Here is a 71,388-nt window from a genome sequence, read left to right on the forward strand (position 1 = left end):
CATGAAGAATAAGAGGCAGCTTGGAGGGCTTTGCTGCTTCCAACCATCACCCAGCACTATCCCCTCCCCAGTCTGTATAAGCAAAAGGCTAGGGGTGGGGAGGGTGAAAAGTCATCAGATGCTGGGGCCATCGTCTGGGTGGTGGTGAGGGGACTGCGGTAGTGTTTTCCAGATTTTGCAGAAGCCAAGGGAAAGGGCTGTTCAGGGAAGAATGGAAGGTGTATCCTGGGACGAAAGCAGAGAAACGAGACTGGCAGACAGAGGGCGTGGGAGCACGTGTGTGAGTGACGAGCATCGTGCCCTCTCACCGGTTGGCAGAGCAAGCATGTGGGGGGCCCCCAAGGGGGAGGTGGAAATTCTGGGGATGCCAGAAGAGGTCAAGCCAGCTTGGATCTCCCAAGATAGCCGTCAGAAGAACACAGTTCTAGCTGCAAAAGAGAGCCAGTAATTGGGCACCTGACTCACAATGGACACCAAAAGTTACTCAATATTTAGCTACAGCACTGTTTCTCAAACTTCTTTGTATCTCTGTCCTCTCAAGGAGCCTTTGTGGATATTTTTTCCTATTCAGCACCTTACTCTTCCCTGCCTGTGAAACTTTAATACAACAGACACACTCTATACCTACGCCTGTGTGTGCATGGCCCTTTGGAAAGCCACAAACCATTGCTTCCTTGGAACTAATTTTCGCCTCTCTGGGGGGCAATGTTGGCCCTGCTGAGAATCCATGAGCTAGAGAACCCATCCCACAGAGTGATAAAGCCTGTCTCACTCAACCATAGCCCCGTAGCCCCATGAGGTGAAGTTTATTATCCTTCTGGAGCAAAGGAGACCTCATTCCAGAGGAAGCATGGGCATCTCACAAGAGAAGAGACAGGGCTAGTGTAGAATTTGGAGTAAGGGGACTGTTTAGGTGAAGTTTCAGTGAAGTAGTGCTTGCCAGGCTCTGAGCTAAGCAGGCCTGCATGCAAAGAGGTCAATTTCAGGCCTGGGCTGAGAAGCGGACTCAGGGTCCTGTTCCATTGGAAAATACGAATAAACGATAAAGGTAGGATTTTTGTCTGAAAACTCGTTGTCTGAAGCTCTGGGGGTTGAAAAGCTTTTGCTGCTCAGATCCTCCTAGCAGCAGAGGGATACTCCATTCTTACTGAAAGGATTTCAAACAGCCAAGTTTCTGACAGTCTGTGATTTTACAGAACAAGGTTTCTCAGCAATATAACTTGGCTAGTTAACAAAACAAATTTTTAGGGGCTTCTGGTAGCTCAGTCAGTTAAGTGTCTGACTCTTGATTTCAGCTCAGGTCACGATCTTACGGCTTATGAGTTCGAGTCCTACATCGGGCTCTGTGCTGACAGTGCAAAGCCTGTTTGGGACTCTCGTTTTCTCCCTCTCTCTCTCTCTCTCTGCCCCTCCCTTGCTTGTGCTCTCTCTCTCAAAATAAATAAATAAACTTAAAAAACAAACAAACAGGTTTTTAAAGGTTTACAAAAGGAACTCATTGATGGCCATGATGGAGGAGGAGATTTTCCCTTTTAGAAGGAAGGGTTCCCCCTTCAGCAAGCCCTAGGGCAGCACAACCCAGAAGGGTAAGAGGAAGGGTAGACTTGCCTCATCCCTGCCACAGGTTCCCAGGGCCATAGGTGAAGGCTTAGCTTATAGGACAGAGAGAGGAGGCCAGAAGTTTTAAATCTCCAAGTGTGGCCAGAAACCTACTCACAAAATCATTAAGAAACTGGCAGGGACAGGTCAATACAGGCAGGACAGTTCAATACAAAGCAGTGAGTAGTTCACCTGCTACAGGCTTGTGCCACAACAAGTCAAACTATTTATAAACCAATTCCCCATCAGAGGAGGGCAGAGGGGCAAGCAGGAAGCAGAGAGGAAGCTGGGTATACGGGAAGGCAGGCTGACTTGATGCCTTTTCCTGAGTTAAATACATCACCGGTGACCAGAGTCTTTGGGTATTTTAGCAAGTGACCTCTCAGCCTGTGAATGCGCCCAGCAGGGCAAGGGAAGCTGTAATACAAAGCAGGAGAGGTAAATCTGCTTCATGTGGATGCTGGGAGGGGGTGCAAAAAGTAGGCCAGGTCCGGGTTGGGAGGGAGGAATAGATGGGGTGAGCAACAATCCTGGGATTCTGCAAAATTATTGCAACAATCATCCAAAAGCAGGAAGCAGAGTGGCAATAAAAGAAAGAAGGTGAAAGAAGCCAGGCTGTAAATTCTGGGAGAGGAGAATTAGAAGTGGGACACAGAGTTTGCAATGGAGGAAACAAGTAAAGTGAAATAGTGTGAGAAAGCGCTCAACTCTTTACCTTCCTCTCTCTGATATGACCTCTCTGGTTAAAAAAAAAACAAAACAAAAAAAAAACCAAGTTATTACAGGCATCTGTGGCCCCTAAAACTCTGCAAAGTCTTCTGACTTCCTTTTAAAGTCAGTTCTGAAAAACCACCCAGATGGAGGGAGATCAAGGCACCAAGATGGCAGCCTGTGATCTCGGAAGAGGATACTGAGATCACACTCCAGAAAAAAATGGGATAGAAGAAATGAAGTCTGAGAAACCTGGTGGTAGTGGGATGGGTAGTGGGGGAACCAGAGTTCACCCCCCATGGAAGCGTGGAGCGAGGGAAGAGTAAATATTGCAGAAGACGGAATGGGGTATTTTTGGAAGGGAGGTGATTTTAACTGAATTTAGACTCATTTCACTGAATTTGGACAACCAAATCAAGAATCTCCTGTTGCAGATCCCCCAGCCCCAGGGTCAGTTTGTAAATGGCACTGACCACACCATTCTTGTTCCCATTTATTGGTGGCTGCTCTCAGGCAGAACACACAATGACCCAATTCTAGCCAGAAAAATTCTAGCTCTCAGGAAGAACACACAATGACCCAATTTTAGCCAGTAAGAGGTCTGCTGGGGGGTCTCCGGGAAACCATATTGAAAGAGATAGATGTGTGAAGAGCTACCCTCTCGCTTCCTGGTTTGGAAACTTTTATGTGAGGATGTGATACTTGGGATTGCAGCAGCCATTTGGGGGCCATCATGCCACAAACTTGAGGAAGAATGCTAACAAGCTAAAGGTGGTGGAGGAGAAGGACAAAAAGGCCTTGCTGAATTGGGACCCCCACCTCCACACTCACTGTTAATAAACATTCCTATAGGTGACTCACCATTAGCCAGATAGCCGCTAACTTGCAGCCAAATGCATCTTAACTGTAATGGATAAGCCTCTGTCTAAGCATCCTATATCCTATATCCCGTCACCACTTGGTGACATCTTCTCTTCCTCTAAATTATTTTATGATGCTGGAATCTCTAAATTCTATTTGCTTTGAAGGAACTATGAAATCCTAGTGTTTATCCTACCTATTCTAGCTGGGCTCAAAGGAGATTTCTCCAGTCAGTAGCTCTGGCACCAAGATGTCTGGACTCCCCTCATTCGAAGGCTCTAAACAGCTAACAGGCTGGGGCTGTATGGACATGTTACAAAATGAAAAACACACCTACTGGATGGGACCCTTTTTGAGGTTGAGGAGCATCTGACTGATGGTCTGGGCTGTAAGCTCCTCTCCTTTTATTGATAAAAATTCCCATGCTTGGATGTAAGACCTAAATGTGAGACAGAAAACCATCAAAACCCTAGAGGAGAAAACAGGCAAAAACCTCTTTGACATCAGGTGCAGCAACTTCTTACTAGACAGGTCTCCAGAGGCAAGGGAAACAAAAGCAAAAATGAACTATTGGGACCTCATCAAGATCAAAACCTTCTGCACAGCAAAGGAAACAATCAACAAAACTAAAAGGCAACTGATGGAATGGGAGAAGATATTTGCAAATGACATAGTAAATAAATAAAAGGCTAGTAGCCAAAATCTATAAAGAACTTATCAAACTCAACACCCAAAAAACAAATAATCCAGTGAAGAAATGGCCAAAAGACATGAAGACACTTTTCCAAAGAAGACATCCAGATAGCTAACAGACACATGAAAAGATGTTCAACATCACTCATCATCAGGGAAATACAAATCAAAACCAAAATGAGTTACCACCTCTCACTTGTCAGAATGGCTAAAATTAACAACTCAGGAAACAACAGATGTTGGCAAGGATATGGAGAAAGGGGAACACTTTTGCACTGTTGGTGGGAACGCAAACTGGTGCAGCTGCTCTGGAAAACAGTGTGGAGGTTCCTCAAAAAATTAAAAATAGAACTACCCTATGACCCAGCAATAGCACTACTAGGAATTTATCCAAAGGATACAGGAGTGCTGACTCATAGGGGCACGTGTACTCCAATGTTTATAGCAGCACTTTCAACAACAGCCAAATTATGGAAAGAGCCCACCCAAATGTCCATCACCTGATGAATGGATAAAGAAGATGTGGTTTATATATACAATGGAATACTACTTGGCAATGAGAAAGAATGTAATTCTGCCATTTGCAACAACATGGATGGAACTGGGGGGTATTATGCTAAGTGACATAAGTCAGTCAGAGAAAAAGATAGCCTATGTTTTCACTCATATGTGGAATTCGAGAAACTTAACAGAAGGCCATGGGGGAAGGGAAGGGGAAAAAATAGTTTCAAACAGAGAGGGAGGCAAACCATAAGAGACTCTTAAATACAGAGAACAAACTGAAGGTTGATGGGGGGGGAGTGCGGGGCAGAGGGGAAAATGGGTGATGGGCATTGAGGAGGACACGTCTTGGGATGAGCACTGGGTGTTGTATGTAAGCGATGAATCACGGGAATCTACTCCCAAAGCCAAGAGCACACTCTTGTACACTCTATATTCGCTAACTTGACAATAAATTATATAAAAATAAATAAATAAATAAAATAACCAAGAAAAAAATTCCCGTGCTTATTATGGGACATAGGTTGCCATGGAAACAAGAGAGTGTTGAATGAATGGGGATGGGGATCGTGAGCGATGTCCTGTGGAAGGACACTTGGCCCCAATCGGTGTTCTTAGAAACAGGAGAGCTACCCAGTCTTCCTGCCTGTGGAGTCACTGTACCACAGGTAATGGCTACATGAAGATGAGGAGATGATTTCCTGGATGTCTAATTCACCACTTAACAATTTATGCCCACAATTAGGGGCTTGCTGCTTACCGTGTCCCTGCACCCCCCTCCCCTTTCTGGTAATTGTTTCCTAGTGGTTCTTGGTGCTCAGAGCACAAACCTCCTCTTCCCAACACCCTAGAAACCGCCTTCAAAATAACTCATTGTTTGTTTATCCTTCGGAAAACAATCAAATTACATGCTGTGAATCAAAAGGTCAGCTGGAAAAGATGTAAACAGGAAAGTTCACTGCAGAGCGAACTGAACAAACAGGCCAGCAAGCTTGGGCCTCGGGTGGGGGTGGTGGCAGCGCTTGCTGCTGTTGTTGCACGCCAACCGGACCCCAGCCAGCCTGGTAAGGCATCCGGCCGGGCTCCAGGACAAGAGAGACGCACAAGGGCTTTGGAGGCATCACTTCTGACCTCACAACCCAGCGATGTCTTCCTAGGTGTCACTCAGGAGGATGAGAGCAACCCCGTGAACGCAGACTGTACAGAAATATTCGCGGCAGCTCTGATCATAATAGCCCCATTCGGGAAATGGTGCAGGTGACCATCAAAAGCGAAAGGATGTGGGGCCACCTGGGTGGCTCAGTCGGTTAAGCGTCTGGCTTCGGCTCAGGTCATGATCTTGTGGTTCACGGGTTCAAGCCCCGCGTTGGGGTCTGTGCCGACAGCTCAGAGCCTGGAGCCTGCTTCCAATTCTGTGCCTCCGTCTCTCTCTGCCCCTCCCCTGCTCGCGCTCTGTCTCTCTCTCAAAAATAAACATTAAAAAAAATTTTGTTTTAAAAAGAGAATGGATGTAAAAACCGTGATGTAGCCATGCAACGGCATACCCCTAGGCAATAAAAGTAACACACTGCTGGCAAAGGTGACCATACAGCCTCTGACTCTGACACTGTGATTTATCATAAAAAATGTATTTGGTCTTCAGCCAAGGATTATAGTTGTCCAGCGGTGGCCCATTCCTGCCACAGAGCTCCTAAAAGCTTTGGGATTTCTTAAGCGATGAGAGCAACGAAGCTGTCTTTTGTTATGCGGCGATGACTCTTGGACCCCCACCTAAAAGTGGGGGCTAGGTGCCAGAGGAACCACCTGAGGGATTAGAGGGTTGGTATTTTCAGTCCTGACCTTCTGACTTCTGGAGACAGGGGGAGGCGCTGGAGGTTGAATCAGTCCCAATGGCCCATGTAATCAATGAATCAATCGCACCCGTGTGATGAAGCCTCCACATGAACTCAAACGAGTGGGGCTCAGAATGCTTCCACTTGGTGAACATGTGGAGATTTAGGGAGAGTGGAGCACTAGGAGAGGGTATGGAAGCTTCACACGCCTTCCCCATCTCATGCTTTGCTCTATGTGTCTCTTCCATCTGGCTGTCCCTGGGTCATGGCCTTTTAGAACTGATGGGCGATCTCGTATGTTAAATGTATCTGTGAGTTCTGTGAACCACTCTAGCAAATTCACTGAACCCAGAAAGGGGGTCATGGTTACCTCGAACTGTAGCCAGTGTGTCAGAAGCACAGGTGACAGCTTGGACCAGCAATTGGTGTCTGACATGGCGGCGGAGTGCGTGGGGGTAGGGTAGTCTTGTAGGACCGAGCCCCTTGAGCTGTGGAATGTGACACTATCTGTAGGGAGAGTTAAGTTGCATCGCAAGACACCCAGCTGGTATCTAGAGAATTGCTTGGTGGTGTGGGGGAAGCCATCCCCCCCCCACCCCTGTTCAGAATTGGTCCCAGAACCCCTGTATTGAGAGAAAGCAGATCAGTGGTTGCCAGGAGCCACGGAGGAGAAGGGGGAAGGATGAATGGGAAGATGCCAGAGGGACATTTGAGAGTGATGGAAGTGTACTAGAATTTGACTGGGGTAGGGGGTTACAGAGATTTCTACGTTTGTCAAAACCTCTCGAACTGTGTGCTTAAAATGGCTGCATTTTTATTGCGTGTAAATTTAGCCTCTCTAAAAATAGTTGATTAAAAAAAGTCACACCACCTCGCCTCTCTGTGTCACCTCATATTATATGCGTACATAACGTCGGCGATAAACCTTCCCACATTTCAAAAAGCCACGCAGGTCTCTGCTTTTGCTGTGCCCTTCTGCAGACATGACTGCTGTAATACGGGCACCCAGGTTACAGGAAAGGGCAGAAACCATGGTGCAAGCATGTGATCGGTGGCAACCAGCTCTTATCTGGGTGCTGGAGACCCACACGGTCTATGGCAACTGGGGAATGCACAGCTCGTCAGAACTCAACTCCTGTCTTGTCACCAAGAAGGGCTGTGGGCTCAGGGCTGCCATACCTTCCGCTTCTCCCAGCTGAAAAAACCCAGCTGTTACTGCTGTTTTTTGAAATCTTACCCCCTTTTTTTTTTTTAAAGCCAATGAAACGTTAAAGTGTTGTGTGCGGTGAAAAAGAAACAGGCCTGAGGGCTGTGATCTGGTTCTCAGGCTTCCAGTGTGGCCCCTGCAGCGGTGGACACCGAGGAGGGTTCAGATACTGGGAATGGGTGACGGAAGAAGCAGGAGGAAGTGTCATTTTGCCACAAGTGCAGCTCAGAGATAACTTTGCCCGGATACGATGGCAAACAGCTGCAGAGATCTGCTGACTTTCTAAAATCGTTCTTAGCATTTCCAAGTCCCTGCCCCGGCCAGCAGCCCTGGTCTAAAGCTACCCGCCACCCTGCCCTCTCAAGGGAGGTCTCTGGCGGACACAGGCAGGGCGGACACAGGCAGGGCAGAGCAGAGGCACCCACGGTGGAGCTCCCACAATCCCTGGGGGCCTCTATCTCGACCCTGGCTCCTCCTCCCGCTCCCATGCTCTGGTAGGCATTGTTCTGGAAGGCCGTCCCCTTTTGCTCTTGCTCTCCACCCTCTCTCCCCAGGTGTTCTAATCCATGACGACGGCTTTCACCATTGATGACTCCCAAATTTCCATCTCCAGCCCCAGACTCTTGTGTGCCCAACTCTGAACATCTCAACTTCACACGTCCGAACTGAGCTCTTCATTCCCTTCCCCACATCTGAACCCCCACCCCAGCAACACCATCCACCTACCTGCCAGAAACCCTGCCAGAAACCCAGGAATCTTTTTTTTTTAAAGGTTTCATTTTTTTTTTTTTTTTAAACGATCATACAATAAAAAGGAACTTTTTCAGGGAGGACTAAACAGTTCTGTGAATTTTAACACTCATGGATTCCTGTAACCACCACCATGATCAAGATAAACAACAGTTATAGTCACTTCTTCCCCTGGCTCCTAACCACCGACAACCACAGGTCTATCGTATTTATCTCTTCAAAAACGACACCTAAATGGAAGCATCCAGGGGCGACTGGGTGGCTTGGTCGGTTAAGCGTCCGACTTCGGCTCAGGTCATGATCTCACGGTCCATGAGTTCAAGCCCCGCGTCAGGCTCTGTGCTGACAGCTCAGAGCCTGGAGCCTGTTTCAGATTCTGTGTCTCCCTCTCTCTCTGCTCCTCCCCTGTTCATGCTCTGTCTCACTCTGTCTCAAAAATAAATAAACGTTAAAAAAAATTAAAAAAAAAAAATAAATGGAAGCATCCAGTCTTTAACCTTTTGACACTTTCTTCTTCCACTCAGCAAAAGGTCTCTGAAATTCGCCCCGGTTACTGTGAGCATCACGGTTTGTTTCCTTTTAGTGCTAAGTGGTTCGTTCCACTGTCTGGCTACATCACCATTTGCTTATCCGTGCACCCACTGAAGGACACTTGGGTTCCTTCAGTTCAGGACAGTCATGGATAGAGCTGCTCGAAACATTCACGCACTGGTTTTTTGTGTGGACTCGAGTTTTCACTTCTCTGGGTCAAATATCCAGGAGAGGGATGGCTGAGTCATCTGGTAGTTGAATGTTTCACTTTTAAAGATACCTTCCACCTGTTTGCTGTCGGTTGTACCACTCTGCATTCCTTCCAGCCATAGAAGAGACTCAGCGCTCCGCCTCCTTGTGGCACCTGGTGGCCCTGGCGGCCGTTTGGACAGGGGTACAGTGGTCAGAAAGCCATTCTTAGAAGGCAACTATGCGCACCACTATCCCACCAACGCACAACAGCCATTCTTTACGCCCACTCCCTTACTGCCCACACGCAATTCATCATCGAGTCCTACTGCGTCTATCTCCAGAATGTGTCTGGCACAAACCTGCTTCTCTCCAATGCATAGCAACTAGGATCTCTCACCTGGACTCCAAAAGCTTCCAACCTGGCTTTTCTACTTGTGCTCATCCTCGTTGGTTCATATCACAGCCAGGGGGGCCTTTGAAGAACATAATTGGATCGTGTCATTGTCCACTGTCCATTCCTATCCTCTCTTCCTGGCTTCCAGGCCCTGTGCCATCTGTCCCTGCCTCTCCCGGTCTCTAAGCCCTTGGGGGCTCATCCTACTTTCATCGACATCACTCTGCTGGCCTGGCCTCAAGCAGCCAAGCTCTCAGTCTCTGCACACAGTTTCTCCTCTGCTTGACCTGGCCGGGTCACCTCTTCTTTCAGGTTCTCTTGCCAACGTCACTTTAGAGAGGCCTTCCCTGATCACCCAATCTCAAGTAACCCTCACCACTTGACATTATCCCACACTGCGCTAGGACAGTTTGATTTGCATATTTGGCTGTTCATTTTTTTATTTTTTTTTTTATTTTTTATTTTTTTTTTAAATTTTTTTTTTCAACGTTTATTTTTGGGACAGAGAGAGACAGAGCATGAACGGGGGAGGGGCAGAGAGAGAGGAAGACACAGAATCGGAAACAGCCTCCAGGCTCTGAGCCATCAGCCCAGAGCCTGACGTGGGGCTCGAACTCACGAACCGCAAGATCGTGACCTGGCTGAAGTCGGACGCTTAACCGACTGCGCCACCCAGGCGCCCCTGTTCATTTTTTTAGTATGTGGTTCCTCCCTGTATGCTGGGAAGCCCTTGTCAGCAGTCACCATGTCTGTTTCATTTGTTCTGTATACCCAGGTGCCTAAAACAGTATCTAGCACAGAATAGGCATTTGGTACTTGATAAATAAATGAATGAATAAGAAAAAGTATCTCTAATTTTCCACTGTTATAAATAATGCTACAAGGAACATCCTTTTCCATAAATGTCAGTGCATTTATACATTTTATAAGAGGTGCTGCTGTATTACATGGTACATGCATTTGATATTTTAAATATTGACAAATTACCTTCCCCAGATGAATCAACTCTGTCGCCAACCGTCTGTAGGAGGCTCCATACCTCTGCAACAAGGGGAAATATCACATTGTAGCTTTTTTTTAAGTTGGCATTTAAAATTCAGTAACTCGGTGTATTAGGGTCCTCCAGAGAAAGAGCCCATAGGATGTGTGTATGCGTGGAAAGAGATTTATCTAAGAAATTGGCTCATGTGACTGTGGTGGTTTGGGAGCCCAAAATCTGATGGAGGAGGCTGGCAGGCTGGAGACTCAGGTCCAAAAAGGTGCAGTTCAAGTCCAAAGGTAGTCTGGGGCTGGGAGACAAGGAGGAGTCAATGTGGCAAATGAAATATGAAGGCAGTCTGCTGGAGAACTCCCTCCTGCTCAGGGAAGGCCAGCCTTCTATTCAGGTCTTCAACTGATTGGAGGGAAATCTGCTTCACTCAAAGTCTACCAATGTAAATGTAAGTCTCATCCAAAAGTATCCTCACAGAAACATCTAGAATAACATTTGACCAAATACATGGGCACTGTGGCCCAGCCACACTCATACATAAAATTAAGCATCCCCTCAGTACTATTTTATAATGTCTCTTATAAAAAGTGAGGTAGCATGTCTCTTATAAAAAGCAGGTCTCTTATAAAAAGTGCCTGGGTGGCTCAGTTGGTTAAGCATCTGACTTTTGATTTGGGCTCAGGTCATGATCTCACAGTTAATGATTCTGAGCCCCATGTCAGGCTCCATGCTGACCTGTTTGGGATTCTCTCTCTCTGCCCCATTCTGGCTTGCACGTGTGCATGCATGCATGCTCTCTCTCTCAAAATAAGTAAATAAACTTAAAAAAAATGAGGTAGCAAATATTTGCATATTGAATATAGTCATTTATCTTTTTTCCTATAGTTGCCTTTTTCTTATTAGTTTGCAGGATATTTGCATATCTCTGAATGTTTGCATTTACAAATGCTTTTTCAGTTTTATATGCAGAAAGATGGGGTCTTTTACTTTGTTAGTAACTTTTCCCATAGCTTTATATTTTTATGTACTAAAGTTTATCATTACTTCCATGACTTCTACATTTATGTCATGCTAGAAAAAAAGCCTTCTCAATTGCAAGGCTTAAAAACGATCTTATATACTACCTACACAACTTCTATAGTTTTAAAAGATATATCTGATCTTCAGCATAGCTGGATTTTACTTCTATTGTCAAGTTGTAACTCTTTCAAACGTATACTCAACTATCCCAACATAATTTACTGAATAGCCCATTCCCTCCCACTGATGCGAAATGGGTTTGGATCACTTAATTAGAAAGAATCCTTCACATGTAATCAATACAATACATCACATTGTAATCAACTGCAATACATCGTAAACAATAAGTCATCATCATTTTTACCCATCCTATTAGCAAAAAATATTAAAGATTCAAAATATCCACTATTGGAGAAGGTGCACAGAAATGGGTACCCTCATACGTGGTTGGTAGGAAGTAAATTACTGAACATTTTCAGGAAGGTAATACATAAATAGCTATCAAAAATTTTAAAGAACATCTCTTTGACCCAGGAGTTCTATCAATTATATATCTAAAAATCCATCTAACCAGTGGCGCCTGGGTGGCTCAGTTGATTAAGTGTCCGACTTTGATGCAGGTCATGATCTCGTGTTTCAAGCCTGGTTCAAAATCTGTCTCCCTCTCTCTATGCCCCTCCCCCGCTTGCACTCTGTCTCTCTGTCTCTCTTTCTCTCTCTCAAAAGTAAATAAACATTAAAAAAAATTTTTAATACACGTATTTAGATAGATAGATAGACAGCCAGACAGACATTTACTGAAGCACTCTTTGTCATTACAAAAGAACTGAAAACTTCAATTATGTGACAGTTCATCAGACATATTAAATAGTGAAAAATGAAGTTTCAAAGCAATATGCATAGTATTACTCCATCTATGCAATTTTTAAAACTTTACATTTCTATATGTACATATATGGATATAAATAAACAGATTACCCCTAGAAAGGAAGAAGTGCATTGGAGAAGTGAAGTAGCATTTCACATTTCACTTCTGTATTGTTGAATCCTTTGACAAGAAGGATATATTCTTGCATGATTATGTAAGCTTTTAAAATTAAAAAAAAAAAAAAATAGTGGAGGAACATTCACCACCTTGATTCTGACCAAGCTGGAACACAGAATAGGGCACAGAAGTTTCAGATGCTTGCAAAAACAGACACATAGATCAATGGAACAGAATAGAAAACCCAGAAATGGACCTGCAAATGTATGGCCAACTAATCTTCAACAAAGAAGGAAAGAATATCCAGTGGAAAAAAAGACAGTCTCTTCAGCAAATGGTGTTGGAGAAACTGGACAGTGACATGCAGAAGAATGAACCTGGACCACTTTCTTACTTACACAAAAAATAAACTTTTAATTTTAATTAGGCTTACACCATGCACAAAAAATGAACTCAAAATGGATGAAAGACCTAAATGTGAGACAGGAAACCATCAAAACCCTAGAGGAGAAAGCAGGCAAAAACCTCTTTGACCTCGGGTGCAGCAACTTCTTACTAGACAGGTCTCCAGAGGCAAGGGAAACAAAAGCAAAAATGAACTATTGGGACCTCATCAAGATCAAAACCTTCTGCACAGCAAAGGAAACAATCAACAAAACTAAAAGGCAACTGATGGAATGGGAGAAGATATTTGCAAATGACATAGTAAATAAATAAAAGGCTAGTAGCCAAAATCTATAAAGAACTTATCAAACTCAACACCCAAAAAACAAATAATCCAGTGAAGAAATGGCCAAAAGACATGAACAGACACTTTTCCAAAGAAGACATCCAGATAGCTAACAGACACATGAAAAGATGTTCAACATCACTCATCATCAGGGAAATACAAATCAAAACCAAAATGAGTTACCACCTCTCACTTGTCAGAATGGCTAAAATTAACAACTCACGAAACAACAGATGTTGGTGAGGATGTGGAGAAAGGAGAACACTTTTGCACTGCTGGTGGGAATGCAAACTGGCGCAGCTGTTCTGGAAAGCAGTGTGGGGGTTCCTCAAAATATTAAAAATAGAGTTACCTTACAACCCAGCAATGGCATGACTAGGTATTTATCCATAGGATATGAAAATGTTGATTCGAAGGGGCACATGCGCCCAAATGTTCACAGCAGCGTTATCAACAATAGCCAAATTATGGAAAAAGCCCAAATGTCCATCACCTGATGAATAGATACAGAAGATGTGGTGTGTGTGTGTGTGCGTTGTGTGTATATACATATATGTGTGTCTGTGTGTGTATGTGTGTATATATATTTATTTGAAAGATACATATATATTTGACACATATATTTGATAGATATACACATATATATATACATACACACACACACACACACACACATATATATAGTCATCAAAAAGAATGAAATCTTGCCATTTGCAACAATGTGGATGGAGCTAGAGTGTATTATTCTACGCAAAGTCAGTCAGCCAGAGAAAGATAAATATCATATGATTTCACTCTTAAGTGGAACTTAAGAAATAAAACAGATGAACATAGGGGAAGGGAAGGAAAAATAAGATAAAAACAGGGAGCAGGAGAAAATATAGGAGACTCTTAAATATAGAGAACAAACAGAGGGTTACTGGAGGGGTTGTGGGGGGGGGGGATGGGCTAAATGGGTGAGGGGCATTAAGGAATCTACTCCTGAAACCATTGTTGCACTATATGCTAACTTGGATGTAAATTTAAAATTAATTAATTAATTAAAAACATAATAAAAAAATAAAATCCAGAATGGAGGGGCCTGTACTCAAAGTATCTGACCCCCTACCCTGGTTAGTCCTGGTATATACTCAATATATTCAGTGAATTACTTTTAAAAAAAGTTAGCTTAGGGGTGGGGGGATGGGCAAAATGGGTGAAGGGGAATGGGAGGGACAGGATTCCAGCTAAGGAATCAATAAGTCGTGGGGATAAAAGCCACAGCACAAGGAACAGAGTCAATGATGTCATAATAGCCATGCATTGGGATAGACCGTAGCTACACTTGTGGTGAACACAGAATAATATACAAACTTGGGGAATCGCTACGTTGTACATCCGAAAGTAATGTGACGTTGTGTGTCAACCATATGCAACTAAAATACATTGTAAAATGAAAATTAACGTGGTAACTTAGAAAAAAGATCAACAGACGCCAAGTGCCACCACATCCCCATCCAATGGAAGGCGTTAGACCATCCACACGGACTCTGGAAACCGGTTTTATCAGCCCTGGTTCAAGGCCCACGTCTAGGCCAGATACAAGGAACTGGGACGTGGAAGAGGAGACACTGGAAACTTTCTGGAACGCTGCGAGTGTACCGTGTTCTGACTCCAGCGGGAAGACGACGGGGAGCTTCCTGCTCGCACATAATGCACAACAGATGGGCTTGAAGACAGCCACAGGCAGGGCTTGACACATCCCTGAAGTTTAGAGGACGCGAAGGCTGGTGCCAGAAGCTTGCTGGGAAAAATCAAACCAGGACGAGCGGCCACACTGGCGGTGAGCTGCTGTCCTACCGACAATGGTATTAAGGTCCACGGTCCCCTTGGACCAAAGGGGGACCCTCTGCTGGCGAGCCAGTCTAGTCATTTCATGAATGACCCCACCCAAGAGTCAGCCCGGAGGCCCAGTGAGGTCCCACAGAGAGGAGGCCCAGGAGCAGAGACCGGACTGAGTGACCGGGTGGAGGAGGCACTCACATCCAAAGGAAACGCAGAGAAAGGTTCCAGCTGGGAGGTCCAAGAACCTGCAAAGGGTCTCCACTGGAGACCGAGTCAGCACTAGACACGTCCCGCCCAGAGGGCATCAGCCCAGGTCATAACCGTACCAGGCCAGCTAGACATTCCCGGCCCCTCCTGCATCCTCTCTGCCCACGGGGAGGGGCCGAAAGCTGTAGCTAACGAGTAGGAGAGCACAGGAGACCAGACGGAGCCAAGAAAGAGAAATCCCACCGCGCCAGGCCCTTCCTCTGCAGGCTGTCAGTCGGCGACATTGCAGAGCCGGGAGGGAGAAGTGCTCCCCGGAACAGAATTGGGAACTTTGACATTACACCGGCTGGAGCTACGTGATCATTCCACAGACCGGACTCTTACCGTCTAAGAGTACCCACAGGAGCCAGGGCCCTCGAGAAGTCGTGCTACCACAGGACGAAGGGTTGTGGGGGAAGAAACGAAGTTAGGGTTTACTGGCATCTGTCAAGTCCCGCTCTTTCCAGAACACGGCTATATCCCATTTGAGATGGCCTCAGGGTGCAGAATTCACCTCCTCGGAATTCTGCATCAGCACAACAGGTAGGGCAGCACCTGTGCTCTGAGCCAGGCAGGCCCGGCCCATCCGCTGATACTAGGCTCACCCCGGTGCCTGCCTGCAGGGCATCTGGCCCCGGGCCCATTTACTCTTAGGACATGATCCCCAGGTGAGGTTAAACATACAGTCACACAAATATCTTGACAGGACCTAGCTTTTATTTATTTTTTTTTTTTAATTTTTTTTTCAACGTTTTTTATTTATTTTTGGGACAGAGAGAAACAGAGCATGAACGGGGGAGGGGCAGAGAGAGAGGGAGACACAGCATCGGAAACAGGCTCCAAGCTCCGAGCCATCAGCCCAGAGCCTGACGCGGGGCTCGAACTCGCGGACCGCGAGATCGTGACCTGGCTGAAGTCGGAGGCTTAACCGACTGCGCCACCCAGGCGCCCCTGACCTAGCTTTTAAACCCATGGCTCATTTCTGGTTCTACACTTCACCGCACACTGTCAAAAAGCAGGCAGAGAAAATCCTACAACTATTTTGTGAATGGCACAGTCCCATTTCTTATTTCATGGTAAGAGGCTGTTCTACCATTACAACCCCATTTGAGAATATCGTCACCTTTTTTTTTTTTTCTTCATAGACTGGGAACTTCAAAAAATGGAAGTGGTCTAGGCTGTCCTGACCGCTGAGGGGCCCTGCTGTAAGAACACTGAGCATCCTTCAGTTCCCCAGCACCTGACTCCCTTCCCGTGTTTAGGGAACTGCCCATGTCTGAATCTTTAGTCTTGGTGGGAAGCAGAGCCTGGCTCCCACCAGAGAAGCTGATAACGCTGGGACCTTGTTTTCTGGGCATCTCTCCTGTGTTTAGCTAATCAGGTTCAGCTGCCCAAACTCAAATCTGAGGCTACAAAGTGGTACAAAGAAGGAAGGCAGCAGGGAATTGCTCCTGGCGGTGGCAGCAGTGGTGGCAAATAGAATGTGACTCTAGGGCCACAGCGTGTGTGGGTTTGAAGGGGAGGGGCTCCTGTGCCCTCACTGGACTGGGTTGGGTGGCATAGCTTTTAACGTGGTCCTGACTGCACAGCTCCCTTTATTCTCCAAGCTTCGTTCTCCAGCCTTCCTGGCAGATCTCTGAGCTACCCAACATGTTATCATATCATCTCTAAATTAGCAGAGTTGGCTTCTGTTGCTGCAATTAAGAGCCATCACTGAGACGCTGTCCAGAACGGTGATTATGGGCTAAGAGAGCCTGCATCCTATTGAGTGATGTGAAACCCATTAGTAATCAGTAAAATGGGGATGCATTAAAACAGCAAACAGACACTGCTTGATAGCCATTCAACTGGCAAAAATCCAGAAGCTGGATAATGCCAAGTATGGGTGGGGATGGGTGGGGATCCAATGGCCAGGAGGCCCGTAGCTCTGTCCTCTTCCTTTTTTATGTCTACCTTGGTCCTATCCACTCTCCCACCTGGGACAGCCCAACAGAAGAGAAGGCTCTGGCTGGGTGGTGTGGGATGTACTCTATCACGTACAGGACCGTCTCTGCTTAATCACAGGTGTTTGTGTGACACACAGCACAGCTCGTGAAGAATGCTCAGTAAATGTTAGCTGTGGATGTTTTCTCTTGCTTTTAATTTTTTTTTTTTTTAAGATCACACACACCCAGAAAAAAGTTTCTTGGTTTTTTTAAATGTTTTTATTTTGAGAGAGACAGACAGTGTGTGCATGCATGCACACACACACACATACACACACGCGCGCACGTGAGCGGGGAAGGGGCAGAGAGAGGGGGAGAGTGAGAATCCCAAGCAGGCTCCACGCTGTCTGTGCAGAGCCCAATATGGGGCTCGATCTCATGATCTAACAGCACAAAAGGATCTACACAGAAAAGTCTCCCTCCCATCCCAACACCCAGTTCTCCTTTCCAGAGACAAACCACGGCTCATGCGTGTCCCATCCCCAATCTACACTCACCCGGCATCCAGAAGGATCCTTTGGAAACGTGAAACAGCTTACCTCACACCTTTGCCCACCATATTCCAGGTGTCACTCCACAGCCACGAGGCCCCACGTGGTCCCGGGCCTGTTGAGCACCTGACTTCATTAGCACAACTCTGCCCTCTCCCGGTCCCCTTGCTGCCGCTCCGGCCTGCCTGGCTTCTCCCAACACACCGGCTTCCCTCGGGGCTTGCCGTCCCTGCGTCCGGAACACCACGACAGTCTCACACCTCATTCTCTTCTTCCTTGCGGGTCTCTGCTCAAACATGACCTCCTCTGAGAGGCCTTCGCAGACTCGCCCTCTGCCCCCATCTCTGTCTTCCTTCTTGGCCCCAGTCCAACCCCCGGCTTATGCTACGATCCATCTGCAGACTGCCTTGCACCAACGGAATGTCAGCTCCGCGAAGCAAGGCCTGTTCGCTGCTGATTCCCCAGCACTGGCAAGGGTGGTAGCATGCGGGCTGCTCAGGAAACCCTCGCTGAGTCAATGTGTGGGCGTGTGTCCCCTTCTCTCACGCAACGCGCCATTCCTATGACATGCTTTTTCCTTTTAACGATACATCTCGCAGTTTGATCTACGCTGGCATATGCAGATCTGCCTGGTTACCTGTAGCAGGTGCATGGCGGGTCTACCGACTGGGTGCTCCATGGCTTTTACTCGATCAGATCCCTACTGACAGATACAAGTTGTTCCCAGTCTTTTATTATCACAGAACAAACAGACAAAGAACACGGTGAGGATATACTTCATGCACACGGGAAAGTACATCCATATAATAAACTCATAGATGTCAGCGTGTTGGACCAGATGGTATGGGGTTTTTCATTCTGAAAGGCATCAGCAAATCGCACCCTCCAGAGAAGTGTCCCAAGTAACGAGGGGAGAGGAGCAGGACATGAGGTCAGAGAGTGACAGGGAGAGGAAGCCAACACAGTAGAGCCTGCAGGCCACGGTAAGGACTGTGGCATCGACAAGAGATGGGGAGGTCGCGGGGTTTTGAGTAGAGGAGGGATGTGACTACTTAGGTTCTAACAGGACCATTCTGGCCGCCGTGTGGAGAACAGACTGAAGGGGCAACAGGAGTAGCAGGGGGATCAGACAGGAGGAGATCGTTCAGGGACACAGGCGAGAGATGGGGATGACAGCCTGAACCAGGGTGGCAGCGGAGGGTGTGGTCAGTGGTGAGACTGGGGATATATTGTGAAGAGACAGCCGAAGACGTCTGCTCATGGAATAAATGGCAGAGGAAGAGAAGAATCACAGCTCTGTCTCGGGGTTTTGGTCTGAGTAACTGGAAGGAGGGGGTGGCAAACCTGTGTACCCTGGGGCCCCACTCCCGAGACGTGGGAAGCCAGGGCACGCAGAGGCAGCAGCCGGCGGAGGGGGTGGTGGCCAGAAAACCTTAATTTCCTAACAGGTGAGGTTTCTCCATCTTCAACTGCGTGGCTCCAAGGGGTGCAGCTGAACCGCAGTGGGCTGAGCTGTCCAGGGGGCTGGCTCAAGAGCAAGTACGGCAATGACTACCTTGAACCCTGCTCCCTGGATGGGCCCATGTCCCTCCCTTCCCTTCCCTTCCCCTGGTGGCGCATGCCACTGAGCGTGTGACTGGACACCATTGTTCCTTAGCCTCTTAAAATGTTTCCCAGAGACTTCATGTTCAGCACCCCCCTCTGGCCTTTCCCCAATCTGTTGGTGCTGATGCTGAAGAGGACAGTGATGAAGACACAGTGACGTGTGTTAGGAGGAACAAGAAGGGGGCTGTCAGCTTCTGCCTGGCTAGGGCAGCTTATCGGGACATACCAAAGAGCAAGAGAGAGAGATAAGATCAACGGATGCAGATGTGACAGCTGTCTGTCCTCTGAGGTCGAACAACTCCAGATGACAGTCAGCACTCTCTAACTCCCTCCTGGGCCCTCTCACCGCCGCCCACAGGCTGAGCGGCCTGACCTGGCTTCTGCACCCAGCCACCCTGGCCTCCTTTCGGTTCCTCTGACGCAGCAAGTCTGTTCCCGCTGCAGGGCTCTGGTGCTTGCTGTCCCCTCTACCTGCAACGCTCTACCCATGGCTGGCTCCTCTCCTCCGTGCGAACATCCCTGCTTAGCCCAGGCCTTTCCTGACAGCTCTCTCCCCCAAAAGCCCCACACCAGCCTCCCTCTTGATTTCCCTTTCTGCTTCCTTCCTTCACTTGAAATTCCCGGGATGGTTTCCCTGATTACTGTCTGTCCCATTCGCCCATGTCCGCGGCACCTAGAGCAGGGTCTGCACGGAGCAAGGGCTCAGGGTGTCTGACGACTGGGAGGTGCGGTGATGTGAAAGGTGAGGCACGTGGAGGAAGCCCACGCGCCAATCAGCCGTGAGCAGCCTGGGCAACGCTTCACTAAAGGAAAGCAGGGATGCTGCGTGGCCCGCCCCCGTGACGCGGCTGTGTGCGAGGTCCACAGAGCCTGCTGGTTCTCTCAAACAGTTTGGTCTGCACTCCCCTTTCTACTCCGGTGACCCTGGGACCTGAGCACCAAGGATGTCCCAACACTGCTGGCTTGGGTGACAGAACGGAGATAAAAGGGAAGACAAAAAGTGCAGGTTCTGACCTCCTTGTCGCTTGTGTCGTCAGCTGGCAAGCTCTTATGGGCACCCCCAGCTCTTGTCCTGTCACTCCACAGTTATGCAAGTGCCTGTGACATGCAAGGAATTGTACATTGGTTTTTTTCTATGGACAAACTTCAAAACAGTCCCTTGCGAAAGAGCCAATCTTACCTAGACGCCACCCCAACATCCCATGGGAAGGCCAACATCCCAAGGGTGGGCTAACAGACTCCCGTGGTCTCCCGTGGTCCTAGCACCTGCTAATCGATTCTTCAGCTCTGTTCTGACTGGGGAATCAGCTCCTTGGGGACAGGGGTGGAGAAAGGAGGACCCTCCCCTGGCATTTTAGGATGAGAGCAGCCTTGTGTGGCAGCATTCTTCACCTTTCCAGTAAGTTTCTGTCGCTCAATCAAATGCAGACAGCAACATGTACAAATTAATTTGGTAGAGAGTGAAAGATAATTATGTTCCCTTTGCCCGTGTGTATCAAGCATCAAAACCAATTCCTGAATGCCCATTTTAGGACAGGTACGGGGTAGGTTAGGGAAGGCCAGCCTACAGGAACATAGAGAGATCACTTGGGGACCAACGTGGGGAGTGATAGGCAATAAGAGACGCTTTCTGGGGGGCGCCTGGGTGGCTCAGTCGTTTAAGCATCCAACTTCAGCTCAGGTCACAATCTCACAGTTTGTGAGTTCTAGCCCTGCGTCGGGCTCTGTGCTGACAGCTCGGAGCCTAGAGCCTGCTTTGGATTCTGTGTCTCCCTCTCTCTCTCTCTCTCTGCCCCTCCCCCACTTGCAGTCTGCCTCTCTCTCTCAAAAATAAATAAGTATTTTAAAAAATTAAAAAAATAAAAAAAGGAAGAGACCTGATGGGCCAGAGGAAGTCAGACAATGCTTAGGACACTAATGAGTTTCAGAAGAGCCTCCTAGAAAGAGAACAGGAAACTGATTATGTCAGGGGCCTTGAGAGAAAAGATGGGGAAGGAAAGAGTGGAAGGAGCAGGAAGAGGCCACATGTTCAAAACTGGAATAATTTCCCATGCAAAGGAAAACAGAATTGATTACTTGAAACGGGGAAAGAGGAGGAAGCCCAAAAGAAGAGTTGTGATCTGGATTCTGGGAGAAATAAGTTTGGTGGGGACAGAATTTGGTGGGGGATCCAGAGGGTCAAACTGCCTTGGGAAGAGCTCAGCTACTGACCTTCCTCTCTTTGACCACGTGACTCATCCAGGTATAAAAGTCTCGTGTTTGTGGAAGAGAAAAAGGTGGTCCAGTTAGACAAAGTTCTTCCTGCTCCTGAGACCCAACGAATTTGAAAAGCCATCCGACTGTCTCCAGGAAAAAGCAAGACACCCAACTTTGCTTGTGCTCAGGGAAGAGGTCATTGGGATCACAAGCCCGCAAAGGGATGGGACAGAAGGAAGGAGTGAGTGTAGATAAACTTATGAAGGGGGGGGCAGAGTATGGAGTTTACTCTCCGAGGAGGTAGGACGAGAGGTCAGAGAGATGGGAAAGGGGCCAGGACAAGTCAAATGGCGAGCTGGTGGTGCTGGTGGCGGCCGGGTGCAGGTGAGAGGGGTGGGAAAACGAAAAGTGAGCTCAGCCCCAACTAGATGGGAATGACCCTGTTCACCTGGCCCTCTACCTCAGATGCTCTGCTCTGGGAACGTGATACCTAGATGGGACACCAGTAACATGCTAGCAGTAACAGGTTGAGGACTCAAGTTTTATTTTAAATGTCTCCCTTCTAGTGATAAATAAGAGATTAAACGTTATACTCGATCGACATAAAACTCACATACATGTGCTTTCTTCAGGCAGCGAGAAAGGGTGCATTTGCAGGTAGCAGGCTGGGAATTGTGGTACTTCTAGAGAAATCATGGTTATCTGTGATACGAGGACCTAAGTGATTTTCCCAGTCACGTGGCTGACAGGAGGCATGGCCGGGGCTGGGATCCTGCCGACCTGGCCCAGCTCAGATCCCTCCCATCCCTAGCCCTTCCCCCCACCCCGTCCCAAAACCTACAGGTTTTCTTTGAAGGGCTCAGCGTAGAATCAAGAAGCTGGGTGTCTGGGACTCACCTCGGGCTCAACATGCCCATCCCTCAGGCCTGACCAAATTCTCATTTGCAGGGGTGAAGCTGAGAGTCTTCTGTTCAAGCCCAAAGACTTGTGGAGGGAAAAGAAAGAGAAAAGAGGCAAATATAAAGAAAGAAACCACAACCAGGCTGAGCAAAATTTGGAGAAACTCGGGGACAGCCTCAGGCTTAGTCCCTCTAGGTAATGAAGCAGCTGTTTCCTTCCCCTCTGTTCATACAGCCATTCATTTGTCAACAGATAGTGTTGAGCACCTACTATGCACCAGGCACAGTCCCAGGTCCTAGGACACAGTGGTGAACAAGACAGATGAGCTCACTGCCCTCACAAAAGGGCCTTTCTAGTGGGGACTTGGAGACCTCAGAACTTTTCCTGTGGGAACTTCTAAGACATCACAACGTTTAGGAGGCTAATCATCCTTCCTTTCTTCCATCCTGTCCTCCCTCCCTCCCCTCCCCACCTCTCCTCTCCTTTCTTTTCCTCTTCTTCCTTCCAGAAGTAATTGTGCAAGGGAGCAAGGAGGCCTTCTTTCTCCCTGAAGCACAGGAAGCAGAGCAGTGTTCAGTTTTGAAGGGTCAGCCACAACCACTCGGCAAGGCAGGGAGAGGAGACGCACTGAGGCTGACAATGGAGTCACCTTGGTTTGGGGCTGGGAAGCCCATGGTCAGAGAGGATTCTGACCTCATTTTCTGTCTCTTCAGGAAGGATGGCCCCGAGTCCCCACAGCCTGGGACTTGTCTTTGTCTACATAATGTATTTTCTCATTGGTCTCCCTGCCAACCTCCTGGCCCTGCGGGCCTTCGTGGGGCGGGTCCACCAGCCTCACCCTGCGCCCGTCCACATCCTCCTGCTCAGCCTGACGCTGGCGGACCTCCTGCTGCTGCTGCTGCTGCCCTTCAAGATGGTTGAGGCCGCCTACGATTTCTGGCCCTTGGGGGATGTCCTCTGCGCCCTCACTGCTTACGGCTTCTACAGCAGCATCTACTACAGCACGTGGCTCCTGGCGGGCATCAGCATCGAGCGCTACCGCAGCGTGGCTTTCCCCGTGCAGTACAAGCAGTCCCGTCAACCCGTGTACGGAGTGATCGCCTCTCTGATCTCCTGCCTCTTGTCCTTCGGACGCTGCAGCATTGTGGTCATCGTCCATTACTTACCAGCCAACAAGGTCGGGGGTGAGGCCAACGGCCTCCCTCTCTGCTATGACAACTTCACCCAAGAGCAACTGGCCATATTGCTTCCTGTGCGGCTAGAGCTGTGTCTCACCCTCTTCCTCATCCCCATGCTGGTCACCATCTTCTGCTACTGGCGCTTTGTGCGTATCATGCTCTCCAGACCCCAAGTGGGGACGCGGAAGCGCTGGAGAGCGGTGGCGCTGGCCGCCGTGACCCTCTTCAACTTCCTGGTCTGCTTTGGGCCCTACAATGTGTCTCACGTGGTGGGGTTCTTAGAGGGAAAAAGTGAAAAATGGCGGGTGTACGCTGTGTTGCTCAGTGCTCTCAATGCTTGCATCGACCCCTTGGTTTTCTGTTTCTCCTCCTCAGTTATGCCCAAAGCCTTGGATAGGAGGCTACGGAGTCTGCAGAGCTGGGCTGCCTCGTTGGCAGGGCGCTGCAGGAGAAAAGCTGGAGAAGCCGCCGCAGAGAGAGGAGATGAGAGTTTGGATATGGCCAATGTCGGCTTCACAGGAGACTAACTCTGCCAGCTCGGGGAAACATTTTGCGGGGAGGGCTCCAAATGGGGAACAGTGAAACAGAACTGGGGTGAGTTCACCTGTGCCTAGCTTAAAAGGCACAGAAGAGCAGTAGACCTCTCAAATCCAACTCATCCACTGAGTCGGTGCTTTTGTTTTGTTTCCTGGCAGTTATGACATTTCCTTATTTGTGGCTGGCACTGCCTCCTGGTCAGCCACAGCCCTTTTATCCTTGGAATTCTCTCCCCATTCAGTAGCTAAATGATTGTAGCATTCCTTCAGCCGGTGCAAAGCTTTTTGCTCGATCCTTGGCCCTGACTCGGCGGGGCGGGGGGGGGGGGGGGGGGGGGCTCCACGCTCCAGGTCTGAACGTCTAGCACAGGCAGCAGTCTGGAGAGTCAGACAGGATCCTGCCATGGGAGCCCGGAGGTCTAGCCCCCCAGCCAAAGCGGTTGCTGGCTCAAGTCTATGAAACGGGCAAGAAAAGAAACAGTCCTTGAGGGAAGAGTCAGCTCTGGTGTGAAGAAACTCAGGTCAGGATACTCTTCAGTAGTTCTGCCCTATTTTCAGTCTCCAACACTGTGTATGTGTGTCTTCTTTTTTGCGTCATCTATCTTGCCAGAAGTCTGTTGAAACTCATCTTTTCAAAAGCCCAAGGCCTTCTCTGGTATTTATCTATGCTTTCTATTTCATCAGTGTTGGGTTGTTCCCTTCCTCCTACTTTATGGAGTCTTTTCAGTTGCTCGCTTTCTAACATATTTCAAGTTGACATTCGTTCATCTTTAACCTCTGTTCTTTGCTATCACAAGCATGTAAGACTATGAAGTACAGTGTCAGTGGGATGCTACAAGCCTGCATTTGCATAATTTTCACTATTTTAAGTTCTTATAGGCCCTAATCTCCACAGGATTTTTTTCCTTTGACTCAAGTTTAGACATTTTCTTTATTTTCAAGCATACAAATTCTTCTTGATCCTTTCGTTATTTGTTCCTACCCAAATAGCACTGTGGCCAGAGAATACGGTTCGAATGGTTCCAACTCTTTGAAATTTGTTGAGAACTGCTTTTGGGCCTGGAATATTGTCAATCTAACGTTCCAGGTGTGACAAGAACATAGATTCTGCAATCGTCAGGTGCATGTCGTCTCTGTACACCTTAGATCAAATTTGTTCATCGGTGATGTTCGAATCCTTATAACCATTATTTACTTTTGCTCTATTTGATCTACCAGTTACATGGAGAGGTGTGTTACCTGCTCCTCCGTGATGGTGAACTTGTCTTCTTCTCCTCGTAGTTTTGTCTTCCTGCTAAAATGAAATGTTGGTCATTCCTTTTGCCTTAAAATTTATTTGCTCTGATATAAATATAGCCACACCAAGTTGTTTTCATGGTTAGTATTTTCCCAGTACATCACTGTCCATCCTCTTACTCTCCAACTTTCTACATCCTTAGGTCAGGTGCATCTTTTACAAGCAATATATACAGTGGCTGGATGTTTGGTATGTAATATGGTCTGACAATTCAACCGTATTGGTCTTTTACCTGTATCGTTTTATTCATTTATACTTACATAAAAATAATTTCCAATATGCTTGGATTTATTTCTGCCCCATCTTATTTTTTTTTTTTTTAATTAAAAAAAATTTTAATGTTTATTTATTTTTGAGAGAGAGATAAGAGTGCAAGCAGGGAAGGGGCAGAGAGAGAAGGAGACACAGAATCGGAAGTAAGATCCAGGCTCTGCGCTGTCAGCACAGAGCCCGATGCGGGGCTCAAACCCACCAGCTATGAGATCATGGCCTGAGCCAAAGTCGGATGCTTAACTGACTGACCATCCCAGGTGCCCCTGCCCCATCTTATTTTTAAACACTTCCATGGAAGTGTACCCACATACTGAAATATACACTCATACTGCGAATGGCCTAATAGTAATTGTAACAGTCAGATGAATTATCACAGTGAACATATTTAAGAAAAAAAAAAAAAAATTGAAACGCCTACCATCTTATTTTGTGCTATTTTCTTCACCTTCTTATATTTCTTTTTTCTCTCTTCTTGCCTTCCTTTGGGATTAAGTTTTTTTTATTTCTTTTCATTTCTCATATCATTCTCATATTTGTTTCTCATATCACTGAATTGGAAATCATATACTCTGTGTTTAGTATTTTAGTGGTTATTTTAGATGCTTTAACATGTTAAGCGTTCCTTAGTTGGTTCCTCTCTCCCCTTCTTCCTTCTTCCCTTGGTGTTCTAGACAGCATTCAACTATGTGACTCCTATAGGGCAGTTTTCAAAGTGTGGTCTATAGACCCCTAGGATCCCATAACTTCTCTGGGATCTGAGGAGTCCAAACTACTTTCATAATTATATTAAGATGCTAATTGCCTTTTTCGCTCCCATCCTTCCACGAATGAATGCACAGTGGAGTTTTTCAGCAGCTACCTGACATGTGATAGGATAACAGCTTTGCCAATAGAGCTGCCTTCTGTGAAGCTTGAGGTCTAAAGAGGTCTGCAAAAATGTAAAACAGTGCCACTCTTCTCCCTAGGATTTTTTCTTTTGAAAATATAGTTATTTTCATGAAAGTATGTCTTTATATTAACATGTAATGGTTTTCTGATTATTTTTAAATAAATTAATACATATTTAAAATGTTGTGTTTTGGGGCACCTAGGTGGCTCAGTCACTGAAGCGTCTGACCAGCTCAGGTCATGATCTCGCAGTTTGTGAGTTTGAGCTCCATATCGGGCTCTGTGCTGACAGCTGAGAGCCTGGAGACTGCTTCAAATTCTGTGTCTCCCTCTCTCTCTGCCCCTCCCCTGCTCACACTCTCTCTCAAAAATAAACAAACATTAAAAAAGTAAAATGTCCTCTGTTTTAACTTCTAATGTGGTACATGTCAATGGCTGGAACATAACACCTTAAAAAGCTCTTTGGGATCCCTAGTAATTTTAAAGAGTATAAAGGGCTCCTGCGATGAACAAGTTTGAGAACTGCTGATCTAGTGTGCCAAGGGGGCCTCCGCGGGTTCTGCTGGATGCCACTGCACGTCCAGAAAAACAGTGTGCTTCCTGGTGTATCGGCACTGAATGATTCACAACTTCATAAAGTTTCATGCCACTTAAACTTTTGGAGATGTGAGTTTAAAGTCTGCCTGGCCAAATGCAAAGCTTTTTGATGTTTTAAATGGGAGATGCAAAAACCAGAACCACCCCGTCATGAGCTAAAAGAGTAACAGACCGGCCTAAATGGGTCGGATACAGCTGCCCTGCACAGAACTGTGCGCTCACCACTTTATGCTAGTCAAGAGTCTTGTTCCAAAGGTCCTTTGAACTGGCGTTTTTCTTCTTGTTCTGTGGATGAGGATCACTTCATCTGCACTTAGGTGGTGGTATGCTGATCCAAAATACAGGTAGAGTTCCTTCTCTTGAAAGTTGGACAAACCAGAAATCTCCATACTAATTATATTTGGCCTACGGCATCCTGAAAAAACCTGCACGTTTGATTTTCATCAGCAGAGATCAAAGACAGCTTGTCGGGACAAATTTATGAACATACTGAGTGTGCTTTATTTTTGGCGGGGGGGGGGGTGCTTCACAAAGCCCCAGTAACAGCCCCAGTTTGGTGGCCGCCGGGGTCCTCGGTAACAGGTAGTTCATACAGTCTAAGTTCAGGGCTACTCCCGTCGCACCTCCTGGGAGATCCACGGTTCCTGGAGCGTGGTGTTAAGGAGGAAAAACAAAGGCTCGAAGATACCATTAGCAGAGTCTCCTCAGCCCTCTCTGGTTTGCAAGTTGAGGGTGGTGAGGGCAAACTTCCACTGGAAAGGGACTTTGGCATGAAGTCAGGTCACTTGGTTTATGTAAACGTAGGGGACAGCTTTCTCTTCGAGCTGGGCTCGAGAAACCACACCCCTAGTGAGCACCTCACAATCGCTGAAGGCATGACTTTTTGACAGTAACAACAATAAACTGCACACTGTCTGTAGTTTACGTTACATTAAGTATTATTTGGCAAAGACAAAATGATATTAAACGTGCTTTCAATCCATCTACTCCATCCTATTTGCAAAACACCTGCGATGCTCCCAGCTCACTTGGCAGAGTCTATGCCTCCACCCCGACTTGGGTAGGGAGCTGATGGCTTACGGGACGTCTACTGAGAGCCCTACTCAGGCATTTCCAGTATCACTCCCATGAGGAAGCCCCATTACCCGGGAAAGGGTGCAGAGTGATAAGAGGCAAGTGGCGAAGGGCAAACTGTTTGTTGGACTCGAAGATTCCAGCTTTATCACAACACGCTCTGCAATCCCTTTTCAAAAGTGAGCTGGCAATTCAAGGTGGACATTTGTTGCTCTGGCCTTCTTGGCGTCCCCCTTCAGTGGCGACAGCACCGCTCCCACACCACCCCCAACTGTGATGTCTGGTGCAGCTGGCTTCGCCCCCTCCTTCATACTCTGGGGTAGAGGTGTGACCCAGGGCCAGAGCGAGCCATCAGCAGAGCCCATCTGACCACAGTGATGGTTCACACCCGAGCATGTGACTCAACCCAGGCCAAGGAAAGTTAGCCGGGCCCTTCTCTTTTAACCATTTAGGAGAAAGAACCCCTTCTTCTACTGAACTCACCTTGGGACCACTTTGAGGAGAGATGCTGAGGTCAACTAGAAGGAAAGCAGTCCACGCATTTGAAATCCCAAAGCAAGACATACTCTGGGGTTATTCAGATCTGAAAACCAAAAATTCTCCCTCTTTAAGAGCTTAAGCCAGTTTGAACTGGGTTGTCAGTCGCTCGCAACCAAAAGATATATCATTCCTCAATTGCTCACAGTGGCGATCAGTCCTTCTTCAATTATTTTTAAAATTCAAATCAAAAGTTTAAGTGTGAAGACTTAAAAACATAACAAATATGCATATACCCATCATGCAGAGTAAATGCTTGTTAACAATCATATTTCTTCATGTTTTAAAACATTTTGTTTTCAAGCAATCTCTATGCCCAATGTGGTGCTCGAACTTACAACCCCAAGATCAACAGTCCCATGTTCTGACTGAGCCAGCCAGGTGCACCAATATTTCTTCAGATTTTTTTTTAATGTTTATTTATTTTGGAGAGAGAGACAGAGAGAGACAGAGAGAGAGAGAGAGAGAGAGAGAGAGAGAATGAGAGTGTACGTGCATGGGGAAGGGGCAGAGGGAGAGCAGGCTCCAGACTCTGATCTCTCAGCACAGAGCCAGACGCAGGGCTCAAACCCACAAACCATGAGATTATGACCCATGAGATTATAACCTGAGCCAAAGTTGGACGTTCAACTGACTGCAACACCCAGGCACCCCACATTTCTTCAGATTTTTTAAGTTGATGTTCCCATTATGTTTCTCTCTCACTGAATTTCCTCTCTTCTTCGCCAGAAGCAATATTATTTTGGAATTTAAGTGTATCTTTCTGGTCCACGGACATGTCCATGAAATGTACCTGAGCCCACAAACACAGTTTAGTATTCTCTTCTGTGTGTGTGTGGTTTTTTTTATGTCCACAAACATCACATGGTCATCCTGTGACTTGCTATTTTCCTTCCAAATCATGTCTTTGATACCCACGCCTCTGACATTCATCACTGAAGCTTAGGGCTCTCATTCATTTCTTTGTCTGCTGAGTAAAATGCCATCCTGTTTAAAAGCGGTTTCATGTTTTCCATTCCACTAGTTATAAACATTTGGACAATCTATTTTTCACCAACATAACAATGCTGCTTTGGACATCCCTGTGCATGCCTCCTCGTACACACGTGGGAAAATTCCTCGAAGCAGAGAACCACTGGGTGGCATGGAATGTGCATTTTCAGTTTTAGCAGAAGCCACCAAGACCAGCCCTGCAGCGAGTCTGGCCCTGGAGTGGACACAAGGTGATGAGTGGGAGGGAAAGGGCTAGGCACGTGCTACCTGTCAACAAAGAAAGGGGTTCAGGTGAGGCCCGAGACCTGCAAAGTAACCTCGTGGACATACACATGGACCCTGTGGGGCCCTGTGGGGCAGACAGCCTCTCCAGGACTCTAGGGATAGAAGAGTGGCCCGTCTCCCCATTCCTCACCTTTCCTAACCCAATCCGGACTCTCGTGACCATTCAACAAAAGCATAAGGGTAAAACGACACAACTAATGCAGCCGAGAGGGGTTTTCCCCCACTGTGTAGTTTATCCAGAAAGCGCACCCGGCCTGCGGAGAAAAGGGGGCTGGAGGCGAGCGCAGATGGACAATGGAGCGAAGGGAAGATAGATAAGACGCTGGAATCCTGAGGATGAGAATGCAGCCCCTGCCGGCCCTGGGCCGAGGGCCCTGACCAGATGCAGCTCCTGTGGAGTGGGTAAGCACAACCTGCCACTCATTCACGTGTCTGTGTCCAATGGCTTCCAAGCAAACGGGGCTGCCCCGGATCTATATGGCTCATGCAGACGAGAGGTGAGAAGGCAGAGGTGGTGCAGAGGAAGGGCACGGGGACACGGGGAGACACGATCAGAGGTGCTGCCTGCAGACGTGATGGGCTGTGTAAGGCCCCACTTTCTTCTTGGGTGCTCATGTGTCCGGGGACTCTAGAGAGGTTTTGTGAGGCAGAGCTGAAGACTAACCGATTCAACAAGATCCTCACTAGGGGCAACTGACCAAATAAGGAACACAGCCAGGGGCAGGGATGGGAGTACGTGAGAAAGCTGGCCACACGCAAGTTCATTTGGCATAAGCAGCCCAGAGACAGGGATGTAAAACGGGTTTCCTGAACTATGAAAGCAGAACAAAATCTGAAAGAATAATCACCGCTTGAGATCTAGAGATGGCCAATGAGAGTTTTGGGGAAAACAATGAGGGCTGAGTGGCCTGATAGTTCAACTCCTGACCTTCCTCTTCCTGACCCACAGCAAGTTCAAGTTCAAATGCTCTTGGCTCCTAGGGGACCCTGAGATGACAGAAGTACCTGCCTCTGCACCTTCTCCCACGAGTTGGTAAACGTCCGTGGCAGCCTGATCTCCAAGATCAGTCTGCCTGGGAACGGGCTCAGGTTAGTTCAAAGTACCTAGCAATCCTAGGAGAAGGCACCCTGAAATCTGACCCAGAAAAGGAAATGTATAGAGGCCCAAATGACCACAGGGTCACAGCCAGGGAGTAAGGTGAGGAGTTCATTCCCAAAGTAGGGGTGAGGCCAGAATGGTAACAGACCAAGAAAACTGAGCAGGGACTCGAGGTAAGGTGGCAGAGGGATCATGTAAGTTGAGGTGGGGGGCGGGGGGGGGGGGGGGACACCAAGCAGAACCGGTCTTCCTCTTCAGACTAGAAAAAGGCCTGTATTTGGTCGGCCTAGGCTGTACCAGGCCTCCCCTCTGTGCTGGCCCCACTTCCTGGGTGGTGACCTGGGGTTTTGCCAGCATCCATTCTTCCTTCTTCTGGTAGCAGTAGTCCAATTTTCCCTTAGTCGACCACTTCTTTTCCACTGTCAGTCCATGTGGCACGGGGCAAGAGGCAAAAGGCCAGCCCCGACCCAACCACAAGGGGAGGACACATTACCCAAACAGGTCCGTGTCCAGATCAGTCCATCCAGAGTCAGTCATTTCTAGTCTCTTCTAGAGTGTCAAATCTAGAATGATTTGGAAAGAAGCATACTGTTTCCACGGGGTGGTTAGGCTGGTAAAATGTAATCCTGAAGCTTGTGGGAGCCATCTTCGCCAGCACTCTCAGGCCGGAGAGGGCCTGCCTGAGAAAGAAGCTGGTGTAGGAATCCAGAACTGAGACATGGAGACAGATGACGATAGCTTCATTTACGCACCTGGATCTGGCCATTCCCAAAGCCACTTTGCCCCAGACTCTTTAATTACATAGCAAATAAATTCTCTTTTTTGCTTCATCAGCTGGGACAACGTTCTGTCCCCTAGAAGCAAGACATTAGGACAAACAGTTGATACACGATTTGTCGTTAACAATAAAGAATAGGTGCTTCCGAATTATATCTTTTATGATATTTTAAAAACAAATCAGAACAGATTCAAGGCTACCTGTACAATTTCACCAATTCGTTTGCATTCTGACATGCAAAGATGAGAGTCAGGGCCCCCGGGCTGGGGATGGGACATAGCTCTGGGCATGCCGGTGACTGCCTTCTCTGTTCCAATAAGTCAGACGCCTAGTTGACAATCCCTTAAATCAGGAGAAGTGTGGTCTGCATTTGCAAAAGTGCTTCCACATGTATCATCACACGAGTTATAAGACAGTGAAGCTGGTTTCTTATGCCCTCTTCAGAAGCAAGGACCCTAAGAGAGTCCGGAGAGGCTAAATGCCTTCCTCAGAGATACACGGCCGGTCAGTGGCCACGCCTGGACCAGAATCTATGTTGGTCCCCTGGTTCCAGCGCTCCTTCGTTTCCACCAGCTTCCTCAAAAGTCAGTATCTGGTGTGTGGGACTCAGGGACAGCAGTTGGGAGGAAAGTCCCGGCTCGCTCCCTGGGGGAGGCTCTCACAAGGGCTTTGAGGGAACAGAGAACAGAAACCGCGTGGTTGAGGCTGGGAAGACTCGGCTCTAGGAAGATTCCCGACTACATCTTTTCCGTCAGGGGTTTCTATCCCTCTTTCTGGCCATCTAACACCACCGAACGCCCTTCCTGGGGGTCGGTGCCCGCCCAAGGTAGAAGCGGAAACTTGCTCTGCAGGAGCCTTCTCGAATCTAGGGCACAGGCACGTGGCCTATTCACACGCACAGGAGGGCACGGCGCTGCCAAGCTGTGGGGTGAAGGCGCAGGTGTGGTGTGCACGCAGCCGTTCCGGGGAGGGTGGCGGCACACACGGGCAGCTCCGAGGGCGTAATCCGGCATGACCTCCACGTCTGCTTCTCCGGCTGCCCGGGGGATTCCAAGAGCCGCCTCCTGTCCTTGAAAAAGAAGGTTCCTTTCTGCCTCAACTAGCGAGAGGGCTGTCTGCTGTCTGCACCGAGAAGGCCGACCGTCCTCTTCGTCTACATCTTGTCCGTGCCATCGGTCCCTCTGACAACGTCCTGGCCACGTGTGACCTCCCAGGAAGAACGAGGCCCTGCCCTGCTCCACCCACGGCCTCCTGCAGTGGCAACTGCCACTACTCGACACGGTCAGGCTGTGGCCAGCGGTCCGCGCCTTCGTCGGTTCTGGCTTTGTGGCATGTGGCACGTGGGAGCGGGGCTGTCCCTGCGGGAGATGGGCTGCTGTGCCAGCCCGCATCTTGCCCCTACAACTGGGCTGCCCTGTGCTCCTAGGGCCGCAACAAACGAATGTGACGGCCCTCCATTTCTCTGTGAGAATTTTGTCCAACAGCAGCTGGGTGTGGTGCAAGAACGCCGAAGGACTAAATGCCAGGATCTTGGGACTCTACCTGCATTTCCGGGGTGGCGGTGGGGTGGGGGTGGGGGGGGACAGGAAACATTATCAAGTACTTCCTGCTCTAAATGTTTCCTATGCCCTAAACCGCTACGCCAGCTCTCCCAAAAGGCTCTCATTGCAGGGCCCCAGGAAGGCTTGTCCAGGGAGACAGACACGGGCCTGCACCCTCACTTGTCCGTCATTCATTCCTTCACTCAACTGCATTGATGGGGTACCTACTCTAGGGCAGGCCTTGCTCAAGCTGTAGAAAACACGACGGTGAACAAGACAGAGAAGCTACCGGCTCTCACGAAGGGCATCTTCCGGAAGGCACTTGAGTTGAGGAACACTGGTATGCCCCCTCGGGCCAGGCATTTGGGCTCCCCGGAAACAACACGGTACTTCAGACTGATTACTCTGTGACCAAACTAATAAAAGACCTGAGGCAGCTAACAATGTCATTTTGACAAGTTAAGTGTGGCTTCCTCCTCCCTGTTTCTGGGCCAAGCAGTGGTGAGAGGTAGCAAATAAAAAAATAGTTGTTTGTTTAACCTGCAAGTGTGTCTAATTATTAAGCAAACGAGAAGTTCTTACTGGAACAATGTAAAACCAAGCCTGTGACCTGTGCACCAGGAACTATTGATGAACAAAGCGTAAATAAAGACCTTCCCGTCTGGGTAAAGCACAGTGAAGACAGACCACCGTAATAAGGAGGAGAGGGGCCTTCTGTAGGTGGAGTTGCCATGCAAGGAACCTGTGAGGAGGAAGGAAGTGATCAGTCATTGATTCTCTGCTGTTGACACGGCCCATCTTGGTGACAGTCTGACCCCGGAGCAGAACCAGAGGAGGCCGAGGCAGCTCCAATCCTGCCCCTTCATTAAGGAGCCTGAAGGCTTCCTTTTGGAGAATGTCAGTCCCCTGCCCAACAAAAAATCAGAATAAGGCAAGGTGCCCAGGTGGCTGAATGTGCTCTGGGAAAGGACTGTGGGTGGCATGGGACGGAAGGAATCAGGACAGCGCCACACTGCTGGGGACAGGGCGAGAGCTTCCCCTCCAGGGCACAGACAGACAGGGAAGGGAGAGATCACGGAGAGAGTGCAGGGGTAGAGAGACAGCAGCATGCTGAACTGGGCTGGAATGGGGGCGGGGCGGGGCGGGGCGGCCGGAACAGATCAGGTCACGGCCACAATACTGCCCGCTGGAACTTCTGACTCACATGCTGTCGACATTCTCTCTCGTGGGCAAGAGAGGGATTGGCAGCAGTCACGGCTGGAATGTTTTGGGGAGTCTGTTTAGCATGTCAGCATAATCAGTCCCATGTGTGGCCACTGGAAAAAAGTTGAGAATTGCTCCCATAAAGAGTTTAGTTGTCTGGTGACAATTTACAGTAGAGAAATAGCTGCAGTTCTGCAAAGTGTCTTCACCTAAGTGACCTCGTTTCTTCCCCCAAACAATCCTGCTCTATTCACGGAGGGCTACGACTCACAACAAAGCCCAGAGAGGTGACATGACTCCCCAGAGCCATGCAGCTGATCAGGACACAGCCCTCGTGGGAATCCAGGCTGCCTTCCCAGCTGCCTGGCTGACATCCCCTTTTGGGAGGTTTTGAAGGGGACGAGGCCAGAAGGCATTCAGAGTGGTCAGCCGGCTCCCCTTCTGCCTGTGGTCCCTGTCTCCACAACGGAGCCTTACAGTTCCATGTGAACACCAGCTGTCCAGAACAGAACTGTGAACTTGAACAACCCCAAAACGGCCACTGGACCCACTCCTCCTATGTGACAGCAGCTCTCAAACCCTGGCATGCACCAAAATCTCCTGACGGACTGGTTAAAACACAGATCACAGGGTCCCATCCCCACAGTCTCTGACAGAGCAGGTCTGGGGTAGGTGGTCAAGAACGTGCATTTCTAACAAGTTCCCAGGTGCATTTCTAACAAGTTCCTGCTGGCATAGGGGCCACACTTTGAGGACCACTGATCTGGGATGTAATGGGCATCTTCCCCTCCTGGAGGTGGAGAGAGGTTATGAGACTCTGGAATCCTTACGAGGAGACTTCTTCAGGTAGAGAAGAAGAAAGGATGAGAGGGCGAGGTGGAGACCTCAGCAGAGACCTAAGGAGCTGCTTTGCCAAGAGGCACACGATAGGAAACCCAGTGAAGAGGGAAGCAGCAAGATGAGGTCAAAGCAAGTCGGGAGGAGCTTGTGAGACACGGAGCAGAGGACAGAAGGCTGGGACCAGGCTAACATTCACTTTAGTTACCAAAGAGCACTATCACAACCGTCCTGCAGTAGGACTTACTTACGGGATTTTTAAAAAATTGGGGCGTGTGGGTGGCTCAGTCGGTTAAACGTCCGACTTCAGCTCAGGTCACGATCTCGCAGTCTGTGAGTTCGAGCCCCGCGTCGGGCTCTGGGCTGATGGCTCAGAGCCTGGAGCCTGCTTCCAATTCTGTGTCTCCCTCTCTCTCTGCCCCTCCCCCATTCATGCTCTGTCTCTGTCTCAAAAATAAATAAACGTTAAAAAAAATTAAAAAAAATTAAAAGAAAAAATCAACATTTTTCAGGGCGCACCTGGGTGGCTCAGTCGGTGAAACATCTAACTCTTGGTTTCGGCTCAGGTCACGATCTTGCAGTTCGTGAGTTCTAGCCCTGCATTGGGCTCTGTGCTCAAAGTGTGGAGCCTGCTGGGGATTCTGTCTTCCTCTCTCTCTGCACCTCCCCTACTTGCTCTCTCTCTCTCTCTCTCTCTCTCTCTTTCAAAAATAAATAAATAAATATTTTAAAAAACTCTTTTAAAAAATTGACATTTTTCTCACATATCATTTAGCCTAACCCTAACCAAAAATAAAATAATGATAGTAACAGCAGCCAACGCTTACAAGTGCTTGCCACGTGCCAAACGTGCTCATACACGTATACGTTTACACACGTGCACACACGCATGTGCACGCATACACATACACAGCCCTTCCAATCCTCACAACATCCCTAAAAGGTCAATATATCATTATCCCCCTTCTACAAATGAAGAAACTGAGGCCTGGATAAGGTAACCCTGCCCAATGTTACACACACGACGCACAGCGGGGCCAGGATTCCAACCCGCGTGGCTGGGTCCACAGTCCACGCTCCTAACCCCTGAAATGAGGGCTTCAGGGGTGTAACTAAAGGCTAGGTAACTTGCCAAAGGACACAGAGCGAGCAATGGGACGGACACCGACACACGACTATGAATACGACTCTCACACCTGAGTGTTAAACACTGGCACACGTGGGCTGTGGCTGGTGATGGTCACCAGGGGGTGCTAGGCTGGGATGGCACCAGGGAGAGGAACCCGGAATTAGCCCGAATGAATCCTGGAGACGACCCCTGCTGCGAGTTGGGCGTGAGATGCCCATCCTGTCTTCTCCGTACCCCTCAGCCCTTAGTAAAAATAACCCCAAAGCTGACTTTCACTGGTATCATGAAAACAACGGTTTCTGATTTTGTCTTTCAAATGCAAAAGTGTATGAAATAAGCTTTTTCAAAGTACTTACTCCATCCCATCCCGCACCCTGTCTCCCCAAACAGCCCCCAACCAAAACCTTTGCTCTTCAGAGAGACTGAGGGGGCAGGTCAGCCACACGGTATCAGACGGATGGCTGGGACAGAGGAAGGAAGTGAGGCCAGCGGGTGGAAAGCAGGGAAACTCAGCTTTGCCCCACTTGGTTCCTCCCATACCAGAAACTCTCCCTCCTCTTCCTGCTTATCCAGGCTTAACACCTGGAGAGGAATGGTCTAGGAAGCCCCCCATCCCCACGCAACCCTCCCCCCACCCCCGACACACACACACATACACACAACCACAGACAGCAAGGAGGTACCAGCAGGGATCTGAGGATCATGGGAACCACTGTGGCCTGATACTTGACTTCTGCTCCAGAACTGAGATTCCTCGGTAACATTCAGAGGCTGTGGCCTGTTCTGCGTGGGCCAGGGCGGGCAGGAATGAAGGCAAGACAACTCAGGGAGGGGCATCTGGTTGTGGCTCAGTCAGCTGAACATCCGACCCTTGATTTTGGCTCAGGTCATGATCTCACACATCATGAGTTCAAGCCCCGCATCAGGCTCTACACGGACAGTGTGGAGCCTGCTTGGGATTCTCTCTCTCTATCTCTCTCTGCCCCTCCCCTGCTCATGTGTGCTCTCTCTCTCAAAATAAATAAATAAACATTAAGGAAAAGTTAAAGAAAAAAGACTCAGGGGGAAAAGCAGCACTCTCCCTTCCCAATGCTTTCTTGCAGGGGAAGTTTGTGTCATTCACACAAATCTAGAAAAGTCATGAATAGCTATAGAAAACTCTAAAAGTGGGCATCTGGGTGGCTCAGTCGGTTAAGCATCTGACTTGATTTCAGCTCAGGTCATGATCCCATGTTTCATGGGGTCAAACCCCACATCTGGCTCTGTGCTGACAGTGCAGAGTCTGCTTAGGATTCTCTCTCCCTCTCTCCCTGCCCCTCCCCCCACTCTCTCTCTCAAAATAAATAAATAAACATTAAAAAATTTCTAAAAGTAAAATGATGAAAAGGAAGTGAGGCAAGAGACACAGCGAGCAGTCTCTTCCCTTCTGCTCCTACTATCTGGAAAGTGGGCCCGTGTGGGAGGACAGTGAAAGCCTGCACAGAGAGAACGGAGGGGTAAGAGAGAGATGTGAGGTCCCTACAGAGGCTCCTGCATCAGGAGGCCTCCCTGATCTCCCCGAAAGCCAGGGGAAGAGTGAAGCTTTGACAGACAGGAGCAAGACACTCTTGCACTCCAACAGGTAACCAGAGGGGGTCTTCAAAAACCATAAATCAGATTTCACTTCTCTGCCCAAAACCCTTCCATGGTTTCCTATTACTTTGAACATAAAGTCTGACTCTGCCCGTTGGGACTACAGAGCCCTGCACGATGGGCTTGTCCTGCCCATAGTCACATCTCTGACCTCCTTTCCCTCGTGCTTGTTCTGCCCCAGCCATGCTGGCCTCCTTTCAGTTCCTCCACCACACCGTGCTCTGTGCTGCCCCTGGGCCTTTGCACAAACTGCCTTGTCTGCCCAGAGTGCTCTTCCTCCAGCTCTTCACCTGGAGAGCTTCTTCAGGCCTCTCCTCAATGCCACTCCTTCAGGGAACACTTCCTTGCCACTCCCAGCACCTCCCTCTCATCCCACGTAATTCTATTACATCATCCTGTTTTATTTCCTTCAAGGAAAGTGCCATGACAATAAATACCTTCGATGTTTATGGATATACCCTTCTGTCCTCCTTGCCCCCACTACCAGGTAAAGTCCACGAAGGCAAGGGCCGTGTCTGTCTTGTTTGCTCCTCTATCCCCGTCCGTTCGTGGGGAGATGGGATGCATGACCTGGTCGTCAACCTGCCCTCACTTGCCTAATCCAAGAGACTTTTGGGATTTTCCGAGGAGCCTAGGGCTGTCCTGGGCCCGCAAAGTTCAGAGGGAGATGACTGGAGAGAAGAGAGGAGGTGGCAGAGAACATGTGTGGGAGCAAGAGCGGAGCTGGATTCCCCCAAACAGCGGTGGGCTCTGTGAGGCCACGTGGCCGCGGAACACTTTTCTGGGCAGGCTGGGGGCCCTTGGACCTGAAAACCAGCGGTTCCCAATTTCTACAAAATGTGCTTTGCTGACCAGGGAATGCCGAGTGATGCAAAACCAGAGAGGAAACTGCTCTGGCTGGACCGTGCCAGGAAGGGAACAGGAACTTGACAAACTTGACATTGTCCAGGGTGGGGGTGGAGAGGAAGGGAGGTGAAGAAAGACCAGGAGGAAAAGGTCAGCTGGCGACCTGAAAGAGGCCTCCAAAAGAGAAAGTATGGGCTGCGTGGATCCTGGATGTAAAAAGGGGCCTGGGAGAACAGTCAGAACGTAGATTCGGAGAGATCGATCAGATTCGCAGGGGCAGAGATGTGGAGAGAAGCAAAGAGGGCCCCACCGCCTCAGCAGGGCCCCGCGAGGGCTCTTCCCCTCTGACACCTGACGCCTTGGATGGGAGGGCTCTGCGGCCCAGGAGAGAACAGCCATGGAGGTGTCTGCAGGCCTGCGCCCTCCGCCCGAAGCCCCGACACCTTCCTGGGGGGGGGGGGCACCGTGGGAGCTACGCCACTGTTTGCGTCTGGGGAGGGGAGGGGGGTGCTGGAGCACACGCCACAGAAGCACCGAGACTGCTGGAGGACTCCGTGGAGGGTGCCTCTCTTGGGACCAGTGTGATGAGCGTCAGCAGGGCAGAAAAGCAAACGGGGTCTGGAGGTGAACGCGGGCAGATTCTTACACAGGCACCAGGCCACACAGGAGCCCCAGGTGGGTTGGTCCATCCCTAGCCGGGCCAGGAGCGTCTTGGCCCATCCGGTCCTCTAACTCAGCGGTTCTCAAAAAAGTGTTGAGACACACTGGTGTGTGGCAACCAGAGGCAAGAAATGCAGGTCAACGGTTCATAGTAATATTGAAAGGACCAGGGTTTGTGAGTTTAAGTAAACAAAGAAATGAGCGGATACAAGGTAAGCCGCTCTAATGTCACTGCCAGTTACAAGTGCTCCATCACTTTCTGGAGTAAGCAAGAAGGGGGAACATCACGGTGCAGGCTGGAAATTGCACTGGACCTGAGCACAGCGGTCCTGACACAGAACTCCTTCCTTCGGGGCTCTGGGAATGTGCCTTTCCCACCTCACTTCCTGGGGTTGAGCAGGGCTGACCCAAGCCCTCGGCTACAGCGGCAGGTGTGTGCGGCTGGCCAAACCGCTCTGAGCCTGCAGGCCCGGCCGAGAGATCTCGGCCGGGGCCTCTGGACGAGAGACGCTCTCCGCACAGGCTGTAACCCTATGCTGCCAAAGGCCACTGTGCAGAACGGTCCCACTGAGGCAAGAGTCACCCACCTCCTCTCTTCCCGAGTTCGCCCTTCTCAGGGGAGCCCGAGAGGCCTCTGGGAGAGAAAGACAGAACGGGGCGCAGGTGCAACTCACAGATAGTTGTGCCCGTTAGCTCCCAACTTCACGTGGCGGGAGGGCACTTCTGAAACTCCAAAATACTGCAAGAACACGTCTTATCCAGCAAGAGTAGAAGTGGAAAGTCTGATGCGTCGAGGAGAGGAATCAGGGAGAGTAAAGAGTCAGTCTCTCCTGAGACACAGGATGGGGAATCGGACAAGTAGGATCTTTACCCCATCAAGGAACTCCATTAATGGTTCTACTAGGGAGTGGGAGAGGAGGCACCAACGGATGTTTCAAAAAAGCAAATGGGAGACTAATAAACAAAAAGCAGAAGCGGATCCATGAATCCGGAGAACAAACTGATGGCTGCTGGGGGGGGGGGGGGGGGACGGGCAAAATGGGTGAAAGGGAGTGGGAGATACAGGCTTCCGGACGCGGGATGAGTAAATCATGGGGATGAAAGGTGCGGCAGAGAGAATACAGTCAGTGGGCTTGTAACAGCGCTGTGTGGTGACAGAAGGTAGCTGCATCTGTGGTGAGCACAGCAGAACATCTAGACTTGTCCGATCACTATGCTCTACACCCAAAACTAATGTAACGCTGTGTGTCAACAATACTTCAATTATAAACAAACAAACAAACAAACAAACAAACAAGGCAAATGGTTCAAGTTCAGTCGGTTAAGTGTGAGGAAAGGGAACACAAAATCAGGGAGGTGCCTTATCCTAATTTTTTTTTTTTTAACTCAAGCAGGACTTTCTCAGAGAGCCTCACCTGATTCCACAATTCTCTTCATCTATGATGAGTCTGGCAACTTCATTCACATCCCTGGCCGAATGCTGCCGGACCTGCCGCTTCCACCCTTTCAAGGCAGCTGAGGCCTTGCCTCCTGGCCCAGCTCAGATGCCTCTGACAAAGGAAAGCTTTGCCTTTGCCTGGTCTTGCCTCTGTTTCCAGAGCAGCATGCTCTGTGGCCCACGGATCTTGGCTGGACCGACATGGAAGGATATGGCAGGGCAGCTTTCCCGGCCAACTGGTCTCCCTCTGTCCCCCACGTGGGCAGCTGGGCTCCCGGCTCCTGTCTCCCAGTGCTGTGGCTGAGTTCTTTCACTGGGAGATGAATGGCACTTGTGTCAAAGCAAATGCAAATATAGATAATGTAAGACTTGCCCACAGATAGCTGCCTGGGATGCTAATAGAATGCCCGCATCTGATTTTGTGTTCCCAGGACAAAACTGACCTCTGCAACTGGTCTGAATTATATTGATCCAACCCCAGGGACCGTGGAACGAGACAGTAGTGTGGCTGATGGCAATTCTCTGCGTGGTACATTCCTTCCCATGTGCTGAGGTCTTCCCTGAGAACAAGGCCCGACGGGATGGCGTAAGCGGAGATGTACTCTTCTTTAGGCATCTGTCAGGCCTTTGGGGACGTGATGCAAAGGCTGCAGAATTGGGGGAGAGAGGGCTCATCTGCAAAAGCTGTACAACTCCAATTTGGAAAAGATTACTGGTTTCTTCATTTAGTAAAAAAGTCTGATTTTTACCAGTGCACTCAACCCAGCTGAAAGGCTGCTTCCCAGCCTTCTTTACGGTCAGGTGTGGTCATTAGACTAAGTGCTTGCCAGTGAGTTATTAGCAGAAGTGTTGTGTGGAACTTCTAAGAAGTCTAAGAAATTGAGAACAAGTGAACGTTTCTTCTTCCTTTCCTCTTATTCTGCTTCCAGGAACACAGATGTGATGGCTGGGGCTTCAGCTTCCATTATGGACCATGAAGACAAAGGCTACTACTCTAGGATTGGTAGGGCAGACAGCTGGAAGAGAATGGGTCTTTTTGAAGTCTTCCTGAGGCTGTCAAAGACAATCCTGGGTGCCCTGGACTACAAATCTCCAGGCTGCTTTTATACGACAGAGGAATATAATTCTGTCCTATTTACACAGCTATTACTTAGAGTTATTCTATTACACACAGTAGAATCCAGTCCCAACTGACGGGAGTTTCAGCTTATATCAACTTCACACAAACTAAAAATTGTGTTCAGTTTTGGATGATGTTTTAAGAGGAAGGTTCTCAAAATGAATCAGAACAATTTAAGAGGCAAAGGAGAGCAGTAATATTACAAAAGCAACCATTAATTTGGCCTTCTTCTCCCTCCCTTTTGTTCCTCTGTATCCATCGTGTTTTCCTTCCAAGATTTATGACGGTTAACATCCCTCTCTTAGCGGTAGAAATTGGAGTAGTGGTTATCTCAGAGGCGGGAGGCTTGCTCTCTGAGCAGGGGCACAACGGGGTCTTATAGGACATTGAAAATGTTCTGTATCTTGACCTACGTGATAGTTATACAAACACACACATAAGTTGACGGTTATCAGTTGCATCTCTAAGATTAGTAGGCTTTATTGTATATAAATTACACTTCCAGAAAAGCAATTTATGAAAGTCCTTTCTCAACTCCCACACCTTTTTTGGAGCTTTTAAAAAATATTTACTATTGAGATATAGTTGACATACAGTGTTATATTAGTCGCAGGTGTACAACATAGCGACTTGATAACTAAATGCTACTCAATGCTCCCCACGGTAAGGGTAGTTACCACCCGTCACTGCACAACATTTTTGCCATATTATTAACTATATTCCCTGTGCTGTACTTTTCATCTCCATGACTTGTTTATGAGGGGAAGTTTGTACCTCTTAATCCTTTTATCTATTTCACCAACCCACCCCCACACCTCACTCCCCTCCGGCAACCCCCGTTTGTCCTCTGCACGAGTCTGTTTCTGTTTGGTTGGTTGTTTTAGATTCTACGTATAAGTGACATCATGTGGCATTTCCTTTTCTCTGTCTGACTTATTTCACTTGGCATAACACCCTCTAGGTCCATTCTTTTCTATGCCTGAGTAACATTTCATTGCACATGTATACCACGTCTTTATCCATTCATCTATCATTGGATACTTGGGTTGCTTCCCTATCTTGGCTATTATAAATAATGCTGCAGTAAACACAGGGGATGCATATATCTGTTTGAACTAATGTTTTCATTTTCTCCGGGTAAATACCCAGTAGTGGAAATACTAGATCATAGGACATTTCTATTTATAATTTCTTGAGGAATCTCCACAGTTTTCCACAGCGGTGGCACCAATGTGCACTCCCACCAACGTGCACGGGGGATCCTTTTTCTCCACATCCTCCCGCAACACTTCCTTGTCTTTTTAACACCAGCCGTTCTAACTGGTGTGAAGTGATATCTCATTGTGGTTTTGTTTTGAATCTCCCTGATGATTAGTGATATTGAGCATCTTTTTATGTACCTGTTGGTCTTCTGTATGCCTTCTTTGGAAAAGTGTCTATTCAGGTATCTGCCCATTTTTTAATTAGATTGTTGGTTGGTTGGTTGGTTGGTGGGTTGGTTGGTTGGTTGGTGGGTTGGTTGGTTGGTTGGTGGTGAGCTGTCTAAGTTCTTTATGTATCGTGGATATTAATCTTTTCTCAAATACATCATTTGCAAATATCTTCACCCATGCAGTAAGTTGCCTTTTTGTTTTGTTGATGGTTTCCTTTGTTGTGCAAAAGCTTTTTATTTTGGTGTAGTTCTAATATTCTAATAGTTTATTTTTGCTTTTCTCTCCCTCACCTGAAGAGACATAGCCATAAATATGTTGCTAAGAGTGGTGTCCAAGAGATTACTGCCTAGGTTTTACTTTAGGATTTTTATGGTTCCAGGTCTCACATTGAGATCTTTAATCCATTTTGAGTTTATTTTTGTGTATGCTGTACAAAAGTGGTCCAGTTTCATTCTTTTGCATGTAGCTGTCCAGTTTTCCCAGCACCTCTTGTTGAAGAAACTATCTTTTACTCATTGTATATTTTTGCCTCCTCTGCTGTAGGGACACTGACCATATAAGTATAGATACATTTCTGGACACTCGATCCTGTTCCACCGATCTATGTGTCTATTTTTGTGGCAATGTCATGCTGTTTTGATTAGTATAGCTTTGTAGTATATTGTGAAATATGGGATCGTGGTACCTCCAGCTTTGTTCTTTCTCAAGGTTGCTTTGGCTCTTCGGGGCCTTTTGTGGTTCCATACAGATTTTAGGATCATTTGTTCTAGTTCTGTGAGAAATACTATTGGCATTTTGATAGAGATTGCATTGAATCTGTAAAATCATATGCCTCTGTATGTCATCACAGACATTTTAGTCTTAGAAGTATTTTTCCTCCCTATTATGTCCTATTCAAGATTTCTATAATTTTGACATTCTCCCCTTCCTCTTTACCCAGTTTTGTCAGATCGGGAAAAGGCCCAGTTAATATTCACTTTCCCAGAAACCCTTGCAGCCAGGGGTTGTCATGAGATACAGCGCTAGCCAATGAGAAATAAGAAGTCTGCTAAGGAGGGCTTCTAGAGAAGCTACCATTTTCTTGGTTACAAAAAGGGATAGATTTGGGCGATGATGATATGTCAACGTAGGTTCATCATTGTAACAAATGGAACACAGGTCGGGGATGTGGATAATGGGGGAGGCTGTGCATGTGTCGGGGATGCGGGGACTCTCCATGGCTTCTGCTCAGTCTTGCTGTGGACCTGTTTTACAGAATAAAGTCACTCAGTCATTCAGCTCACATGTCCTTTACTCCTTCTACTCTCCACCTCCTATTTGCTCAAAATGTAGATGCTTTTCTTAAGGTCATGAAGCAAAAGTCAAATCTAAGGATGGTGAAGCAGAAAGCTAAAGCCCGGGTTGTTGAGGACCGCGTCTGAGAAGCTGCACCAGCCTCGTGGCCTTCATGCACTCCTGTTTCCTCCATGCGACAGGAGAAGGAGAAAATGTATGTGTTTAAGCCTCTGTGGTTTGGGTTTCCAGGTTCATTAGAGATCTAAGGCTTTTAGCTTTGTCCGTGGCAAGGACACAGGGGAGTCTTAGGTGCTGATTCGCTGTGGCTTCCTATTCCGGCAGAGCAAGGGCCCAGGGGGGAAAGAGGAAAGCCCTGAACACGAAGACCCGGTCTGTGTGCTCCTCGCCCTACCTCTCTTCACAAAAGCCTCACTGCTCACTGAGGGATCTGAATTCCTCTGGCCACGAAGGAGCTGGCGGCGGGGGGGGGACTCAACATGTAGATTTTAGTTCATATAAACTTTTCAGAGAGCTGGTAGTAAAGTATTACGTCAACTGCACTGCTGTTTCTCAATCTATTTTTAACCAATTTCCGTTTCTGATAAACACAAACTGTACTTTCTATAGTCTGTGTTAAGAAAATCAGGGCTTTCCCTTCTGGAAAACTACAATTCTCAAACCACATGTACTACCGTTTTCCCCACCCAGGAATTTCTGACACTTTCCCCCATGCCTCTTGAGATTCTCTGGTGAAATCTGAGTTTCCTAAGATTCTGCAAACTGGACAGAAACCCTGGCAGTTCCCATGATGCCACACCTGGTGGGGCCAGGGGGTGGGGGACAAGGTGCATACGGGACAGAAGCAGGGAAAGGGGAGGAAAGCAGAGGGAAGGCTGGGCTGGAAAAGGAACAGAGCACCGGTTTCACCCTGAGCTGGCTTGACTTCTGCAGGATCAGCCAGCACCTGACTGCAACACATCACAGCTTCACTGAGGAAACCTGTAACACTTCCACCGCTAAAGACTCTCTGCCCTTCCTCCTTGGCTCATGGTCAACACTGAAAGGCAGTCCAAGCTAACAGCCAGCTGCCTTCTGCTGTTTCAAAGGAGGCCTAAGCCGCTGAAAGCTACCTGGAGGTCTGGGCTGGAAGCTGCGTGTGGCCAAGGGGACCGAGGGTGGGGAGATTATTAGTCCTGTTCTTGGTCTGAAGGTCAGTTTTACAGGGACAGCAGACAGAGAAGCGGGGTGGGGGAGAAAGGTCGGACAGCCTCTTCAAGATTCTATCAATAAAGGAACAGTCTCCTCCCAAGTTCTTAGTCCTGTTTCACTATCAAATCCAGATCCTTATAAACATGCCTGCTCATAAATACTAAATGCCAGTGAATTCCATAGAGAGCAACAGTAGACGATATTTCCCCCCTATTCTCTGTGTATCCAAAGTGGTTAAATACAGGTAGGGAGGGAGGGGTTAAACATGACAGCCCCTGGGATCTGGGGTTAGAGCATGAACCAGAACACGTGGAAGGGATCCCAGGGAACTAGGGTGCAAGGTCATTCCGTCATGGGTTCAGGGAAAGAGTGAAGGCCCAATGGCAGGAAGCCTGGTGACCATGCAGACACTTTAAGGGAAGCAGATGACATGATCTTATACCCTTGCCTGTGCCCTTGTACCCTCCTGTGTGGGATTTCTACGACTTCTACAGGCTGCTGGGAGAGATGGTTCTAACCTGGATCCTCCTAGCACAGGGGGAGCAGAGTCCAGCAGTGAAGACCATGGACTCCTGAGCCAGACTGCCCGGCTCCCAAGCTCAGAGTTCAGCTCTTCCATTTACCAGCTGTCTGACTTTAGGCAAATTTTTTAACCCCCACCCCCACACCTCGGTTTTCTCATCTATAAAATGGGGATGAGTGTGCCAAACTCATAGAATTTTTTTATTGCCTATATTCCCTATGCTGTACTTTTCACCCCCATGGCTTATTTATTTTATAACTGGATGCTGTACCTCTTAATCCCCTTCAACCTATTTCGCCCGTCCCCACACTTCCTCTCCTCTCTGGCAACCACCAGTTTATTCTGTTTATGAGTCTGTTTCACAAGACGTTTTCAGGATTAATGAGTTCATCTTTACCAAGCTCTTAGCATAGTGCCTGACACACAGCATCAGAATGGGCAGCAAATGCTGGGGCTGGCGTACTCATTTCCTGTGTCTGTTATAACAAATTGTCACAAACACCGTGGCTTAGCACCACAGAAATTTAGTCTCTGATAGTTCTGGAGCTCAGAAATCCAAAACCAGTATGGTGGTCTAAAGAAAACCTATTCCCTGCCTCTTCCATCACCTGGTGGCACTGGCATTCGTTGGCTTGTGGTCTCATCACTCCAGTCTCTGCCTTGGTGATCCTGTCATCTTCCCCTCTTCTGTCTGTCTGAAATCTCCCTCTGCCTCCTTCTCATAAGAATATCTGTGATCGGGGCACCTGAGTGGCTTAGTTGATTAAATGTCTGACTTCGGCTCAGGTCATGATCCCGTGGTTCATGAGTTTGAGCCCTGCGTCAGGCTCTGTGCTGACAGCGTGGAGCCTGGAGCCTGCTTCGGATTCTGTGTCTCCCTCTCTCTCTCTGCCCCTCCCCTGCTCGTGCTCGCTCTCGCTCTCTCTCTCTCTAAAAAAATAAATAAACATTAAAAAAAAAAAGAGTATCCCTGATGACCTCTGAGGACCACACAGATTATGCAGGATAACCTCCCCACCATAAGATTCTTCGTCATACCCGCAAAGTTCTTTCTCCCCATGTAAGGTGACATTCATAGGTTCCAGGGATTAAGACACGCATATCTTTTAGGGGGACCGTTATTCAGCCACCACAGCTGGTATTATTGGCCAGAGGCCTGGAGTCTGATTAATAGCAAGCAGGTGGACCGAGTAAAGGAAGGAGAGGTCTCTGCAGAGGGAGGTCAGGGTATGGTTACCAGCAGTGGGTGGCAAAACCCACGATGCCCACTAAGGAATCCAAAAGGGGCAGGACTGAAGAATACTCCTGAGATGCTAGTTCTGGGCTGCACCTTCTTGTTCCTCCCCTTCAGTGGAGCACCGGCACTGGGGATGTGGGGGGCAAGGCTGCAGAACTGGAGGACACTGCTTTTCTAACTTTTTTAAAATTTACTTTGAGAGAGAGGCAGATCATAAGTGGGGGAGGGACAGAGAGAGGGGGAAACACAGAATCTGAAGCAGGCTCCGGGCTCCCAGCTGTCAGCAGAGGCCGACGTGGGTCTTGAACTCATGACCCATAGATCACGACCTGAGCCGAAGTTGGACGCTTAACCAACTGAGCCACCCAGGCACTCCCTCACAGGCACACATTTTCAATTTTAAGGTGTTTATTTTATAAAAGTTTATATGGCAATACCTGAGACAGCACCAGAACAGGCACTTAATACACACTCACCGACAAGATTAAATACGTTAACAGAGAAATACAAACAAAACTGGATCAGCAATCAAGTTTAGAAGGCAATGAACTCTCCCAAAAGAAGGAAGACATTCAGTGTAAGAGTACAGAACACTTAGGGCAGGGAAAATCAAATCTACAGCCTTAAAACCCATGGTAGAGTTAATGTTTGGGAGAAACTCAGAATTACAACTCCTTTCGTGATCTCCAACAGGATAGTGCAGATTCTCAGGATAACTAAGAAAACATCACTGATATCCTTTCCATTCACAATCGGGAGAGAAACCACTGTGCGCATGACAGGGTCACCTCCCAGGCTTCATGTATCACAAGAATTATCGTGTCTAGTGTGTGGGCTGCCGCTAATTCTTCTGTTTTAGCCACGCTCACTGAAAAACTCTTATTAAACTTCCTGTTAAAAGAGCAGCGACATCAACAGCTAGAGCCATTCCACGATAGAAAATCAGTTGCTTCACTGTCAAAACATCCCCAACGGTGGCCACCGCATACCGGTTGTTTTCTTCTATTACCCTTAGCTGGGTCTGGCTCTCTGATCTGACGATATGATATCAGGTAATTTTTTTTTTTAAAGTGAATTTTCAACGTTTATTTATTTTTTGGGGGACAGAGAGAGACAGAGCATGAACGGGGGAGGGGCAGAGAGAGAGGGAGACACAGAATCGGAAACAGGCTCCAGGCTCTGAGCCATCAGACCAGAGCCCGACGCGGGGCTCGAACTCACGGACCGCGAGATCGTGACCTGGCTGAAGTCGGACGCTTAACCGACTGCGCCACCCAGGCGCCCCAATATGATATCAGGTAAAATCGCTCCATCGGTGACTTCTTTTTCCAACACAGGCAGATCTGTTGGTGTGGCATGGTCTCTTTGATCCCTTTCACCCCAGCTCGAACCTGTGCCTGCTCTGCGACTCTCTTCCGGTTTGTCCTCCAGACGAGCACCAGACAGAAAAGGGCTTGAAAGAAGACACAGACTATCAATCCAGACCAGAGACCTATTATCCCAAGTTTTGCGGCAAACACCAGAGATACTCCGATGGGAAAACCAAACACACGATAACCAATGGCGTTCACGATAGCACCAATCTTCTGTTTTCCTATACCTCGTAGGATTCCACCACAGGTGCCTGCAAGGGCATCAAATAGATGAAAGGGAGCAAGAATAGGCATCACTTGGCTCACAAGGTAAAATAATAGCTCTGTCTCTGGTAAATATATAGGCAATCACATCCTTCATTGCCGAAAGTAAAATGCCCACGACAAGAGTACAGACACCCGCACACAGGAGAACGGTGATGCTAGAGTCCCGAGCCTGCTCGGCATTCCCTGCCCCCAGAGCCTTGCCCACTCGGACACTGGCCACCACACCAAAGCCAAGGGGCACCCTGTAGGCTACAGAGGCCAGTTCATAAATGATGGCCTGGGCCCCGAGCTCTGTCACACTAATCAGTCCTGCAAGGAAAGTTCCGATCTCAAAGGTCCACTATTCAGTGCACACCATGAACATACTGGGGACAGCCAGCTGGATGTAGGAGCCCCATTCTTGGAAACAGTCCCAAGTCCACCCTCTCCAGGTATTGACGTGGATTTTTTCCCACCACATGTACAGGAGAAGGAGAGCACACAGGAGGAACTGGGAAGTGCTGTCTGCCCAGGCAGATCCTACCACTCCAAGGTCCAGGGCATAGAGCAGGAGGGCATTCATGCCCATATTGATCACATTTGCTGCAATCCCAGTGACACCTGAGGCATGATGATGCCCTGACTTTGTAAATATCTTGTCTGCAGCTGAAACAGGAACGCTGCAGGAAGAGCACGAACGAAAATCATCACATAAATCTGGGCTATCCTGGAGACTTCGGGTTCTTGGTTTAAGAGCAGGAGGATACGGTCCGTATTGATGAAGATGGCCCAGCAAGGAAAGCAACACAGCATCAAGATGAGGATTCCTCTTTGGAGTGTGATTCCCCACGCGTTTTAGATTCTTGCCTCTGAAGGACTGAGACATCAGCCTGTCACAAGCGGAGGCCAAGCCAGTTCCAACTGAAATCCCAATAACATTCACCACCGATACTGCAAGAGTAACGGCATCCAGCTCGACTTTGCCCAGATGCCCACAGACATGGAACTGACGACGCTAATCAGGAAGATCACCAACTGGGCCAGGAACACCGAGCCCGCTAGGGTCGCCAGAGCGGATGCCTCCTGCCGCACGTCGGCTCCGCAGGCAGCCGTGCCAGCGAGGGGCGTCGGGGCGGCTCGGTGCCTTCCCGGGGCGTGGCAGTGATGGCGGCTGCAGGGGGTTCCGTGCCGGTGCGGGGTGGAGGACACTGCTCTTGACTTGAATCACGGGAAAGGCCGGACAAGCAGCATCTAAAAGACAATAGGGGCACCTGGGCGGCTGAGTCAGTCAAACATCTGACTCTTGATCTCAGTTCAGGTCATGATCTCATGGTACATGAGTTTGAGCCCCACGTCAGGTTCTGTGCTGACAGTGAGGAGCCTGCTTGGGATTCTCTCTCCCTCCCTCTCTCTGCCCCTCCCCCACTCACGCGCGTGTGCGCGCGTGCGCGCTCTCTCTCTCTCTCTCAAAACAAATAAACATTTAAAAAAAGATATTTAAAAGAGGGTGCAAGCGGGGAAGGGCAATACGCAAACCAATGGGGGGGGGGGGGTGAAATGTGCCAGCACAGGACAGCAATGAGATCTCAAAGTCTACTTGGATATACCGGTCTAGAATCATCTTCTTTCTCACTCCCCCGGAGAGCTCCATTTCTCTCTGGTGTCCTGTAGCTCTTCCCACAGTGTTATTTTATCTAAAGTTGCAGACCCCAAATCCACTGATCTCTGCCTGCACTGCCACATTCTCCTGAATGCCTGCCATCACCGGTCCTCCCCTGGGTGGCCCCGACCACTTCTATTCTCTCTCCACTTCCGACGTCATCCCTCTGGAGACTGTGCAGATCATTCCTCACACAGCAGCGCACACACCCTACATCTCATCACGTCACTCTCCTCTTACGGCCCACAAGTGACTTCCTACTGCTTATGGATGGAATCCCAAGTCCTTACTAACACCTGTCTGGTCTTCCACGGTCACGGCTCTAGCTTACCATGCTCCAGTCACACCAACCTCTCTGCCTCCCTCCTCCACTGCCCATGAACGTGCGCATACATGCGCGCGCGCACGCGCGCGCACACACACACACACACACACACACACACACACACACGTGCTTTCTGCCTTCCTGCACCATCTGCCAGCTCCCCCGCCCAGACCCCTCCTCTGCCGGAGTCTCACAGTGGCCAGCCCCAGAATCCGGCTCAACCTCTCAGGTGTCGGCTAACAGTAACCGCAGAGATGGCCTCCCCGAAGCCTCTGGCCAAGGAAGTCCCTGCCACGTGATGACCACTGCCATCGCCCTGTTTCACTTCCTTCACAGTGTCTCTCTCTGCATAAAGACTCCCGTGGCACATATGCTCACAATCTCTATGCTCTAGCATGTAACCACCCTCCGGGAGTGTGAGACCGTGTTTATCTTTTTGACCCTGCGCTTGGCACAGATCCCACCACATCCTAGAGAGCAGGCACATTTTCGTTGAACGAATGAATGAAACAACAGCTCTTCATTTACCGTTAGTGCCTTCCCCTTCCCTTTTGAATATTTTATACCCATACCTCCCTCATATTTGCTAAGCAGGATCTATGTCATAAAGACACATTAGCTTGAATTATCAATACTGGTGATGAGGAAAGATCCAGGCACCTTCCCGCAAAAGTAACGGGAGTGCCTTAATCTACAAAAGAGCTCGCAAGTGATTCCCAGCTGGGATTTCTTATGACGGTCCCAGAAGAAGCTAAAATGAGGCAACTGCAAACAAGTAACTCAGAGCTTGTGAAAATGGATTTCTCTCCATTCCAATTCTTCCGCTCATCCATCCACACATCATCCAAGAAATAATTATCAAGTGTCCAATATGTGCCAGGCTCTATGCCAGACCCTGGGGATACAATGGTGAGAAAAACAGCCATGTTCCCTGCCTTCACGGATAGTTTCACAAGGGAGATGGACACTAAGCAAATCCTCACATGATAAAGGTATTATAACAAATTGAGATACACATGTGCTGTGAAGGAATTGTAAAAGATGCTACGACGGCAACAAATAATTACAAAATAAAGTCTTAAAAATTCAACTTGTAAGAGCACCAAAAATAGCTAAGAATCAATGCAAGAAATGATGTGTAAAACCTCTCTGCTGAATACGCGGAAACACTGCTGAGAGAAATTCGACACCTAAAGAAATGGAGATAGGTCATGTTTCCTCGATTGGCAGGCCCAGTGTGATTCCAATGTCGACAGTTCCAAATTGATTTATGCCTTCAACACAGTCCCAGTCAGAACTCCAGCAGGCTTTTTTGTAGAAACTGATTTCTCTGGAAATGCAAACGACCTGGAAGAGCCCAAGCAATCTTAGAAAACAACATGAAGTTAGAGGACTTAACACTTCCTGATTCCAAGGCTTCTTATAAAACTACAGTCATCGAGACGGTGGGAGATGGTAAAAGGAAAGACATTAAGGATTGCTAGAACAGAAGAGAGGTTTAAGAAACAGACCCACTCAGGGGCGCCTGGGTGGCGCAGTCGGTTAAGCGGCCGACTACAGCCAGGTCACGATCTCGTGGTCTGTGAGTTTGAGCCCTGCGTCGGGCTCTGGGCTGGTGGCTCGGAGCCTGGAGCCTGTTTCCGATTCTGTGTCTCCCTCTCTCTCTGCCCCTCCCCCGTTCATGCTCTGTCTCTCTCTGTCCCAAAAAAATAAATAAACGTTAAAAAAAAAAAAATTAAAAAAAAAAAAGAAACAGACCCACTCAGATACAATCAATTCGTTCTCAGTAAAGATACCGAGGAAATTCAACAGGATGTGGGGCTGGATAGGTAGGTAAGGATTTCTTAGAACATGAGAGCACAAAACATAAGAGGAAAACAAAATAAGCTAGACTTTGTCGAAATTCAAAATTGTTTTGTTCTTCAAGAGACCATTAAGAAAATGGAAACACAAGGCATACAGTGGGAAAAAATATAATACCCATAATCTAACAGATGACCAGTACCTGGAACTGGTAGGGCACAACGTCAACAGTCATCAGGGAAAAGCGAATTAAAACCACAACGAGATACCAGGGCCTGTAATCAGAATGCCTAAAACTTAAGACTAACACCTATCAAGGGGCTGGTGATGCTGTGGAACAGCTGGAATGCCCGTACATTGCTGGCAGTTTCTTAAGAAGTTGAACAAGAAGTTGACCATACGGCCTAGCCAATATACTTCTAGGTATCTGCCCAAGAGAACTGAAAGTACATATTTGCACCAAGAGCTAAACAACAATGTACATATAGCAGCTTTATTCACACTAGCCGAACACTGAAAAACAAAAAAATACCCAAATGTCTAGCAACAGGTGAATGGATAAATAAAATATGAAATATCCATGAAACAGAATACTATTCAGCAACAGTGCTCCGAGAACACGTACTAAGAGAATCTAACTGCACCTAGGAGGTCAGGGAGGGCTTTCTTAAGAAGGAAGCGGGCATCTGAAAGAAGGCTGGGGACTGACTGGGGAGGAGGACTGGGTCATAAGAAATAGAGCGCTGCAGGCACAGGCTGGGTCATGAGCCCCCGGCAGAGGCAAGGTGGCACGTTTATGGAAGCGAGAGATGGTCTTGCAGAGACAGCAAGGAGAGAGAAGAGACGTATGAGCTTAGGCTGGTAGTTGGCAAGGGCCATGCCGAGCAGGCCTTATAGGCCTTGTTAAGAGTTTTGACGTTGGGGCGCCTAAGTGGCTCAGCTGGTTGAGTGCCAGACTTCAGCTTAGGTCATGATCTTGTGGTTCGTGAGTTTGAGCCCCGGGTCAGGCTCTGTGCTGACAGCTCAGAGCCTGGAGGCTGCTTAGGATTCTGTGTCTCCCTCTCTCTCTCTCTCTGCCCTCCCCTGCTTGTGCTTTGTCTCTTTCTCTCTCTCAAAAACAAATAAACATTAAAGAAATTTTTTTAAAGAGTTTTGATGTTTATCCTCAAGGCAATAAGAAACCTCAGAAAGGATTTTAAACAAGAGGGTGATATAAGTGGCTTGATATTTTTAAAATATCCCACTAACTACAGTATGGAGAACTGACTGTCAGGATGTGAGTGGCTGGGAAGGAGCTGGTCACGGCCCCTGCCAACCTCCTAGTAATAGACTCCGGCTTACGCTGACACGGGACGATGGAGACGGAGAGAGACGGACGCCTTCAATGGGCTCTGAGAAGTGTGGGACTGCATTCAGGGGATAAGGAAGAAGACGGTGTTGAGACGGACTCCAAGATTATGGCTCAGGGGATGGAATGGGAAGAGATCCCATGCCCCAACAGGGAGAATGCTGGAAGAAGGCCTAACTTGTTGGGGAAGGTCAGCTCTGGACACACTCCATTTGAGATGCCTGGGAGACATTTGAATGACAGTGTCTCTCAGGCATTTGGACATGTGGATGTGAAGGCTCACAGAAGCCCTGGATAGAGATTCAAAACTGGCTTTTGTGAAGATGGTAACCGACACTACAGAAATGCATGCAACAGGCCAAAGAGCTACACAGGACCAGGACGAGAGAGCGCCTGAAGCCAAGTCTTAAGGGACTCGAACATTTAGAGGACGATCAGGGAATGGTGGGCCGGTGAAGGAAACTAAGAAGTGACCTGAGCAAAGTGAGGGAAACCAGAAGAGCATAATATATGAGAATTCACGGAAAGAGAATGTTTCAAGAAGGCTATGGAAACTGTGTGGAAGGCTAATAAAATAGGAAGAAAATGTCCACTGAATTTAGTTGCATGGAGGTCACTGCCAATCGTAGGATGAGCAGGTCCTATGGAACAACAGAGGTATAACCCAGATTCGAGGGGATGGGGGAGGGCACTGATTGAGGAATAAGGAAGTAGAGAAAGTGATTATACATAAATTTTAGATAATGGGCCCAACTTCCTATTCTGACAAGCTGGGCTGTAATAATGATGAAAGAAAGCTGAACTTGGGAGAGATTGTGAAAGACATGGTTTTTGTGAAAGCACAGTCCTTGAATTCGGCCTCAGAGGTTGCATTTCCTTTTCATGTGACATAGGTGGGTGTTGTGAGTCATGAGCCCCAAGTTTCCTTTATTTTGTTACCTTCATAACTACCCCAAACATGGAGGAGGGGGTTCAGTGGGGCCTCGCCAACACAGGTGACAGGGTGCAGTGACATGAGAACAGGCACAGGCAGGGGACGGACGGGCCAAGGTAAAGCGGCAGTCCTACTCAACATCTGTGTTCAGGAAGTCTGCCTTGCCATTAACTCCAGATCCTCATGAATATTTATAGAAAATCATAAAAGCAAAATGATACAAATAAATTTGGGAGCAAGCACAGATGGCAAAACAGAGGCCCCTTCCCTACCTCAAGAGGAAAGTAAGTTCTGGCTTGGTTTCCTCCGTGTGTGTATCTGGACAGGGCTTTGAAGAGCTTCTAGAGGGGCTACACAGACAGGGGGGTAGGGGATGAGGAAAGGACAAGGGTGGCGCAGAGGTCAGGTGCAGCCCACAGGGAGAGGGAACACGTGGGGGGAAAGACACCGAGCCTGGGCACAGCTTCCCTGTAAAAGGGACATCAGGCCTCCTGAATCCCTGACACTCCCCCAAGTCAGACGGCATGTCGGTGGCCTCAGCCTCCGGATATTTTACCAAGTGGCTCAGTCGCTCGGACGCTGCCAACAGGCTTCCACTCATGGGTACCCACTAAGTGCTAAGCACTGGCCCCTATGCTTTATATATGCTAGCTCATCCACGCCTCACAGAAATCCTGAGATGGAAGTATTCCCATCCACACTTGACTGAAAAGGAAGTTAAAATTCAGAAATTCATCTGCCCCACCGGCACCCTGATGTTTATAGCAGCACTATCAACAATAGCCAAAGTATGGAAAGAGCCCAACTGTCCATCGATGCATGAATGGATAAAGAAGATGTGGGGTGTGTGTGTGTGTGTGTGTGTGTGTGTGTATACATATACACACAATGGAGTATTACTCGGCAATCCAAAAGAATGAAATCTTGCATTTGCAACTACGTGGATGGAACTAGAGGGTATTATGCTAAGCGAAATTAGTCAGAAAGACAAATGTCGTATGACTTCACTCATATGAGGACTTTAAGATAAAAAACAGATGAACATCAGGGAAGGGAAGCAAAAATAATATAAAAACAGGGAGGGAGACAAAACACAAGAGACTCTTAAATACAGAGAACAAACAGCGTTGCTGGAGGGGTTGAGGGAGGGGGGATGGGCTAAATGGGTAAGGGGCGCTAAGGAATCTACTCCTGAAATCATTGTTGCACTATATGCTAACTAACTCGGATGTAAATTAAAAAACAAATTAATTATTAAAAAAAAAAAAGAAATTTACCTGCCCCAAGGTCACAGTGGAGGGACTTGGGTTTGAGCCCACATCTGCATGACTCTAAATCCCACACTATTTCCACCAGAATAAGACGCAGGCTAGGCGAAACCAATCTGTCTCAATCAAGAGGGCAAAAGAGACCTGTTGTGGGCAGAGGACAGGAGACCATACAGGGGAAAAAAAAAAATTGAAGAATGAAAGAACGTAGGAAACTTCTTTTCTGAAAATGAGAAGAATCACAGGAGAAATTGCCTAGAAAAGAGAAGATAAGATCATCTGACTTGAGAAATGGGAAAAATGCCTGGGATTGAAAAAAGAATTCAGGACCTAGGGACAGAGAATCTGGGTTTGGCAGGCAGAGTGAGGGTCTCTGGGGGGCGGGGAACGAAGATGCTGGCGGCGGGTGCCCATCCTTCAGGTTTGAGAGGAGACAGTGCTCAATTACTGACCTTCCCCTCTCCAGTCACATGACTCACGCTAGTATAAAAGCTTTCTACCAGCAGGTTCCTTACAATTTTTTTTTTCCTGTGTGAAATGGGCAGTAGCAGTGGCTAAAGCCCTGTTCCTCTTTCCCAGAAGCTTTCAGACTTTCCTTCAGGACTAATCCCAAGAAGCCACCTATCTGGACTGCAGACAAGGCAAGCAGCTAACCCAGTGCTTGTGCTATGGGCAGTAATGCCAGGATCTGGATTGGAGGGGGAGATGCTGGGGGGCTGACACAAGTCTGTGAGGAACTGGAGACAGGAGCCAGTGTAGGAGGGATCAAGGAAACAGGCCGGGACATCAAGCCCAGAGAGGGAGGATGGAGGGGCCGGGCTGCATATGGGCAGCGAGGGTTACAAGCCAAATGGAAACTGAGTTGACCCCGTTAAGAGTTCTTCTGTTTATAGTCAAAACACCGGGCTCTGAAGCCAGTTGCTACCTGTGGGCTTTCCTAAATGTTCTCTAGAGTCTTTTAGGGGACAAGCCCCAAAAGACAGTACTGGCTCACCCTTCCTCCCCTCTGTCCCTCCCTACATATCACTAGCTTCCTTTTTCCAATGCAGTCCCAGAGTCCGGTATAGGTCAGGAGAGGAAAAGGTGGAGGAGAATCTGTGTTCTGCAAAAGGAGAGGAAAATGAGGTAGGGAGATGGGCTGGGGGCCGGGCACCTGCTTCCTGGGCGTGTGGCAGGGTCCTGTGGCAAGCCGGCACTGGGTCTCAAGGCCTGGGTTTGTTTTCCTGGCATGGGTGCTCCTGACAGACGGCTCACGGCTCTCTCCCCGTGAGATGCCTTTGTGAGATGCCTTTCCCTCCGCAGGTCTCTGACTAAGGGACCCAAGGAAAGTTACGAACTGATAACAGTAACTTCCTGTATCTGTGAGGAGAGGAGAAAGCCAAGGGTTGGTCCCCCCCCAGAGACACATGATGGCGAACGTAATAACTCCTGCTTAATATCCCGCCCCAGGCAAAGTCAATAATTGCTCTGGGCTGTTCTGGCAGGTGGTGTAAGCAAAGCAGTGGTGGCAACAGAAAGGTCTGGCCTGGGAGGCAGAGTGCGGCAGGGAGGACGTCCGCGGCCTGAACCAGGCGAGGGTCCGTGGGCTGTGAGTGGCACCTCCTGACCCTGCCTTTTTCCGTCCTCTTCCAGAGCAACCATGACAAACTGGCGCAGCTCCATCATCCTCACAGCCTACATCGTCATCTTCCTCACTGGTCTCCCTGCCAACCTCCTGGCCCTGCGGGCCTTCGTGGGGCGGGTCCGCCAGCCTCACCCTGCGCCCGTCCACATCCTCCTGCTCAGCCTGACTCTGGCGGACCTCCTGCTGCTGCTGCTGCTGCCCTTCAAGATGGTTGAGGCCGCCTATAACTTCCGCTGGCATCTGCCCGAGCTGCTCTGCGCCCTCACGGGTTTCGGCTTCTACAGCAGCATCTACTGCAGCACGTGGCTCCTGGCGGGCATCAGCATCGAGCGCTACCTGGGAGTGGCTTTCCCCGTGCAGTACAAGCTGTCCCGCAAGCCTGTGTACGGAGTGATTGCTGCCGTGGTCGCCTGGGTCATGTCCTTTGGTCACTGCACCATCGTGATCATTGGTCAGTACTTGAACTCAACCCAGCAGACCCCAAACACGAATGGAATCACTTGCTATGAGAACTTCACCGAAACGCAGCTGAACGTGGTGCTTCCGGTGCGGCTGGAGCTGTGCCTCTTCCTCTTCTTCGTCCCCATGGTGATCACCATCTTCTGCTACTGGCGCTTTGTGTGGATCATGCTCACCCAGCCCCACGTGGGGGCCCAGAGGCGGCGCAGAGCTGTGGGGCTGGCTGTTGTGACCCTCCTTAATTTCCTGGTGTGCTTCGGGCCTTACAACATATCCCACCTGGTGGGGTATTACACGAAGAAAAGCCCCCCGTGGCGGGTCGAAGCCGTGGTGTTCAGTTCCCTCAATGCCAGTCTGGACCCCCTGCTCTTCTACTTCTCTTCATCGGCTGTGCGCAGAGCCTTTGGAAAAGGGCTGCAGATACTGCGACATCAGGGCTCCTCCCTGTTGGGACGCAAAGGCAGAGAGACAGCGGAGGGGGCGAGTGGGGACAGGGGTGTGAGTCAAGCCGAGGGAGCACCGAGTTCCGACTTCACTACAGACTAGGGGGATCCTGGACCTTTGGAGGCACTCTGGGTTACCTAAGAATTGAGCAGGCTGGGAGAGTGGGAGCACGGGTCAGGAATCCTCAGCCCCGATCCACTACTGGGGCTGTGAAAACCTCTCTCAGCAGCTTGGTGTCCCCTCCTGACTGAAGTTTCCAGCCCAAAGGAGCACAGCTCTGTGACAAAAAGAAGAAATGGCTAGGCACAGAAGCACCATCAGACCAGGGTTTCAGAAGCAACGTAGCTAATACAAATCCAGTCCCTGTGACGTAGCCGGCAGCTGGGGATGACCGGGCTCAAGCGGAGTCCTTAAAGCAATCTTGCTATAAGCTTTGAACAACACCTAGACGCCGGTCTAGCTGTGGATACTGGAAAGAAGCCAACAGGAAAGAGGTGGATGAGAATACCAAATGAGGTCAAAGAAGACTCAGGAAGGTTATAAGCCAAGGGGGGGGGCGGGGATTAAGAGGGAGGACTGGAGACTCAGGCCTCTGATGATCTAGGTTTGCACTGTATCTATCGCTTCCACTTGCTGCTTTGTAAGTATGCTCCAGTCGCCTTCGTGTGTGTATCTTGTCTCCCTGCGTCAAACCTGCCAGAGGTCTGGGTCTTGTCTTCCCCCTCCGTGGCACCCCACACGGGTCAGGACGCAGCCTGGCACCCATCAGTCAGAGGTCAACACCGGCGAGCCCAGGAGCAGACAACCTGGCCTGGCAGACTGAAAATAAAGACCGTAAAACTCTGCAGCGAGTGTCCACAGTTTTTGTACTTTTCTGCAAGGCTGGGGTGGGCGAAAATGCGATGAAGAAGCACAGTCAGCAGCACGGGGGGAAGGGGATGCATGGGAAACCACAGAAATAGCTGAAGGTCAGGATGTAATGAGTAGAGTGACTGTCGGGGCTGGTGGGATCCCGTTTTAGATTTGGTGAATGGAGACGGGACCTAGAAAGGGGATGTGAGGTGAATCCTGACTTCATGTTATCAGCTGCATCTCAGGGGCCTAAAAAACGTAACCCTCCGGCTTAGAAGCCTGCAGAGTTTTCCTACTGTCACGAGTTCTCCTCCAGCAACTCCTATCCTATCATTCCATTACCTACTTTGTATCCTCTCTCCCTGCCCAATCCCACCTTCCTAACTCATCTCTCCCCAAGAAGGAGCCCTGGCCCACTGTCTCTGGTTAACTGATCCCAGCCCCAGCCTGGCGGTCGGCAGAGGCTCTACATCAGAACTGTACGAAGAGGTACAAAAATAGTACACCCCCCCCCAGTCGCCCACCCCATGCCAATCTCCTGACTCTTTGAGGGTGGGGCAGCGGATGAGCCTTTAAAAGCCCCCCAGTGATTACTCTAGGCAGCTCGGGAAAGGAATCCCTGGCCTCACTCAGGGGCCCAATCTGTCCAAGAAAATATTCTTCAGAGAGACCCTTCCTATTTGTAAGTCCCTCTCGCCACAACTCCATACTCCCTCATCTTCTGATTGCTTACTTTTCCCACTGTTATAAAACCCCACTCAAAATTCACTTTCTCCAGAAAGACTTCCCTTCTAATTCCCACCCAACTGAGCTCCATTTCTGTTTTCCTTCCTCAAACACCACTGGACTGCTGTAAAAGCCCCAGCTTCATGGTCGCTTCTACTTACTAAGCTGCCCTTGGGCAAGTCCTGACCTCTAGCCTCCCTTTCCAAACCATAATCATGAGGATGATGTATGCCTCCCAGGGTTATTCTGAAATTCCAGTGAGACTGTGTATATAAAGTTGCTGAGAAATTTTACAGTATCACTTAGCTCTAAGAGACCAAACAAAACGAAACACCAATATGCCCCAACTTAAAAGAAATAAGGTAAGTAAAAATTAGAAATGATGGAAATCGTATATTAGATAGGTAACCATATAGGATGGTTTAACAGTAATGTGTGAGAAAAAAAATCTGGGATTTTTCTGCTGACTGTACATCTGGGATGTATTACACCTCCCGAAAAAGCTTATTTGATTTGGGGTGGCATTAAAAGAAATAGAGTCTAAACAAGCCAAGACTAATCCCATTTCACTGAGGTCTTAATCAGTAGCATGTTCAGCACCTGACCTACACATTATTTTTTTAAGACATTAACTCAGGAGTGCCTGGCTGGCTCAGTCAGTAGAGCATGAGACTCTTGATCTCGGGGTCGTGAGTTTGAGCCCCATGTTGGGTATAGAGATTACTTAAAAATAAAATCTTAAAAAAAAAAAAAAAAAGACACTAACTCAGGGAATCAAGCCCAGAAGAATTAACCAAAATGTTTTGGAGAGTTGAAACCATATGACGGTGATGACTGAATAAATGCCAGCCACTATTCCAGAGAAGTAGCCTAAGATGATGGAGGGAATTTTTGAAGGTCAACAAGTGAAAGAGAGTTTAAATCCAGGTCTGCCTTTCTCTAAAGCACCTGCTTTTTCGTTGACTCAAGAGAAGCAAATAAGAGAATGTTGGATATGTGGCTGAACCAAGGTGAGGTCCAGCTCATGGAAGACACATTCTGTGTAGCTCACGGGGGAAGAACAAGGATCACAGGCAGAAGAAGCAGGGAGCTGCATCTCAAACAGTCAGGGCTGTTTAAAATGCAACCGAGCTAGGGGTGCCTGGGTGGCTCAGTTGGTTAAGCATCTGACTTCGGCTCAGGTTATGATCTCACAGTTCATTAAGTTCAAGCCCCACGTCAGGCTCTGTGCTGACAGCTCAGAGCCTGGAGCCTGCTTTGGATTCTGTGTCTTCCTCTCTCTCTGCTCCTTCCTCATTCATGTGCTTGTGCTCTCACTCTCTCTCAAAAATAAACAAACACTTAAAAAAAATTTTTTTTAATGGAACTGAGCTAACTCAACAAGGTAGTCACCCCCCAGTTCCAGAAATACTGAAGTGGAAAACAGAAAATACCTATCCTGGAACATTGAGGAAACAGACACACCTGGTAAGAGCTGAACCAGTTAAGTGTCAAACCCTTTCCTGCTCAGAGATTCCCAGGGTTTCAGACACATGGCTGCTCTTGCCAATCACAGAAGCGCAAGAAAATCTCTGGTCTGAGATTTTCATGGTGAACCTTTTGCTGCTCACTAACACGTCTTTGATCTGCATGAAGTCATATGATATATAGCACATTTCTTCCCTGGGAAATTAATAGCTCATTTGTCCAACAAATATGTATGGGTTACCTACTAGAAGCCAGATACTTTTCCAAGGGCTGGAGATGCAGAGTGTATAAGAGACAAGGTACCTGACCTCTCGGGGCTTCCATTCCAGTGGGGAAAAACAGTCAATAAGCAAGTAAACACATAAGCAAGGAAATTCCAAAATGTGCAACTGGTTTTTACAACTGGACTAAAATAGAAACGTGGGGGAAAGTACAATGAGAGGTTTAGGGAGTTTCGAAGATTCTCCTGAGTCAGTGATATTCAGCTGAGAACTGAATGATGAGAAGGAGTTGCCATACAAAGGCCCATGGGAAGAACATTCTAGAAATAGGAACTGCTGATGCAAAGGGAGGGAGGAGGGAGAAAACCTTAGCTTCTCAAAGGCTGAAAAAGGGCCAGTGTGGGGCTAGAGCAATGCTCTGCAAACGTAGGCATGGAGAGTTTGCTAAAGCACAGATTACTGTCCTCCCTCCCCACAGTTGCAGAATCAGTAGGTCTGGGATGGGACCCAAGAATCTACCTCGAACAGTCCCAGGTGATACTGAAGCTGGTGGTCAGTGACCACTTTTTGAGAACCACTGGGCTGGCATACAGCGACCTGGGGAGAGAGCCATACAAGATGAAGCCGAGGAGGTCAGCAGGGACCAGACCACGCCAATCTTTTAGGCCACAAATAGTCTGAATTTATTCTAAGAGCTTTGGAGACCATTCAAAGGTTCTAAGCAAAAAAGCAGAATGGTCTGACTTCCATTTTAAGACAATCACTCTGATATCTGTGCCTACCACTGAAGGGAGATGGTTGTTAGGAACAAGGAGATAACGCACAGGACAGATCTAAGAACCGTAACATACTACAGCGAGCATGCGGGGTTTTCACCCGACTGGTAGCTCCCTGAAAGTGGGGGCTGTGCCTTCTACCATTAGAACTGTCCAAGGACCAAATAGCCAGGAGGAGGCCCCCATAAGTTATCACGCATCCACCTGACAAATGCGTGCGCCTCATGTGTGCTAGAAAATGTTTAAAACAACTAGGTTGGGGGATTTGTTGGCAGTGGAGTGGGTAAGAGCAGGGTGGAGGACGGTGAAGCCCTGATTTGTAGCACTTGCCAACTTCCGTTGGGCCGATTTCTACCAACACGGAGATGCCGAACGCGGGTCTGGCAAGTGATGTCAATGAGCAGTTCTTGCAAGCACATCACTGGATATACCTCCCGGCACATATGCTCAACTGGCAGACAGATCACGTCCTATTTGAGAAAACAATCTCTCTCCCTGGCTACATATAGTACAGGGCTCTGGCACAGGGACTTCTCAATAATAACCACTAGCTGAATGTGGCTGGCTGGGCCCGATCCAAGAGGATCCGGGTGGCTGGTTAGATTGTGAGACTCCCGAGTCCCCTGTAGGATGACAGATGGGTAAACAGAAATATTAGTGCCCGGTTAATGAATAACACAGACAGCAGCCTAGAGCCGCTACCAGGAAACCAGGGTGGAGGGAGCTGGCTCAGCCTGACCAGGGGGCCCGACCAGCAGGAAAAGGGAACCTGGCATCAACTATTTCACTTCCTCTTTCTGGAAAAGACGCCGTTGTGCCCCTTCCTCAGAAATTCTCATCTGACCAGAGCCAGAGCTGTAGGATTTTGTGGTGATCACCGTGGTCCAAGGGAGCAGGGGAGCGCGGCTGGGAGGGTCTGAAGGAAAACACAGCCAAGATGCCACAACTGCCTTCAATTCGCCTGCCCCTTGGCTCCAGGTTGTTGTCAGTTCTCCTTTTTATCAGCTTTCTCTACCTCCTGTGGTTAAGTACTTCTGCCCCATTTTTTTTCTTTTCATTATTTTTCTCTAGTCACAGGAAATGAGGACATTTCTCATCTACAAATTGCACATTCAACCAGGAAATTGGGCCAAAGATCTCTAAGTCCGCCGCGGTGCCTGCCCAGTAACCCACTTGGCAAAAATTTTAAGGTCTGCGGAGATAGGAGACGGGAGGTCCGGTGGGGGGGGGGAGGGGCCAGGGGCCATGGTGAGCCGTCCACCAGCAGCTTACCCAAGCCCTGGTATAGTCTCAGGCTCCTTCTCTCCAGCCACTCTCCCCTGGCATCTGGCAGACCGAACTACAATCAGCCTCAAGGAGACGGTGTTAGGAAAGTAAATATACTACTTTCAAATCTAGATGTTTGAAAAAGCCGATATGCAGGTACAGTAGTCTAGAGTCTCTAAAGTGCCACAGCAGACATTACATCATTCGGCTTTCCGTGGGTGTAGGCATTTGCTGATCCACAAGCGTTTACCGAGGCTTGCTATGTGCTCGGGCCCTGTTCCAGGTGCTAAAAACACAGCAGTGAATGAGGATGAGATCCCTGACCTCATGCAGCTCATATTCCAGTGGGAGAGCAGACAGGAAAACCAATAAACAGACACTTGGGGGCAGTGCTAAGATCTGTGAAGACACTAAGACAGAGTCAGGGGACTAGGTGGCTACTTTTGAATGAGTGGCTTGGAAAGGCCTCTTGAAAGTGACATCTGAGGGACACCTGAATGGCTCAGCTGGTTAAGTGTCTGACTCTTGATTTTGGTTCAGGTCATGGCTCACGGTTTATGAGATCGAGCCCCACATCAAGCTCCATGCTGGGTATGGAGCCTGCTTAAGATTCATTCTCTTTCTCCCTCTCTCACTCTCTCCCTCTGCCTCTACCCCACTCGCACACTAGCATGCATGCTCTCTCAAAATAAAATAAAATTAAGTTAAATTAAAAAAAAGAGAGAGACATTTGAGTTGCAACCAGAATGGAAAGAAGGAATCATGCATACCAAGAATTGGCAGGGGAAACGGGGAGGGGGCAACGGAGGGGGAACCTTCCAAGCAAAGGGTTCAAAGCAGGTGCAAGGCTTGAACAAGCCAAACTTGCACAAAAGAAAAGGCCAGGGTTGGGGCGCCTGGGTGGCTCAGTCGGTTAAGCGGCCGACTTCAGCTCAGGTCATGATCTCGCGGTCCGTGAGTTCGAGCTCCGCGTCGGGCTCTGGGCTGATGATGGCTCAGAGCCTGGAGCCTGCTTCCGATTCTGTGTCTCCCTCTCTCTCTGCCCCTCCCCCGTTCATGCTCTGTCTCTCTCTGTCTCAAAAATAAATAAAACGTTAAAAAAAATTTTTTTTTTTTAAATAAAGAAAAGGCCAGGGTGACTGGGGCTCAGTGGTGGCTGGAAGATCGAGAAAGGGTCAGATCATAGGCGTTCACGAAGGTTTAGGATAAGAAGCACAGCAGACACCTTCCACCTACTTAACAACAAGAAAAGCCGAGGCCCAGAGCTTTTTAAAATGCCATGTGCCAACCCTCATCAGAATGGTTTTCTGACCCCAGACTCCCTCTCAAAAGGAGCCGTACACGCTCTTCTTCACTCTCTCAACCTGACACCTCATTGCAGAAGAGAAAGGTGGGCAGAAACGTGATTCGTGCTGCGGGCAGCTTTGGGGTACAGAAAGTTGGGGAGGGAGGGAGAGATTGGCAAGGTGCTGTGGAAAGAAAGAAACCAGAGGTGGAACAAGACACCCCAGAGTGACAGCACAGCACAGACCGGTGTGGAGGAGGCTTCCAGGAGGGAGCCGTGGCCGAGCAGAGGTGGGCTGCCCAGCAGGAGGTGGAGGTAACCATGAGCCGTCCCACGCTGTCCCCGTGTCCACTGACCTAGAGCAGAAATGGCGTGAGGACAAAATCATGGCACTTTGGGGCATCATAGAAAGCCTCAGGTCCAACGATTCTCAACCCAGGCTGCACTCTGAGCCACCCGAGAAGCTTCTGAAAAATGCCAGTGCATCTGAGTATTTTATTTTGTTAAAGCCCCCCAGGTGCTTGAGAAGCTCGGAGGGTTGAGAAGCGGTGTCTGGTCCTGATCCTCTGCTGGGCCAGTCAGAGGGGGTTCCGGGAAGGCAGCAGGAAGGGCACAGTGACTGGTTTTGAACCCAGGCTTCCGCTGTGCATCTGGACTCCTCCAGGCTTTAGTTTTCTAACTGAAAAACAAGGGGGCTAACACACTTAAATCATCACACTACTATGAGGACTGAATGAGTTCAACACTGTACATGCAAACACTTTGAACGGCGTCTCACACCTGTGGATGTTCACGCGCGTTTACACAAGGCCGTCTTTCTAAACGGTGATTCCATTCTTCTGCTTAGAGGCCTCCAACAAGTGCTTCTCGGGGCTGGCAGAATAAATCGTAAACCCTCCCCACGGCCAGCAAGGTCCTGCGGGATCTAACACTCATCCACCTGCCCAAGCTCATCTCCCTCTCTCACACACACACCCCTTCTCTCACTTCATCTTTCTGGCCTCAGACCCTTTGCACTCGCTGTTCCCTCTTCCTGAAGCCCTCTTCCCCCCAGTTCCCACGGTGGCTGAGTCTTCATCTGTCAGCCTGTCTGTGACTTCAATTTCATCTGCTCACAGGACTTTTTCCTCGACCCGCTCCAGAAGTGCCTGCCTCCCTCTCATACGCTCACTCGCATTACCCCGAGTTACTGACTTTACTGCACTGGGCACGACCTGATCGCATCTATTGTCTTACTTAGTTTTTTGAAAGATACACAGGCACATGCTTTAATGAGTCAAATGGTTTGCTGCAAAAAAACAGCATCCCTCACCTTTCGCCCCACCTAGGACATTTACCTCTTCCTGGAGGCCATGGCTTTCACCTCCTTTCAACTAATCACAAATCCCTCATATCTTTAAGGAACTTGCTTACTTTACTATACTTCTTTTTTTAATATCAGGTTTGATCTGTTAACTTCCCCCGATGGCAGATGAAGATTTAACTCTCTCCAATACATGAACACACACACACCTCCCCACTCAGTATCCCAATTACATCATAACTGTATTACAATACTCAACGCTCACATTATTGTGACTATGTAAATAGTGGAGTTCTATAGTACGCGATCATTATTCTTCTACTCTGAACACATTTTCCCATCCTGTAGAATTAATAATTGCCTTATTTTTCATTTGCTTGCTTTTCTATATACCCAAACTCTTTGCCAATGGTCTTCTTTCTCTCCTTCCGAGACCTTCGGTGGTATTAGCCAGATATGGATTTCATTTTCTTGAAGAAATCTCTCCCAGAACTTTCTGACCTGCTCCTGTCTGGATGGGTGGCAATTTTTGCCAGGTGTACAGCCGGCCCCTGGATGCTCTTGAGAGGCTTTTTGCTTCTCTGCTCTAGTTTCTCTTCCTCGGTTTATGTCCTCTAACAGCTTCTTAGAAAGTAAATGTTTTGGGGCACCTGGGTGGCGCAGTCGGTTAGGCGTCCGACTTCAGCTCAGGTCACGATCTCGCGGTCCGTGAGTTTGAGCCCCGCGTCAGGCTCTGGGCTGATGGCTCAGAGCCTGGAGCCTGTTTCCGATTCTGTGTCTCCCTCTCTCTCTGCCCCTCCCCCGTTCATGCTCTGTCTCTCTCTGTCCCCAAAAAAATAAATAAACGTTGAAAATAAATAAATAAATAAATAAAAGTAAAAAAAAAAAAAAAAAAGAAAGTAAATGTTTTGAGGGGAGCCTGGGTGGCTCAGTTGGTTAAGCGTCCAACTTTGGCTCAGGTCATGATCTCACGATTTATGAGTTTGAGCCCCGTGTCGGGCTCAGTGCTGACAGCTCGGAGCCTGGAGCCCTGCTTCGGATTCTGTGTCTCCCTCTCTTGCTGCCCTTCCCCCGCTCGTGCTCTGTCCCTCTCAGAAATAAATAAAACATTAAAAAAAATTTTTTTTAAGGAAGTAAATGTTTTGGGACTCTGCACGTCAGAAATTATTCTACCTTTGTGCTTCATTGGTAAGGATGACGTGGGAATTCTAGATTGGAAATAATTTTTGTTCAGAATTTTCAAGGCATCACGATACTGCCTTCTAGCTTCTGGTCTTACTGAAAATTCCTGATTCCTTGATCCCTTGTTTGTGGCCTTTGTCTCACTGGAAACCTCTAGGGCCTTATGCTTCTCACAAGTGTTTTAAAATTTCATCCTTTTGTGCAGGCACTCAATGGGCTCTTTTCATCTGCAAAATAATATCCTTCCGTTTGGGGAATTTCTCTTAACACATTTTGTGATTATTTCCTTGCCTTCATTTTCTCTCTTCTCTCTTTCTGGCACTCCTATTATTTGGGGCATACTGGACCTCCTAGACTGGCCCACTAATCTTCCCTTCTCTCCTATTTACCATCTCTCCACTTTTTTGCTCTACCTTCAGTGAGATTTCTTCAAGTTTATCTTCCAGTCCTTCTATTTAATCTTTCCTTTTTGCTATCCGTTTTCACTTCCAAGCATTTTCTTTTATTCTTGATCTTGTTTCATGGTTGTAATATCCACTGTGATCTTTTTGAGGAATTTTCGTCTCCCTGCTCTAAGTTGCCTTGTTGGCATGGGTCTCTATTCCTTTATCTTGCAAGTTTTCATCAGCTATCTGGTAATTCTTGCTTGTCTTAAAGGGAAGGAAGGGAACTAATTTTTTTGAGGTATATGAAAAGTACAAAAAGGTAATATGACATGATTCCAGGGTTTGCTTTAAAAACAGAAAAGAGGGGCGCCTGGGTGGCTCAGTCGGTTGAGCGTCCGACTTCAGCTCAGGTCATGATCTCACAGTTCGTGGGTTCGAGCCCCACATCAGGCTGTGTGCTGACCGCTTGCTCAGAGCCTGGAGCCTGCTTCCGATTCTGTGTCTCCTTCTCTCTCTGCCCCTCCCCTGCTCACGCTGTGTCTCACTCTGTTTCTCATAAATAAATAAGTGTAAAACAAATAAATAAATAAACAAATAAATAAAAACAGAAAAGAAAGGAGCACCTAGGTGGCTCAGTCAATTAAGCAAGGTCTGACTATTGACCTCAGCTCAGGTCTTGATCTCAGGGTTGAGTTCATACCCTGCATTGGGCTCTGCACTAGGTGTGAAGCCTGCTAAAAACACACACAGAAAAAAGGGAAGGGGAGGGAAGAGAAGGGGAGAGGAGGGGAGGGGAGGGAAGGGAAGGGAAGGAAAAGAAAGGAAAGGAAAGGAAAGGAAAAGAAAAAAGAAAAGAAAAGAAAAGAAAAGAAAAGAAAAGAAAAGAAAAGAAAAGAAAAGGAATGGAAGAAGCCACTATGGTAAAATCTCAAAAACTGTTGAATCTGGGTGATGGATAAATTAGGTTCTATTGTACTCTTCCCTCTACTTATGATGTTTGAAAACAGTCAAAGTACCAATGTGGTTGTTGATGGGATTTGGTTCCTTAAGGCTGTGAAACTGAGGGCCTCTGTTCCTCACTGGCTGTGGGCTGGAGGTCTCCCTCAGTTCCTTACCATGTGGGCCTCTCCACAGAGCAGCTGGCTTCCACCATAGCAAACAAGCAAGAAAGCAAGAGAAGACAAGACAGAAAGCAGCCTTCTTATAAACCTAATCATCAACATGATCTTCTGCCATTTTCTACTCAGCCCATTCTCAAAGGGAGAGAGAATTACCCAAGAGTGAATACCACAGGGTGAGATCACTGGGGCCATCTTGGAGGCTGCCTTCCACAGATACTAAATAATGAATGGAAGTTGTGAGCACATGAATTAGGCTTCACTGTAGGATGATTCTGCTGGGTCATCCAGTTGGGGAACTTCCAATGTCAACTTAGGGTTTTTCTTCTTGGGCTGATCAAATTTCCCAGAAAAACAAACGAGACTTCTAATCTCCTTCCTGGAGGATGAAAGTTGGACTATCAGTCAGTTAGAAGCCAAATACAGAAGAGGGCATCCATCATTCCTTTAATCTCCTTTTGACATGCTGGTACCTCTTCCAAGTATGTCTGGTGTCCCAGGTTCCAAAGATCCTCTGTATTATCCTCTCCAGAGAATAAACTGTAGGTCTTTTCCTGGGTGAGGGGCAGTTACCTCCTATCAGAGAACTGAGGAGGAAATCTGGGGATTTTTTTTTTCATAAATTTTCAACCAGTCTCCCTGACATTAGTGTGCTTTCACCTTCATTTCCAGAGGTACCTGTTGCGATTCATTCATGAGCTTTATGCGGACTGTGCAGTAAAAACTTGGTCGAGTCCTGGATTTTCCCACTAGTGGCTTAGGATTCAACTTCCACGAGTCTACTACATTTCCAGTTACCACTCATTCATCTGCTTTCCAGCTTCCAAACCTTTGTTGGCATTACATCCTCTATTGTTCTCCCTGCCCTTATGGCTTTAGAGCCTTTCTAAAAGATCCCCTTACTGTCTTTGTAGTGTGATTTCAGGAGGGAGCCAAAGGGGCTGTGTGTGCTCAATCCACCATCATTAGCCTCAGGTACTTCTTTACTATTATTTGTTGACTTGTTTGTTGTCTGTCTCCCCTCTTGAATGTAAGTTCCAGGAGAACTTGTCTATTTCATTCACCTATGCATCCCCAGAACCACTGACACAGGTAGGTGTTCAACAAATGACTGAATCAATTTGCCAAAGAAGGAATCTTGCTACTCTCTATCAAAAAGTTGGTAGCAGACCCATGGCTCCTGGTTTCCCATCCAGCGCCCTTCCTGCCACAGCATGTGTGGGATGTAAGTCATTTTGCTAACTAATGATACCTAACAGGTTATATAAAGTGCTTTACATGTTATAAGGTGGTTTCAGAATGTTATCTCACTTGATCTTGACCACAGCCCAAGCCAGATAGAAAAAGGATTATTACTGGCCCTAATATAGTTATGACCCTTGCCAAGAACTATCCTATGCCAAAGAAATCACCAACCTTGTTCCTGACCTTTCACCTTGTGCCCACTGCCATTCATCTGG

The 71,388-nt window shown here is 48.3% G+C and overlaps 2 protein-coding genes and 1 pseudogene across 3 annotated transcripts; 2 read left to right on the forward strand and 1 right to left on the reverse strand.

The window, feature by feature from the left end:
- Positions 1-22,962: 22,962 nt before the first annotated feature.
- Positions 22,963-23,985, forward strand: LOC112851037 (free fatty acid receptor 2-like). The gene has a single exon (XM_025914567.2). The coding sequence runs from the start codon at positions 22,963-22,965 to the stop codon at positions 23,947-23,949; it is 987 nt and encodes a 328-aa protein (XP_025770352.2). The 3' UTR covers positions 23,950-23,985.
- Positions 23,986-49,119: 25,134 nt separating this feature from the next.
- Positions 49,120-50,705, reverse strand: LOC112851270 (multidrug and toxin extrusion protein 2 pseudogene; annotated as a pseudogene).
- Positions 50,706-57,337: 6,632 nt separating this feature from the next.
- Positions 57,338-60,193, forward strand: FFAR2 (free fatty acid receptor 2). Of its 2 annotated transcripts, none has more exons than XM_025914566.2 (2): positions 57,338-57,460; positions 58,452-60,193. In XM_025914566.2, exon 2 carries the CDS (start codon positions 58,459-58,461, stop codon positions 59,446-59,448), a length of 990 nt encoding a protein of 329 aa, XP_025770351.1. In that variant the 5' UTR covers positions 57,338-57,460; positions 58,452-58,458; the 3' UTR covers positions 59,449-60,193. The 2 variants fall into 2 exon arrangements, with proteins under 2 accessions (XP_025770351.1, XP_086547224.1); XM_086691098.1 differs by lacking the exon at positions 57,338-57,460 and adding an exon at positions 57,472-57,944.
- Positions 60,194-71,388: the final 11,195 nt, after the last annotated feature.

This window comes from Puma concolor, chromosome E2, assembly GCF_028749965.1.
Source record: "Puma concolor isolate L17-30 chromosome E2, mPumCon1.1.hap2, whole genome shotgun sequence".
NCBI lineage: Eukaryota > Metazoa > Chordata > Mammalia > Carnivora > Felidae > Puma > Puma concolor.

What these genes read in the sequence shown, in the direction of transcription:
- LOC112851037 (XM_025914567.2), top strand. Translation starts at nt 22,963, where the DNA reads ATGGCCCCGAGTCCCCACAGCCTGGGACTTGTCTTTGTCTACATAATG.